This window comes from Panulirus ornatus, chromosome 42, assembly GCF_036320965.1.
Source record: "Panulirus ornatus isolate Po-2019 chromosome 42, ASM3632096v1, whole genome shotgun sequence".
NCBI lineage: Eukaryota > Metazoa > Arthropoda > Malacostraca > Decapoda > Palinuridae > Panulirus > Panulirus ornatus.
In genome coordinates this window covers 9927727-9999815 of record NC_092265.1, presented here as the reverse complement: position 1 = coordinate 9999815, position 72089 = coordinate 9927727, and the positions used below count along the sequence as shown (strand labels likewise).

Below are 72089 nucleotides of genomic sequence, written 5' to 3'. Positions count from 1 at the left end.
GCAAGCACAGATTTTGGTCAAAGTCAAATTGCCTTAAAGTTCATGTTTAAAAAGACATGCAAAGTTCAAGAAGATATGCATTTGCCATAGGGCTGAATATGCTACAACGATATGACCTCCTCACCGGCAAAACAACACATAATTAGTGGAAAATTCTTACAGGAATGCAACAAGAATGGTATAAGCACTGAATAGAATGAGCTAAAGAAGAGGAAGGCCTTCACTCAATCCACACTGGAAGAATGGGGAAACAATAAAACTATGAATAATTTTCTAAGAGACTATGACACCATTAACACAAAACATTTACTTGACACTAAAAGGGAGTTTAAAATAATAAGTACAATTTTCTTAAAGACCATATCAACATTTACGCAGAACAGTTCTTTGATACTACAAGAAGCACAACTTTAAGGCATACATGAGAAGTGTAAGAAAGGATGTAAGGAGTCATTTATACAGCAACAGAAATGTGGTTTCATGGAGCATGCTAAGCACTGAGGAAGTAAACATAACCATCATTTGAAAAGTCATGAACCAATGTGAAAATAAAAAAAAGAATCAAAGGCAGGGCTCCACTAGTATAAAGCTCCCTCCCTGTATGTACAAATAGATACAGTAATAATAAGAAAGTATAACGGACCATGGTAAAGAGATGTCAAATAATTGATGACCTTAAGTTCAACAAGAACAACAAAGCAACTTTGCCACGGCAAAGATGGTTGGCTAGCTTTGGAGACCTTCAAGATAAGAAAAAACCTCAAGTAAACACTTTAGCACTGATACTCTTCAGACCAAAATGCTAACATCACCCTTCAAGTTAGGAAATGCTGTAGAATTGGCAAATGTGCAAAGACAAATTAGTCCTCAATGACTGTAATAAACTAAACCTACTGACTAATAACGGTACTGAAACTAGTACCTAAAGTCCAAAGGGGATATATTATAATTTAAACATGAAAAATCTCAAAAGGCATGGTTCATTATGTACAAATCAAAATATACAATAAATAATTATGTAATCATTTGGATTTTGAAAGACAAATCACTACCTGCATGTTTTCTGAAGACCACTAATCACATAGTGATAAATTTAAAAAACAAAATTGCTGGACAATATATATATTAAAAGTGTTCCAAATCAGCCAAGTTGTAGAGATCTGTAAGCATTCAGGCCAAATCCTCAAACAGCCTAACTGGTGAGTGGGACAAAATTATCCATGACAAATGCAGAGAATAAGCAATTTAGTCATCAGTGATGGATACACCAAAAGATGTGCCATGCCAATTCGCCAACCAAGAGAACTCTAATATAAGGTTGATGAGATTAACTACAGAGAAATATATAGTCTGCTTTTACAATCACTGATAATGTATCTGCTTTCATTTTGATAATGTTTTTTTACTTGAAGTGGATGAGGCAGGTTCATTCTTCAGTTCATTCACATGTACCTTCAAACCATAACCAATGTTTTGAAGTGATTTTGGACTTCCACATTATTTCAACAACTAATCATACCGAGGGTATGCAGAAAAAAAATTTCTTACATTTAACTGCGTCTCCCACAAAGCTTGGGAGTTTCAGGAACAAACAAACAACACCCTCATTTGGATACACTCACTCTATTTGACATATGAAATGGACTGAAACTAGTGCCTTTCATTTGCATATTCCACATTATCATAATATTCATATTACTATTATTACTATGTGAAGCGTCTGGGGTAAACTATGGAAAAGTCTGTAGAGCCTGGATGTGGATAGGGAGCTGTGGTTTCCGTGCACTACACATGACAACTAGAGACTGAGTGTGAACAAATGTGGCCTTTTTTGTCTGTTTTCCTGGAGCTCCCTTCTGAAGCAGAGGATAGTGATGCTGTTTTCCTGTGGGGATGGGGTAGCACTGGGAATGAATGAAGACAAGTGAGTACAAAGATGTGCATGTGTATGTATGTAATGTCTGCATGTGTGTGTATGCAGGCATTTCTGTGTATATATGTGTATAAATATGTGTATATGACTGGATGGTATCCCTGGGGATAGGGGAGAAAGAATACTTCCCACCCATTCCTCATGTGTCGTAGAAGGCGACTAAAGGGGACGGGAGTGAGGGGCTAGAAACCCTCCCCTCATTGTATTTCAACTTTCTAAACGGGGAAACAGAAGGAGTCACGCGGGTAGTGCTTATCCTCCTCGAAGGCTCAGACTGGGGTGTCTAAATGTGTGTGGATATAACCAAGATGAGAAAAAAGGAGAGATAGGTAGTATGTTTGAGGAAAGGAACCTGGATGTTTTAGCACTGAGTGAAACGAAGCTCAAAGGTAAAGGGGAAGAGTGATTTGGGAATGTCTTGGAAGTAAAGTCAGGGGTTAGTGAGAGGACAAGAGCAAGGGAAGGAGTAGCACTACTCCTGAAACAGGAGTGGTGGGAGTAAGTGATAGAGTGTAAGAAAGTAAACTCTAGATTGATATGAGTAAAACTGAAAGTGGATGGAGAGAGATGGGTGATTATCAGTGCATATGCACCTGGGCATGAGATGAAAGATCATGAGAGGCAAGTAAGTGTTTTGGGAGCAGCTGAGTGAGTGTGTTAGTAGTTCTGATGCACGAAACCAGGTTATAGTGATGGGTGATTTGAATGTAAAGGTGAGTAATGTGACAGTTGAGGGAATAATTGGTGTACATGGGGTGTTCAGTGTTGTAAATGAAAATGGTGAAGAGCTTGTAGATTTATGTGCTGAAAAAGGACTGGTGATTGGGAATATCTGGTTTAAAAAGAGAGATTTACATAAGATATGTAAGTAAGTAGGAGAGATGGCCAGAGAGTGTTATTGGATTACGTGTTAATTGATAGGCGCGTGAAAGAGAGACTTTTGGATGTCAATGTGCTGAGAGGTGCAACCGGAGGGATGTCTGATCATTATCTTGTGGAGGCGAAGGTGAAGATTTGTAGAGGTTTTCAGAAAAGAAGAGAGAATGTTGGGGTGAAGAGAGTGGTGAGGGTAAGTGAGCTTGGGAAGGAGACTTGTTTGAGGAAGTACCAGTAAAGACTGAGTACAGAATGGAAAAAGGTGAGAACAAAGGACGTAAGGGAGTGGTGGAGGAATGGGATGTATTTAGGGAAGCAGTGATGGCTTCTGCAAAAGATGCTTGTGGCATGAGAAACGTGGGAGGTGGACAGATTAGAAAGGGTAGTGAGTGGTGGGATGAAGAAGTAAGATTATTTGTGAAAGAGAAGAGAGAGGCATTTAGTCGATTTTTGCAGGGAAATAATGCAAATGACTGGGAGATGTATAAAAGAGAGAGGCAGGAGGTCAAGAGAAAGGTGCAAGAGGCGAAAAAGAGGGACACATGAGAGTTGGGGTGAGAGAGTATCATTGAATTTTAGGGAGAATAAAAAGATGTTATGGAAGGAGGTAAATAAAGTGCGTAAGACAAGGGAACAAATGGGAACGTCAGTGAAGGGGGCTAATGGGGAGGTGATAACAAGTAGTGGTGATGTGAGAAGGTTTGTTGAATGTGTTTAATGACAGAGTGGCAGATATAGGGTGTTTTGGTCGAGGTGGTGTGCAAAGTGAGAGGGTTAGGGAGAATGATTTGGTAAACAGAAAAGAGGTACTAAAAGCTTTGCAGAAGATGAAAGCTGGCAAGGCAGCGGGTTTGGATGGTATTGCAGTGGAATTTATTAAAAAAGGGGTGACTGTATTGCTGAGTGGTTGGTAAGGTTATTTAATATATGTATGACTCATGGTGAGGTGCCTGAGGACTGGCAGAATGCTTGCATAGTGCCATTGTACAAAGGCAAAGGGGATAAAGGTGAGTGCTCAAATTATAGAGGTATAAGTTTGTTGAGTATTCCTGGGAAATTATATGGGAGGGTATTGATTGAGAGGGTGTTTGCTTTGAAAAATGTATGTAAGAAATACTTAGAAAAACAAATGGATTTGTATGTAGCATTTATGGATCTGGAAAAGGCATATGATACGAGTTGAGAGAGATGCTCTGTGGAAGGTATTAAGAATATATGGTGTGGGAGGTAAGTTGTTAGAAGCAGTGAAGTTTTTATCGAGGATGTAAGGCATGTATACATGTAGGAAGAGAGGAAAGTGATTGGTTCTCAGTGAATGTTGGTTTGCGGCAGGCGTGCATGATGTCTCCATGGTTGTTTAATTTGTTTATGGATGGGGTTGTTAGGGAGGTGAATGCAAAGAGTTTTGGAGAGAGGGGCAAGTATGCAATCTATTGTGGATGAGAGAGCTTGGGAAGTGAGTCAGTTGTTGTTCGCTGATGATACAGCGCTGGTGGCTGATTCAGGTGAGCAACTGCAGAAGCTGGTGACTGAGTTTGGTAAAGTGTGTGAAAGAAGATAGCTGAGAGTAAATGTGAATAAGAGCATGGTTATTAGGTACAGTAGGGTTGAGGGACAAGTCAATTGGGAGGTAAGTTTGAATGGGGAAAACTGGAGGAAGTGAAGTGTTTTAGATACCTGGGAGTGGATTTGGCAGTGGATGGAACCATGGAAGCGAAAGTGAATCATAGCGTGGGGGAGGGGGGCAAAAGTTCTGGGAGCGTTGAAGAATGTGTGGAAGTCGAGAACGTTATCTTGGAAAGCAAAAATGGCTATGTTTGAAGGAATAGTGGTTCCAACAATGTTATACGGTTGCGAGGCGTGGGCTATAGATAGAGTTGTGCGCAGGAGGGTGGATGTGTTGGAAATGAGATGTTTGAAGACAATATGTGGTGTGAGGTGGTTTTATTGATTAAGTAATGAAAGGGTAAGAGAGAGATGTAATAAAAAGAGTGTGGTTGAGAGTAGAAGAGGGTGTTTTGAAATGGTTTGGTCACATGGAGAGAATGAGTGAGGAAAGATTGACAAAGAAGATATATGTGTCAGAGGTGGAGGGAACAAGGATAAGTAGGAGACCAAATTGGAAGTGGAAAGATGGAGTGAAAAAGACTTTGAGAGATCGGGGCCTGAACATGCAGGAGGGTGAAAGGCATGCAAAGAATAGAGTGAATTGGAACAATGTGGAATACCAGGGTCAACGTGCCGTCAATGGATTGAAACAGGGCATGTGAAGTGTCTCGGGTAAACCATGGAAAGTTTTGTGGGACCTGGATGTGGAAAGGGAGCTGTGGTTTCGGTGCATTATACACGACAGCTAGAGACTGAGTGTGAATGAATGTGGCCTTTGTTGTCTTTTCCTAGCGCTACCTCTTGCACACGTGGGGGGGGGTGTTGTTATTTCATGTGTGGTTGGGTGGCGACAGGAATGAATAAGGGCAGACTGTATGAATTATGTACATATGTATATATGTATATGTCTGTGTGTATACATATGTATACGCTGAGATGTACAGGTATGTATATGTGCTGTGTGTGGACGTTTAATATACATGTGTATGTGGGTGGGTTGGGCCATTTCTTTCATCTTTTTCCTTGATCTACCTTGCTAATGCAGGAGACAGCAACAACGTATAATAAATACATGAATAAATATGACTAGATGGGCCATTCTTTGTCTGTTTCCTGGCACTACCTCACTGATGCAGGAAACAGTGGTTATGTATAATGAATAAAAATAATTATCATTACATAACCCTAGGCCACCTTTTATGGGCTCCTGCAGCTTTAAGACTGCACTACAGTCAGTAGCAGGGAATGATGGACTTCACAAGAAAGAAGTTCCTCGATAAGACTATTCTTTTTTGTTCACTAATGATGATATGACCATGCCCACGTGACTTTCCAGTCATGGGAACACCAACCTCTTCATATATAACATAGAGAGCATGTATTTATCTACTTTCATACTTGTTACTAAATCCCATGTTAGCTAGAAGGAAGCAAGAACAGACAAGGAAAGGCCTCACTTGCTCACATCCATCTCTATCAGTCAAGTATAATGCAGTGAAACCACACTTCTACCCATGTATTCCCTGCATGTCGTAGAAGATGACTAGAGGGCCAGGGGTGAGAAGCTTGAAACCTTTCCCTTGCTGTTTCAATTTCTAAAACATTAACAGAAGACATACATAAATATGTAGGAAATAAATATGAGGAAAACAAAAAAAAGTAAGAGAAAAAGAGAAGGATTGCACCTGTGACAACCTGGAGTGCTTTGTTATCAGTTCTGATACAAGGGATCACGTCTAACAGCCAAGGGATCTACGCACAAAGTTTACTGATTTGGTAGTTCTATCTATCACTGCTCTGTTCAGTGGATCAGGTGCACAGTTTCTGAAAATCATTCAAAATCATCTTCAACTTATGCCCAGGATGTTCAAGTGAAACAGAGGCTTCCACATGTACATAGCTTCTCAAATTTTTACTTTACTCACTAAACTGATTTATAAAGCAAGACCATGTCCATATATAAAATTCTTCCAATGCATATGATAACAATCATTCCTTTAGCATAGCTCCTTCCTCTGTTCCTAACCTACAGCAATTCTCTCAGCATCTATCCATCTCTTCTGCAGTCTTTCATCCTTGCTCCTTCTACTGTACTTATATCTCCTATCAGGACAATTCCTCCCTGGTCAGCTTCCCAAACACCTAGGGCTCATTCCCTATAGTATATAAATACAAAAAACGAATGGAGGATATTTTTTTTGTTAAGACTGTAATGTTATACATTTCTGCACTATGGGGAACTGACAGACGAAGTCTCTCATACTTGTTCACCATTTCCTGCATTAGCAAGGTAGTGCCAGGAACACAGAAAAAGGCGACATTCCCTTACATCTGTTATCTAGCTGTCCACCACAGCCCCCTATCCACAACCAGGCCCTAGAGAACATTCTAAAGTGTCCCGTTTCTGGTTTCAGTGCACTATATATGACAGCTTGAGAGTGGATGAAAAGAAATGAGTGCTGTTACTTTATCTGTGTGTTAAGATAGATGAGTTAATAGGATTATGTAATAGGGAATTTATTGGCTTTGATGTTAGCAGGTTTGATACTAATGTCTGTGGTACAGGTGATTCTAATGTTAGTGGTTACGTACAGTGTCCACAAAACATTTCTCCCTTCCCCACCCACATACAATTTCAAAGGCAAAATACACATTTAAGGTTTATCGTGGGTACAAGCATATGATGCTTCTGAAACCAAAGTGCTCCTTCCCAGTCTAATGCTTTGGACATGCCTTCACACTATCAATCAATATCCTCCCACTCAACTTACCAAATGCCCTAAATAAACTCATACCTCGGTAGTTTTGATCACTTACCGTTTTCTCCTTCACGTGTATCAAATGGCACTATACATGCATTCCACCAATCCTCAGGTGCTTCCCCCTGATCTATACATACTGAAAATCCTTACCAACCAATCAGAAACATAATCACCCCTTTCTTAATAAATTCAAGTGGAATACCCATCTACTCCAGCTGCCTTGCCATATTTCATCCTGTGTAAGACTTTCACCACCTCTTCTCTTAAACAAACCACTCTCCATGACTCTCTTGCCTCACATACCATCCCAATCAAAACAACCTCACACATTCAACAGTCCCTAAAAATACTCAATCAATCTCCTCCTCACTTCATCACTGTTACTATTTCCCATTTTGCCCCGTTTTACCAATGTTCCAACTTGCTCTCGTTTTTCAAACATTATCAACATCCTTCTAAAACACCTTATTCCCCCTAAAGTTTACTGATATTCACTCACTCCAACTCTTACTTGCCCTCTTTTTCAACCCCTGCACCTTCCCCCTGATCTGCTGCTTTCTCTTATACATTTCCTCAATCACAGGCACTCAATCCAAGTAAGTACCACCCAAACGCCTCTCTTTTCTCTTTCACTAGCATCAGTACTTATTCATGCAACCATTCCCTATCCTTTCTAATCTGCCCACCTTTTACATGCCATATGCAACTATCTCACTTGCCAGCAATGCTTCCCTATATACCTCCCATTCCCCCTGCTTCATTTACTCTCACCTTTTGTCATTCTACACTTATTCTCTCATCATTATCTTCTTACTGACATTGTTTCCCCTTTTCCTAAAACCTATCCAAATCTTCATCCTTGCCTCCACAATGATCAGACAGCCCCTCTCAGCACATTCATATCCAGCAGTCTCTTTTGTGCATCTATTAATTAGTATGTAATCTAGTACTCATATATGTATACTTGAATATGTCCCTCTCTTAAACCAGGTATTTCTAATCACCAGCCCTTTTCAGCACGCAACTCCACGAGCTGTTTACCATTTCCATTCACATTACTGAATATCCTATGCCCCCAATTATACCCTAAACTGCTATATTACTCACCTTCACATTTAAATCATCCATCACTAATACCCAGACTCTTGCATCGAAACTGCTGACACACTCACTCAACTCACAAAACATTTGCATCTTATCTTTCTTCTCAACGCCAGGTGTAAGTGCTATCAATCATCCACCTCTCGCAATCCAAATTCATTTTCATCCAAATCAGGCTAGAGCTCCCTTCCTTACACTCCTTTACACACTCCCACAACTCTGACTTCAGCATTAGTGATACCCCTTCTTTAGCTCTTGCTCTCTTACCTACCTTGATTTTATTCCTAAGACATTTTCAAGCCATTCTTTACCATTATCCTTGAGATAAATTTCACTAAGAGCCAGAATTTTCAGTTTCTTTTTTCTGTTCTTCTTACCTTGGTTACATCCACACACATTTAGATATCCTAGCCTGAGCTTTTGAGGAGGATGAGCACTCTCCTCTTGACTTCTTTTTCTGTTCCATCTTTCAGAAATTGAAATTCACAAGGTGTATGGCTGTGTGTGCATGCGTCCCAACCTACTTAATCAATAGTTGTTTCCCGAGGTTGACATGCTGTTCATGGATTGAACCAAAGCATATATTTTTTTTTTTTTTTTTTTATACTTTGTCGCTGTCTCCCGCGTTTGCGAGGTAGCGCAAGGAAACAGACGAAAGAAATGGCCCAACCCCCCCATACACATGTATATACATACGTCCACACACGCAAATATACATACCTACACAGCTTTCCATGGTTTACCCCAGACGCTTCACATGCCTTGATTCAATCCACTGACAGCACGTCAACCCCGGTATACCACATCGCTCCAATTCACTCTATTCCTTGCCCTCCTTTCACCCTCCTGCATGTTCAGGCCCCGATCACACAAAATCTTTTTCACTCCATCTTTCCACCTCCAATTTGGTCTCCCTCTTCTCCTTGCTCCCTCCACCTCCGACACATATATCCTCTTGGTCAATCTTTCCTCACTCATCCTCTCCATGTGCCCAAACCACTTCAAAACACCCTCTTCTGCTCTCTCAACCACGCTTTTTTTATTTCCACACATCTCTCTTACCCTTACGTTACTCACTCGATCAAACCACCTCACACCACACATTGTCCTCAAACATCTCATTTCCAGCACATCCATCCTCCTGCGCACAACTCTATCCATAGCCCACGCCTCACAACCATACAACATTGTTGGAACCACTATTCCTTCAAACATACCCATTTTTGCTTTCCGAGATAATGTTCTCGACTTCCACACATTCTTCAAGGCCCCCAGAATTTTCGCCCCTCCCCCACCCTATGATCCACTTCCGCTTCCATGGTTCCATCCGCTGCCAGATCCACTCCCAGATATCTAAAACACTTCACTTCCTCCAGTTTTTCTCCATTCAAACTCACCTCCCAATTGACTTGACCCTCAACCCTACTGTACCTAATAACCTTGCTCTTATTCACATTTACTCTTAACTTTCTTCTTTCACACACTTTACCAAACTCAGTCACCAGCTTCTGCAGTTTCTCACATGAATCAGCCACCAGCGCTGTATCATCAGCGAACAACAACTGACTCACTTCCCAAGCTCTCTCATCCCCAACAGACTTCATACTTGCCCCTCTTTCCAAAACTCTTGCATTTACCTCCCTAACAACCCCATCCATAAACAAATTAAACAAAGCATATATATATATATTTATTTATTTATTTTATTTTGCTTTGTCGCTGTCTCCCGCGTTTGCGAGGTAGCGCAAGGAAACAGACGAAAGAAATGGCCCAACCCACCCCCATACACATGTATATACATACACGTCCACACACGGAAATATACATACCTATACATCTCAATGTACACATATATATACACACACAGACACATACATATATACCCATGCACACAATTCACACTGTCTGCCTTTATTCATTCCCATCGCCACCTCGCCACACATGGAATACCATCCCCCTCCCCCCCTCATGTGTTCGAGGTAGCGCTAGGAAGAGACAACAAAGGCCCCATTCGTTCACACTCAGTCTCTAGCTGTCATGCAATAATGCCCGAAACCACAGCTCCCTTTCCACATCCAGGCCCCACACAGCTTTCCATGGTTTACCCCAGACGCTTCACATGCCTTGATTCAATCCACTGACAGCACGTCAACCCCGGTATACCACATCGCTCCAATTCACTCTATTCCTTGCCCTCCTTTCACCCTCCTGCATGTTCAGGCCCCGATCACACAAAATCTTTTTCACTCCATCTTTCCACTTCCAATTTGGTCTCCCTCTTCTCCTCGTTCCCTCCACCTCTGACACGTATATCCTCTTGGTCAATCTTTCCTCACTCATTCTCTCCATGTGACCAAACCATTTCAAAACACCCTCTTCTGCTCTCTCAACCACGCTCTTTTTATTTCCACACATCTCTCTTACCCTTTCGTTACTTACTCGATCAAACCACCTCACACCACACATTGTCCTCAAACATCTCATTTCCAGCACATCCATCCTCCTGCGCACAACTCTATCCATAGTCCACGCCTCGCAACCATACAACATTGTTGGAACCACTATTCCTTCAAACATACCCATTTTTGCTTTCCGAGATAATGTTCTCGACTTCCACACATTCTTCAAGGCTCCCAGAATTTTCGCCCCCTCCCCCACCCTATGATCCACTTCCGCTTCCATGGTTCCATCCGCTGCCAGATCCACTCCCAGATATCTAAACACTTCACTTCCTCCAGTTTTTCTCCATTCAAACTCACCTCCCAATTGACTTGACCCTCAACCCTACTGTACCTAATAACCTTGCTCTTATTCACATTTACTCTTAACTTTCTTCTTTCACACACTTTACCAAACTCAGTCACCAGCTTCTGCAGTTTCTCACATGAATCAGCCACCAGCGCTGTATCATCAGCGAACAACAACTGACTCACTTCCCAAGCTCTCTCATCCCCAACAGACTTCATATATATATATATATCTTTTTTTCTTTCATACTATTCGCCATTTCTCGCATTAGCGAGGTAGCGTTAAGAACAGAAGACTGGGCCTTTGAGGGAATATCCTCATCTGGCCCCCTTCTCTGTTCCTTCTTTTGAAAAAAAAAAAAAACAACGGGGAGGATTTCCAGCCCCCCGCTCCCTTCCCTTTTAGTCGCCTTCTACGACACGCAGGGAATACGTGGGAAGTATTCTTTCTCCCCTATCCCCAGGGGTTGTTAGGGAGGTGAATGCAAGAGTTTTGGAAAGAGGGGCAAGTATGGAGTCTGTTGTGGATGAGAGAGCTTGGGAAGTGAGTCAGCCATTGTTTGCTGATGATACAGTGCTAGTGGCTGATTTGGGTGAGAAACTGCAGAAGCTGGTGACTGAGTTTGGTAAAGTGTGTGAAAGAAGAAAGCTGATTGTAAATGTGAATAAGAGAAAAGTTATTAGGTACAGTAGGGTTGAGGGACAAGTCAACTGGGAGGTAAGTTTGAATGGAGAAAAACTGGAGGAATTGAAGTGTTTTAGATATCTGGGAGTGGATTTGACAGCGGATGGAACCATGGAAGCGGAAGTGAATCATAGGGTGGGGGAGGGGGCAAAAGTTCTGGGAGCGTTAAAGAATGTGTGGAAGCCGAGAACGTTATCTTGGAAAGCAAAAATGGGTATGTTTGAAGGAATAGTGTTATATGGTAAGGCATGTATACGAACAGGAAGAGAGGAAAGTGATTGATTCTCAGTGAATGTTGGTTTGCGGCAGGGGTGCGTGATGTCTCCATGGTTCTTTAATTTGTTTATGGATGGGGTTGTTAGGGAGGTGAGTGCAAGAGTTTTGGAAAGAGAGGCAAGTATGCAGTCTGTTGTGGATGAGAGAGCTTGGGAAGTGAGTCAGTTGTTGTTCCCTGATGATACAGCACTGGTGGCTGATTCGGGTGAGAAACTGCAGAAGCTGGTGACTGAGTTTGGTAAAGTGTGTGAAAGAAGAAAGCTGAGAGTAAATGTGAATAAGAGCAAGGTTATTAGGTACAGTAGGGTTGAGGGACAAGTCAATTGGGAGGTAAGTTTGAATGGAGAAAAACTGGAGGAAGTGAAGTGTTTTAGATATGTGGGAGTGGATTTGGCAGCAGATGGATATACACATGTATATACATGTGTATGTGGGTGGGTTATTTATCATTACCATACTTTGTCACTAACTCCCGTGTCAGCGAGGTAGCGCAAGGAAACAGACGAAAGAATGGCCCAACCCACCCACATACACATGTATATACATACACGTCCACACACGCATATATACATACCTATACATCTCAACGTATACATATATATACACACACACAGACATATACACATGTACATAATTCATACTGCCTGCCCTTATTCCCATCGCTACCCCACCACACATGAAAATGACAACCCCCTCCTCCCGCATGTGTGCGAGGTAGCACTAGGAAAATACAACAAAGGCCACATTCGTTCACACTCAGTCTCTAGCTGTCATGTATAATACTTAACCGCCGTCTCCCGAGTTAGTGAGGCAGCGCAAGGACACAGACGAGGGATGGCCCAACCCACCCACATACACACGTATATACATAAACGCCCACACATGCACATATACATTTCAACATATACATACACAGACATTTACATATATAAACTTGTACATATCCATACTTGCTGCCTTCATCCACTCCCATCACCACCCCACCACACATGATATAGCATCCCTCCCCCTCCAGCAAGGCAGCGCCAGCAACAGACAAAAAAGGGGGCCACGTTCGTTCATACTCAGTCTCTAGATGTCATATGTAATGCACCGAAACCACAGCTTCCTTTCCACATCCGGGCCTCACAGACCTTACCATGGTTTATCCCAAACACTTCACATGCCCTGGTTCAATCCATTGACAACATGTCGACCCTGGTATACCACATCGTTCCAATTCACTCTATTTCTTGCACGCCTTTCACCCTCCTGTAGGTTCAGGCCCCGATCTCTCAAAATCTTTATCACTCCATCCTTCCACCTCCAATCTGGTCTCCTGCTTCTCCTTCTTCCCCTACCTCTGACACATATATCCTCTTTGTCAATCTTTCCTCATTCATTCACTCCATGTGCCCAAACCATTTCAACACTTCCTCTTCTGCTCTCAACCACACTCTTTTTATTACCACACATCTCTCTTACCCTTTCATTACTTACTCGATCAAACCACATATTGTCCTCAAACATTTCATTTCTAACATACCCACCTACCTCCGCACAACACTATCTTTAACCCATGCCTCACAACCAATATCAATCTAGAGTTTACTTTCTTCCACTATCACATACTCCCACAACTGCTTCAGGAGTAGTGCAACTGCTTCCTTTGCTGTTGTCCTCTCACTAACCCCTGACTTTACTCCCAAGACGTTCCCAAACCACTCTTCCCCTTTACCCTTGAGCTTCGTTTCACTCAGAGCCAAAACATCCAGGTTCCTTTCCTCAAACATACTACCTATCTCTCCATTTTTCTCATCTTTGTGACATCCACACACATTTAGACATCCCAATCTGAGCCTTCGAGGAGGATGAGCACTCCCTGCTTCCTGGCATTATCTCACTGATGTAGGAGATGGTGATCAAGTATAATAAATAAAGTAAATTTTTTTTCACACATATTTGCCATTTCCCATGCCCGCAAGGTAGCATCAAGAACAGATGACTGAGTCTTATAGGGAAAAATCCTCACCTGACCCACTTCTTTGTTCCTTCTTTTGGATAGTAAAACAAAATGGTAGGATTTCCATCCCCCTACTCACACCCCTTTGCAAGGTAATGTCAAATACTGACATAAAAGTGGCCTCATTTATTCACATCCATTCACCAGAAATGCAAGAAACCTACAGTTCTTGTCCACAACCTGGCACTTTCTGTGCTTTTCTCCATCCACTTCATATGCCATGGTTCAGTCTGTTGAGAGCATGTTATCCCAGGTACCACATCTCTCCAATTCACCCTATCACGTGCATGCATTACAACTTTCTGCATGCTCAGACTCCGAGCACTCAAAAACTTTTCCACTAATCTGAAAATAAGAAAATAGACAATAATACCAGAAAAATTTAATAATCTATATAAAATACAGTTAGTAAGTGCTAAATCTATTTTTGGTTTTAACTAGTTTAATATACAACAATAAAAATCTTTCAAATTTATATCCATACATCATCAGAATTTCTGAAACTATTTGTATCCACTCAATCATCATGAACCAAGGAACAAAATAATCACATTTAGAGATGACCATGTAATGTTTTCAAAAACAGTTACTTGCATACTCCTAACTTTCTAACAACACATTTTGCAAAGTTCTTTCATTACCATGTAGATAGCTCTAAAAATCTGCATCTTATCAACGTCATAATTATTCTCTTAATACTATCCATCATCCACAAACGAACTTATGAAATTACATGAAGCAGTGTTGCCTTGTCAAAACAACTCACAAATGTGCAAAAGTCTTACTAACTGTTATATTTCATTTTGTGATAAGAATGACAAAATGATAAATGTAAAATGTTTATATATATTTCTTCTCAAAATATGAAAAAAAATATCCAAAAGTTTTTATAAATCATTTCCTTGTGAATGAATTGCCTCTTTGTACTATACATAGCATACAACATTTGCTTATAATGGTCTATTTGAAAATTTTCATCTTTACTCATATGTAGTAATTTTGATAAAAGAATTATACATATATATACAAGTGAGAAAAGACATCTTGTGATAATGCTATCTCTGACAGCATTCATTTGAAAAACTACTGTGATGCACATCAGTATTTTGCACATATAAGGCAGCATTTCTCTTTGAAGGATCAATCAGAAAGGAACCAAAATGTCTTTTATAATACAATTATTAATTTAATGTAAATCAATGAGTCTTGCCAGATTTACTACATGCAGTCTTCACTGTATACCAAATCTTTCAGCACGTTTTTTCTTGATAGCATCTTCATCCTTGCTTCCCACATCTCCAAATCTTGCTATCTTTGTAGATGCAACTGGTTCTGAACTGGTTCTGAAAATGATATACCATTATTGAGATAAGTTTCAACCAACTCCTTACTCTTTCATCAAAAGTGCATGCCTTTCCAGTTTTAGTGCAGTACCATTAGCAATTGAGCCTTTGAGAAAACACATTCACTTTGCTTCTTTTTTCATTCCTACTTTTAGAAAGGAAAAATGCCCCCCCTCCCACTGCCACCCCTTTTAGTTGCCTTCTACAAATGAGACAGAAAGAAGACATATTTCTTTATTTATTTATTTTGCTTTGTCGCTGTCTCCCACGTTAGCGAGGTAGTGAAAGGAAACAGACGAAAGAATGGCCCAACCCACCCACATACACATGTATATACATACAAGTCCACACACAGCACATATACATACCTATACATCTCAATGTATACATATATATACACACACAGACATATACATATATACCCATGTACATAATTCATACTGTCTGCCTTCATTCATTCCCATCGCCACCCCGCCACACATGGAATAACAACACCCTCCCCCCCCTCATGTGTGCGAGGTAGCGCTAGGAAAAGACAACAAAGGCCCCATTCGTTCACACTCAGTCTCTAGCTGTCATGTAATAATGCACCGAAACCACAGCTCCCTTTCCACATCCAAGCCCAACAGAACTTTTCATGGTTTACCCGAGACACTTCACATGCCCTGGTTCAATCCATTGACAGCACGTCAACCCCGGTATACCACATCGTTCCAATTCACTCTATTCCTTGCCTGCCTTTCACCCTCCTGCACCTTCAGGCCTCAATCACTCAAAATCTTTTTCACTCCATCTTTCCACCTCCAATTTGGTCTCCCACTTCTCCTCATTCCCTCCACCTCCGACACATATATCCTCTTGGTCAATCTTTCCTCACTCATTCTCTCCATGTGACCAAACCATTTCAAAACACCCTCTTCTGCTCTCTCAACCACACTCTTTTTATTACCACACATCTCTCTTACCCTATCATTACTTACTCGACCAAACCACCTCACACCACATATTGTCCTCAAACATCTCATTTCCAGCACATCCATCCTCCTGCGCACAACTCTATCCATAGCCCACGCCTCGCAACCATACAACATCGTTGGAACCACTATTCCTTCAAACATACCCATTTTTGCTTTCGGAGATAATGTTCTCGACTTCCACACATTCTTCAAGGCTCCCAGAATTTTCACCCCCTCCCCCACCCTATGATTCACTTCTGCTTCCATGGTTCCATCTGCTGCCAAATCCACTCCCAGATATCTAAAACACTTCACTTCCTCCAGTTTTTCTCCATTCAAACTTACCTCCCAATTTACTTGACCCTAAACCCTACTGTACCTAATAACCTTACTCTTATTCACATTTACTCTCAACTTTCTTCTTTCACACACTCTATGAAAGAAGAGAGAAGACATATGAGTAGTATTCCTTATCCACTAGGATATGGCAAAATGTATAAAATAAAGACAGACAGGAAAAACATAATAAGCATACCGTCATCACAAAAAAACAGGTATAGCTATCAAAGTGTTGATACAAATAAAGCCAATTCTTATGTTAATACAAATAAAGCCAAATCTTATCATCCATTAATAACTGAGAATGCTGATTCAGCAACACCTACATTATGGGCTTTTCTGTCGTCTTCTCAGCTGTCTTATCCGTCACCTTATCTGCTGTCTTATCCTCTCCTGGAGTAGAAGCTCCAAATCTCTCTTGTCTTGATTTTAGCTTTTCTAGCTCAGAAAGCTGTAAAGAAAAGAAAAACTCCTTAATTTTCAAAAATGTTCTTCAACCTGTATACAACTTCACTGGGTCTTTATACCATTCTTAGAAAAACAATGGTGTCATTCTACACCTACAGTAAACTGACTAACTTGTCCAGTCCTCAAGCTAATAACAACAGTTAATGTTTTCCCACTTTGTGAAAAAGGACAAAACTTGGTATGAGACAGTTGTTTTCTTTTTATTCATTATATTCTGTGATTATCCATGTAACTATCATCTGAACTGGAACATCACAATGTAACAAACATAAAACTAGAATGATTGTAATTTCAAATAATTTCGTCTTAAATAACTATATTATAAAAAGAAATGCCAATTTCATCTTTGAGAGCTCCATCCAATCAACTGATTTATTTTATTTATATTTTGCTTTGTCGCTGTCTCCCGCATTTGCGAGGTAACGCAAGGAAACAGACGAAAGAAATGGCCTAACCCACCCCCATACACATATATATACATACACGTCCCCACACGCAAATATACATACCCATACATCTCAATGTACACATATATATATACACACAGACATATACATATATACACATGCACACAATTCACACTGTCTGCCTTTATTCATTCCCATCGCCACCTCACCACACATGGAATAACATCCCCCTCCCCCTCATGTGTGCGAGGCAGCGCTAGGAAAAGACAACAAAGGCCCCATTTGTTCACACTCAGTCTCTAGCTGTCATGCGATAATGCCCGAAACCACAGCTCCCTTTCCACATCCAGGCCCAACAGAACTTTTCATGGTTTACCCGAGACACTTCACATGCCCTGGTTCAATCCATTGACAGCAAGTCAACCCCGGTATACCACATCGTTCCAATTCACTCTATTCCTTGCCCGCCTTTCACCCTCCTGCATGTTCAGGCCTCAATCACTCAAAATCTTTTTCACTCCATCTTTCCACCTCCAATTTGGTCTCCCACTTCTCCTCATTCCCTCCACCTCCGACACATATATCCTCTTGGTCAATCTTTCCTCACTCATTCTCTCCATGTGACCAAACCATTTCAAAACACCCTCTTCTGCTCTCTCAACCACACTCTTTTTATTACCACACATCTCTCTTACCCTATCATTACTTACTCGACCAAACCACCTCACACCACATATTGTCCTCAAACATCTCATTTCCAGCACATCCATCCTCCTGCGCACAACTCTATCCATAGCCCACGCCTCGCAACCATACAACATCGTTGGAACCACTATTCCTTCAAACATACCCATTTTTGCTTTCGGAGATAATGTTCTCGACTTCCACACATTCTTCAAGGCTCCCAGAATTTTCACCCCCTCCCCCACCCTATGATTCACTTCTGCTTCCATGGTTCCATCTGCTGTCAAATCCACTCCCAGATATCTAAAACATTTCACTTCCTCCAGTTTTTCTCCATTCAAACTTACCTCCCAATTTACTTGACCCTAAACCCTACTGTACCTAATAACCTTACTCTTATTCACATTTACTCTCAACTTTCTTCTTTCACACACTCTATGAAAGAAGAGAGAAGACATATGAGTAGTATTCCTTATCCACTAGGATATGGCAAAATGTATAAAATAAAGACAGACAGGAAAAACATAATAAGCATACCGTCATCACAAAAAACAGGTATAGCTATCAAAGTGTTGATACAAATAAAGCCAATTCTTATGTTAATACAAATAAAGCCAAATCTTATCATCCATTACTAACTGAGAATGCTGATTCAGCAACACCTACATTATGGGCTTTTCTGTTGTCTTCTCAGCTGTCTTATCCGTCACCTTATCTGCTGTCTTATCCTCTCCTGGAGTAGAAGCTCCAAATCTCTCTTGTCTTGATTTTAGCTTTTCTAGCTCAGAAAGCTGTAAAGAAAAGAAAAACTCCTTAATTTTCAAAAATGTTCTTCAACCTGTATACAACTTCACTGGGTCTTTATACCATTCTTAGAAAAACAATGGTGTCATTCTACACCTACAGTAAACTGACTAACTTGTCCAGTCCTCAAGCTAATAACAACAGTTAATGTTTTCCCACTTTGTGAAAAAGGACAAAACTTGGTATGAAACAGTTGTTTTCTTTTTATTCATTATATTCTGTGATTATCCATGTAACTATCATCTGAACTGGAACATCACAATGTAACAAACATAAAACTAGAATGATTGTAATTTCAAATAATTTCGTCTTAAATAACTATATTATATAAAGAAATGCCAATTTCATCTTTGAGAGCTCCATCCAATCAACTGATTTATTTTATTTATATTTTGCTTTGTCGCTGTCTCCCGCATTTGCGAGGTAACGCAAGGAAACAGACGAAAGAAATGGCCTAACCCACCCCCATACACATATATATACATACACATCCCCACACGCAAATATACATACCCATACATCTCAATGTACACATATATATACACACACAGACATATACATATATACACATGCACACAATTCACACTGTCTGCCTTTATTCATTCCCATCGCCACCTCACCACACATGGAATAACACCCCCCTCCCCCTCATGTGTGCGAGGCAGCGCTAGGAAAAGACAACAAAGGCCCCATTCGTTCACACTCAGTCTCTAGCTGTCATGCGATAATGCCCGAAACCACAGCTCCCTTTCCATATCCAGGCCCCACAGAACTTTCCATGGTTTACCCCAGATGCTTCACATGCCCTGATTCAATCCATTGGCAGCACGTTGACCCCGGTATACCACATCAATCCAATTCACTCTATTCCTTGCCCGCCATTCACCCTCCTGCATGTTCAGGCCCCGATCACTCAAAATCTTTTTCACTCCATCTTTCCACCTCCAATTTGATCTCCCACTTCTCCTCGTTCCCTCCATCTCCGACACATATATCCTCTTGGTCAATCTTTCCTCACTCATTCTCTCCATGTACCCAAACCATTTCAAAACACCCTCTTCTGCTCTCTCAACCACGCTCTTCTTATTTCCACACATCTCTCTTACCCTTACATTACTTACTCGATCAAACCACCTCACACCACATATTGTCCTCAAACATCTCATTTCCAGCACATCCACCCTCCTGCGCACTACTCTATCCATAGCACACGCCTCGCAACCATACAACATTGTTGGAACCACTATTCCTTCAAACATACCCATTTTTGCTTTCCGAGATAATGTTCTTGACTTCCACACATTCTTCAAGGCTCCCAGGATTTTCGCCCCCTCCCCCACCCTATGATTCACTTCCGCTTCCATGGTTCTATCCGCTGCCAGATCCACTCCCAGATATCTAAAACACTTTACTTCCTACAGTTTTTCTCCATTCAAACTTACCTCCCAATTGACTTGACCCTCAACCCTACTGTACCTTGCTCTTATTCACATTTACTCTTAACTTTCTTCTTTCACACACTTTACCAAACTCAGTCACCAGCTTCTGCAGTTTCTCACATGAATCAGCCATCAGTGCTGTATCATCAGCGAACAACAACTGACTCACTTCCCAAGCTCTCTCATCCCCAACAGACTGCATACTTGCCCCTCTTTCCAAAACTCTTGCATTCACCTCCCTAACAACCCCATCCATAAACAAATTAAACAACCATGGAGACATCACACACCCCTGCCGCAAACCTACATTCACTGAGAACAAATCGCTTTCCTCTCTTCCTACAATACACATGCCTTACATCCTCAATAAAAACTTTTCACTGCTTCTAACAACTTGCCTCCCACACCATATATTCTTAGTACCTTCCACAGAGCATCCCTAGCAACTCTATCATATGCCTTCTCCAGATCCATAAATGCTACATACAAATCCAATTGCTTTTCTAAGTATTTCTCACATACATTCTTCAAAGCAAACACCTGATCCATACATCCTCTACCACTTCTGAAACCACACTGCTCTTCCCCAATCTGATGCTCTGTACATGCCTTCACCCTCTCAATCAATACCCTCCCATATGATTTACCAGGAATACTCAACAAACTTATACCTCTGTAATTTGAGCACTCGCTCTTATCCCCTTTGCCTTTGTATAATGGCACTATGCACGCATTCTGCCAATCCTCAGGCACCTCACCATGAATCATACATACATTAAATAACCTTACCAACCAGTCAACAATACAGTCACCCCCTTTTTTAATGAATTCCACTGCAATACCATCCAAACCTGCTGCCTTGCCGGCTTTCATCTTCCGCAAAGCTTTTACTACCTCTTCTCTGTTTACCAAATCATTTTCCCTAACCCTCTCACTTTGCACACCACCTCGACCAAAACACCCTATATCTGCCACTCTATCATCAAACACATTCAACAAACCTTCAAAATACTCACTCCATCCCTTTCTCACATCACCACTACTTGTTATCACCTCCCCATTAGCCCCTTTCACTGAAGTTCCCATTTGCTCCCTTGTCTTACGCACTTTATTTACCTCCTTCCAGAACATCTTTTTATTCTCCCTAAAATTTAATGATACTCTCTCACCTCAACTCTCATTTGCCCTCTTTTTCACCTATTGCACCTTTCTCTTGACATCCTGTCTCTTTCTTTTATACATCTCCCACTCATTTGCATTTTTTCCCTGCAAATTAACTAACATCTACCAAAATTACTCCTATTTCACAACATGGCAGCCTGAAAAAGAAGTTCCCCTTAACACAACAATCTTGGTGCACTAAATCATGTTCCATCAACAAATCCCATTCTAAAATATATTCCCACACACTATTTTTCATTTCACCTTAAGCCTATACATCATTTTCCATCAACAAATCCCATTCTAAAATATATTCCCACACACTGTTTTTCATTTCATCTTAAGCCTATCACTATATCAATTTTCAATTACCAGAGCAAATGAAAGAAATAGTATGTAGGGACACATATGCAGGAGTATCAGGTAGCAGAAGTAGGTAAGAACATTGGGTGGAAACATTATGTAGATGTAGTAAGTTGGAACAATAGGTAGGCACATAAGGTAGAAGTAGTCAGAAAGAACATTAGGTATGTACCTCTGCAAAAACTGCACTAGTGCTGCCTTCTGCCAGTGGCCTGTTAAGGGCGAGGCACTAAAGGTAATGAAGCAGCACTGAAGTTCATTAAATAAGGAGACTCTATTGCTATGGCCATCCCCCTTGAGAGAGTTCCAGGAGGGAAAATGTATCACCGAAATATATAGACAGGTAAGGTAGATCACCAAACAATTTTATTCATTCCTCGTCCACTTTGTGCACATGAGCAATACACATAATCCTCCACCACTGTTGATTTCTCAGCCAATTCCTTCATGATACTTGCAGTCTACTGCTAAATACAGCCAGTCCTCGCTTTATGCAGGATCACTATATGTGATTTCGCTATTATGAGGAACCTACTTCTAGAAGTCCCTCTTCTTGAGGTCAAAATTCACAGTAGAAAGTGCCCAAAAACTTTAGTGAGGGTTGGGGGGTAAAGTAATTGTGAGACCTGGGTGAAGAGCACCATGTTTCTGCCAGTAGGTCAGTCTTGCAGTTACCATCATTGTGTGCATGTCTGTGCTATTTGTGTAACTTGGGTATACCTACCACCACAATATATTTGTGTTTGTTAATATGACATCCAAACATCGAGCAACAAATTCTGCTTCCCACAACCAGCAGTCAAACAGAAGAGAACCTCTCTGACCTTTGAAACAAAGCTAGGAATCTTAAAATGTGCTGATGTTGGTGAGGAAGTGTCAGCAGGGCAGAAAGTGTGCCAACACTTCAATGAAGGTTCACAGGTGGAGTAAGCATGGATCCTAGGTGGATTGCACCATGTTTCCACCAGCAGGAGAGTCTCACAGTGGCCACCATTGTGTGCGGATCTTTGCTACTTGTGTGATTTTCCTCCAACCTGCTGTGTTTGTTCCCATCAGCAAGACAGTCTCACATTGACAACCTATTGTGAGCTGCAGATCTATGCTACTTGTGTGATTTTCCTCTAAACCATTATGTTTATATTTGTCAATACAGCATCCAAAACATCCACTAACATTCTCTTATCTCAAAACCAACAGTTCTGGGGTAGAACAGAAACAGAAGAGGAAAGAACACATCCATTCACATCCATTCTCTAGCTGACATGCATAATGCACTTAAACCACATCTTCTTATCCATAACCAGGCCCCACAGACCTTTCTAAGGGTTATGTCGGACAGATAACACGCCTTGGTTCAGTCCACTAACAGCATGTCAACCCAGTATACCACATCATTCAAAATCAATTCATCCCATGCATGCCTTTCACCCTTCTGCACGTTCAAGCTCTAATAGCTCAAAATGTTTTTACCTCCATTCTTCCATCTCATATTTGGTCTTCCTATTCTCCTTGCTCCCTCCACTTCTGACACAAATATCCTTCTTGTCAACCTTTCCTCACTCATTTTCTCCATACGTCCAAACCATTTAAGCACACCCTCTTCAGCTCTCAATCTTACATTTTTCATAACCACACTTCTCTTTTACCCTTTCATTACTTAATCAATCCACCTTGCATCACATATTGTCCTCAAACATTTCATTTCCAATACATCCACCCTCCCCCACCCTTATCTTCAGTGTATGCTTCAGTATGCTTCACATCCATAAAATAATATTGAGACTACTATGCCTTCAAACATACCCATTTTTGCCCTCTCAATAGTATTCTCTCTTTCCAAACATTCTTCAGCACTCCCAAAACCTTTGCCCCGTCGCCCATCCAACAACACTTTCAAGCCCATGGTTCCATTCACTGCCATGTACACTCCCACATATCTAAAACACTTAACTTCTTCAATGTTTTTTCTATTCAAACTCACATCCCAACTAACCTGTCCCTAAACCCTGCTAAACCTACTAAGCTTGCTTTCCTTCATATTTACTCTCAACTTCCTCCTTTGACATACCAAAACCACAACTAGGCCCCACATACCTTTCCATGGTTTATGCCAGACACTTCACAATCCCTAGTTCAGTCCAGTAAGAGCATGTCAACCTCAGTATACCACATCGTTCCAATTCACTCTATCTCATACACTCTCTCATTTTCCTACATGTTCATGCCCCTATTGCTCAAGATCTTTTTCACTCCATCCCTTCATCTCCCATTTGGTCTTCCCTGGTGCAGGGGGCGGCGATGCTGTTTCCTGTGGGGTGGGTTGGCACCAAAAATGTGCAAAGGCAAGCAAGTATGAATATGTATATGCGTATATATGTATATGGCTGGGCATGTATATGTATATGTTGATATGTATATGTATATGTATGTCTATGTACATGTATGGGTGTGTATATATGTGTGTGTATATGAGTAGATGGGTCTTTCTTCATCCGTTTCCTGGCACTACCTTGATGACGAGGGATATAGTGATAAAGTATAATAATAATAATAATGATAAACAGAGAAGAGGTAGTAAAAGCTTTGCGGAAGATGAAAACCGGCAAGGCAGCAGGTTTGGATGGTATTGCAGTGGAATTCATTAAAAAAGGGGGTGACTGTATTGTTGACTGGTTGGTAAGGTTATTTAATGTATGTATGATTCATGGTGAGGTGCCTGAGGATTGGCAGAATGCGTGCATAGTGCCATTATACAAAGGCAAAGGGGATAAGAGCGAGTGCTCAAATTACAGAGGTATAAGTTTGTTGAGTATTCCTGGTAAATCATATGGGAGGGTATTGATTGAGAGGGTGAAGGCATGTACAGAGCATCAGATTGGGGAAGAGCAGTATGGTTTCAGAAGTGGTAGAGGATGTGTGGATCAGGTGTTTGCTTTGAAGAATGTATGTGAGAAATACTTAGAAAAACAAATGGATTTGTATGTAGCATTTATGGATCTGGAGAAGGCATATGATAGAGTTGATTGAGATGCTCTGTGGAAGGTATTAAGAATATATGGTGTGGGAGGCAAGTTGTTAAAAGCAGTGAAAAGTTTTTATCAAGGATGTAAGGCATGTGTACGTGTAGGAAGAGAGAAAAGCGATTGGTTCTCAGTGAATGTAGGTTTGCGGCAGGGGTGTATGATGTCTCCATGGTTGTTTAATTTGTTTATGGATGGGGTTGTTAGGGAGGTGAATGCAAGAGTTTTGGAAAGAGGGGCAAGTATGCAGTCTGTTGGGGATGAGTGAGATTGGGAAGTGAGTCAGTTGTTGTTTGCTGACGATACAGCGCTGGTGGCTGATTCATGTGAGAAACTGCAGAAGCTGGTGACTGAGTTTGGTAGTGTGTGAAAGAAGAAAGTTAAGAGTAAATGTGAATAAGAGCAAGGTACAGTAGGGTTGAGGGTCAAGTCAATTGGGAGGTAAGTTTGAATGGAGAAAAACTGGAGGAAGTAAAGTGTTTTAGATATCTGGGAGTGGATCTGGCAGCGGATGGAACCATGGAAGCGGAAGTGGATCATAGGGTGGGGGAGGGGGCAAAAATCCTGGGAGCCTTGAAGAATGTGTGGAAGTCAAGAACATTATCTCGGAAAGCAAAAATGGGCTATGTTTGAAGGAATAGTGGTTCCAACAATGTTGTATGATTGCGAGGCATGGGCTATAGATAGAGTTGTGCGCAGGAGGGTGGATGTGCTGGAAATGAGATGTCTGAGGACAATGTGTGGTGTGAGGTGGTTTGACCGAGTAAGTAATGTAAGGGTAAGAGAGATGTGTGGAAATAAAAAGAGCATGGTTGAGAGAGCAGAAGAGGGTGTTTTGAAATGGTTTGGGCACATGGAGAGAATGAGTGAGGATAAAGTGACCAAGAGGATATATGTGTCGCAGGTGGAGGGAACGAGGAGAAGTGGGAGACCAAATTGGAGGTGGAAAGATGGAGTGAAAAAGATTTTGAGTGATCGGGGCCTGAACATGCAGGAGGGTGAAAGGCAGGCAAGGAATAGAGTGAATCAGGGCATGTGAAGCGTCTGGGGTAAACCATGGAAAGTTCTGTGGGGCCTGGATGTGGAAAGGGAGCTGTGGTTTCGGGCATTATTGCATGACAGCTAGAGACTGAGTGTGAACGAATGGGGCCTTTGTTGTCTTTTCCTAGCGCTACCTCGCACACATGAGGGGGGAGGGGGATGTTATTCCATGTGTGGCGAGGTGGCGATGGGAATGAATAAAGGCAGACAGTGTAAATTGTGTGCATGTGTATATATGTATGTGTCTGTGTGTGTATATATATGTGTACATTGAGATGTATGGATATGTATATTTGTGTGTGTGAACGTGTATGTATATACATGTGTATGGGGGTGGGATGGGCCATTTCTTTCGTCTGTTTCCTTGCGCTACCTCGCTAACGTGGGAGACAGCAACAGCAAAATAAATAATAAAAATAATGATATATATCTACTGAACCTAATAACCTTGCTCTTATTCACATTTACTCTCAGCTTTCTTTCACACACTTTACCAAACTCAGTCACCAACTTCTGCAGTTTCTCACCAGCGCAGTATCATCAGTGAACAACATCAGACTCACTTCCCATGCCCTCTCATCCCCAACAGACTGCATACTTGCCCCTCTTGAGGGACAAGTAAATTGGGAGGTAAGTTTGAATGGAGAAAAACTGGAGGAAGTGAAGTGTTTTAGATAGCTGGGAGTGGATTTGGCAGCGGGTGGAACCATGGAAGCGGAAGTGAGTCACAGGGAGGGGGAGGGGGTGAAGGTTTTAGGAGCGCTGAAGAATGTGTGGAAGGCAAGAACGTTATCTCGGAGAGCAAAAATGGGTATGTCTGAAATAATAGTGGTTCCAACAATGTTATATGGTTGTGAAGCATAAGCAATAGATAGGGTTGAGCGGAGGAGGGTGGACGTGCTGAAAATGAGATGTTTGAGGACAATATGTGGTGTGAGGTGGTTTGATCGAGTAAGTAATGAAAGGGTAAGAGAGATGTGTGGTAATAAAAAGAATGTGGTTGAGAGAGTAGAAGAGGGTGTATTGAAATGGTTTGGTCACATGGAGAGAATGAGCGAGGAAAGATTGACAAAGAGGATATACGTGTCAGAGGTGAAGGGAACAAGAAGTGAAAGACCAAAGTGGAGGTGGAAGGATGGAGTGAAAAAGATTTTGAGCGATCAGGGTCTGAACATACAGGAGGGTGAAAGGTGTGCAAGGAATAGAGTGAATTGGAATGATGTGGTATATTGGGGTCGACGTGCTGTCATTGGATTGAACCAGAGCATGTGAAACATCTGGGGTAAACCATGGAAAGTTTTGTGGGGCCTGGATGTGGAAAGGGAGCTGTGGTTACGGTGCATTACACATGACAGCTAGAGTCTGAGTGTGGACGAATGTGGCCTTTGTTGTCCTTTCCTAGCGCTACCTTGTGCACACAAGGGGGGAGGGCATTGTCATTTCATGTGTGGCACGGGTGGCGGTGGGAATGCATGAAGGCAGCATGTAAGAATATGTGCATGTGTATATATGTACATGAATGTATATGCATGTATATGTTGAAGTATGAAGTCTGTTGGGGATGAGAGAGCTTGGGAAGTGAGTCAGTTGTTGTTCGCTGATGATACAGCGCTGGTGGCTGATTCATGTGAGAAACTGCAGAAGCTGGTGACTGAGTTTGGTAAAGTGTGTGAAAGAAGAAAGTTAAGAGTAAATGTGAATAAGAGCAAGGTTATTAGGTACAGTAGGGTTGAGGGTCAAGTCAATTGGGAGGTGAGTTTGATTGGAGAAAAACTGGAGGAAGTGAAGTGTTTTAGATATCTGGGAGTGGATCTGGCAGCGGATGGAACCATGGAAGCGGAAGTGGATCATAGGGTGGGGGAGGGGGCGAAAATTCTGGGAGCCTTGAAGAATGTGTGGAAGTCGAGAACATTATCTCGGAAAGCAAAAATGAGTATGTTTGAAGGAATAGTAGTTCCAACAATGTTGTATGGTTGCGAGGCGTGGGCTATGGATAGAGTTGTGCGCAGGAGGATGGATGTGCTGGAAATGAGATGTTTGAGGACAATGTGTGGTGTGAGGTGGTTTGATCGAGTGAGTAACGTAAGGGTAAGAGAAATGTGTGGAAATAAAAAGAGCATGGTTGAGAGAGCAGAAGAGGGTGTTTTGAAATGGTTTGGGCACATGGAGAGAATGAGTGAGGAAAGATTGACCAAGAGGATATATGTGTCGGAGGTGGAGGGAACGAGGAGAAGAGGGAGACCAAATTGGAGGTGGAAAGATGGAGTGAAAAAGATTTTGTGTGATCGGGGCCTGAACATGCAGGAGGGTGAAAGGAGGGCAAGGAATAGAGTGAACTGGAGCGATGTGGTATACCGGGGTTGACGTGCTGTCAGTGGATTAAATCAGGGCATGTGAAGCGTCTGGGGTAAACCATGGAAAGCTGTGTAGGTATGTATATTTTGCGTGTGTGGACGTATGTATATACATGTGTATGGGGGTGGGTTGGGCCATTTCTTTCGTCTGTTTCCTTGCGCTACCTCGCAAACGCGGGAGACAGAAAAAAAAAAAAAAAAAAAAAAAAAAATGTTGAAATGTATAGGTATGTATATGTGCATGTGTGGGCATTTATGTATATACATGTGTATGTAGGGTGGGATGGGCCATTCTTTTGTGTGTTTCCTTGCTAACACAGGAGACAGAGACAAAGTGTAGTAGTAAATATATCTACAATAATAATATATATATACAAATGCTCCCTGAATTACGACCTGTGCAACTGGAAAAAAAAAGTTGAAAATATAAGTAAATATAAAATTATGCCTGATTAAATGTACGCCAGTGCTAATGGCTGTGTGTGTACGACAGTGAATGTCAGATAGTCCTGGCATTGTGTACATCACAGCATATGTACAATAGTGAATGTCAGATGGTACTGGCATTGTGTACATCACAGGATCTCTCTCAGTAACCATTCAGTAAGCATGTGTTATTCAAGTGAATACAAGTTTTTGCACTGGATTAAACCATTTTTGTTTTAAATCCCAAAGAAGATGACGAGCAAGAGAAAAAAATCACTTGTTGACCGATCTAGCGAGAAGCCGAGGATGACACGATTTGGAACTGAAAATAAGTTAATCATCCAAAATGAAGGAGGAAAATGGTTAACGTGATGGCATGTGATCTACAGTTGTCCTATTCGATGGTCTCCACAACTTTAAAGGACAAAGAAGGAATACAAGAAGCAGTGAAAGGTTTAGCACGTAAGAAGTCAATGATAATAACAAAGCAACAACAAGGGCCTATCCACGAAATGCAAAGGTTGTTGATGCTGTGGATGGAAGACTGGATTCAAAAACGTGAACCACTAAGGCGAAGACTAGAATTCTTTAAGAGGCTTTGAAGGAGCGAGCGGGAGAGAATTACATTGAGAACTTCACAGCAAGTCATGGTTGGTTCAGTAGATTGAAAAGAAGATATAACTTGCACTGCATTCAAGTCACAGGTGAAGCAGCAAGTGCTGATAAAGGAGCTGACAAAAGTTTGAAAGTTTGGATGAATTAATCTGGGAACTAAAGAATCTTGTATAAAAGGTAAGAAGAAACTACAGAATCATATAATAAAAGTGGGTAATATAAAAGAGATAATCATGATAGAAATTGAGTAGGAAAAAAGAATGCTATACAGGTAAACGAATTCTACATGCCATGCTGACATATGTCCATTTCAAGGTATGACCGATTGGTCAGAATGGAACTCGGGTGTATGTATGAGGAGCATCTGTATTCAGTTTTGGTTACCAAACTTGAAAAGACAGATTGGAAAGTACAACAGTGAGCAAACAAAATGATTCATGGACTAAGAAACAAATCCTATGAGAGCCAGCTAAAAAGCTTAAATCTACTAGGTCATAATGACAAAGACATGATTTAATCTGGGTATGGAATATTACCAGAGGCATTGATAACCCTGACTAAGAAGCTACTTAAGGCTAAATTTGTCAAGAGTTCACTTACAGTAATGGATACAAACTCAGATAACTCATGGGCAAGAATTTTACATTGCATGAAACATGGTACTTTTTTCTTCAAGAGGTCAGTGATCATAAGAAATGATTCATCAAAGTAGCTGAAAGTAGCACCATAAGTACGTTCACGAACAGACTTGATACATACTTCACTTCAAGTGTAATTACATTACTTGCACCTCTTTTGTGGCATGTAAAGTTTTCAGATACTTCTCTTTAAGTCCCATGTATATCCTTCTCCTCCAACCACACTAATCTCTGAATTTTTGATATCCTCTATTATCACAAGCAACCTTGTCAGGACCCAGTGGTCTATTCCCTTGTATTTCTAATACATGCACCCTGATGCTACTTTGCTAAAGCAGAACCATTTATTATGAAAAAAACTTAAGAAATCATGATCTGGGGCAATCAAAATGAACATGGAAAGGGCACTTTTTACATGCAGAGTTCAGCTACCCAAGGATATATTTTGTAAAGGTTATGACTGGGAAACCCCATCGAAAAAGTTTGTTCATTGAAGCAAGTGCATACTTGGGCAGCTGAGTTGCTGCACTGAATTTCAGTCACTCTAAAAGAACACACAAACTTCAAAACTGTTGTTTGTAGAGAGATCACAATGCTAGAGGTTTCATTAAAAAACTATTTCTTTATTTATATCTTATTACACTTTGTCGCTGTCTCCCCCATCAGCAAGGTAGCACAAGGAAACAGACAAAAGAATGGCCAGACCCACTCACATACACATATATATACATAAATGCCCACATACGCACATATACATACCCATACATTTCAACATATACATACATATACATTCACAGACATATACATATATACACATGTACATATTCATACTTGCTGCCTTCATCCATTCCTGTCGCCACCCCACCATACATGAAATGGCACCTACCTCCCCCCGCGCCCGTGCGAGATAGTGCTAGGAAAAGACAATAAAGGCCACATTCGTTCACACTCAGTCTCTACCAGACATGTGTAATGCACCGAAACCACAGCTCCCTTTCCACATCCAGGCCCTACAAAACTTTCCATAGTTTACCCCAGATGCTTCACACGTCCTGGTTCAATCCATTGACAGCACATCGACCCCGGTATACCACATCGTTCCAATTCACTCTATTCCTTGCATGCCTTTCACTTTCCAGCATGTTCAGGCCCCAATCGCTCAAAATCTTTTTCACTCCATCCTTCCACCTCCAATTTGGTATCTCACTTCTCCTCGCTCCCTCCTCTTTGTCAATCTTTCCTAACTCATTCTCTCCAAGTGACCAAACAATGTCAATACACCCTCTTCTTCTCTCTCAACCACACTCTTTTCATTACCACACATCTCTCTTACCCTTTCATTACTTACTCGATCAAACCACCTCACACCACATATTGTCCTCAAACATCTCATTTCCAACACATGCACCCTCCTCCGCACAACCCTATTTATAGCCCATGCTTCACAACCATATAACATTGTTGGAACCACTATTCCTTCAAACATACCCATTTTTTTTCCTTCAAACATACCCAATTTTGCTCTCTTGAGATAATGTTCTTGCCTTCCACACATTCTTCAACGCTCCCAGAACCTTCGCCCCCTCCCCCACCCTGTGACTCACTTCCACTTCCATGGTTCCATCAGCTGCCAAATCCACTCCCAGATATCTAAAACACTTCACTTCCTCCAGTTTTTCTCCATTCAAACTTACCTCCCAATTGACTTGTCCTTCAACCCTACTGAACCTAAAACTACATGATAACATTCAGTTTTTCAACACTTAACAAATGAACGCTTACCTTTGCTAGCGACTTTGATGTAACTTCTCCAAATCTTTCAGCACGAGCCTTGAGCTTTTCTACATCTGTACCCTGCACAAAGAAAAAGTTCTATCTATGAAATTTCATGTAAAAGCAAAGACTTACGTTAACCTTATTGACATAACAAGGGTATGCTCTGCTTTCTTTAAAACTGCACCCTAATAAATTTAAGCATCAGAATGACTTTGAAATATTGTTACCAAAAATGTCTAAAGGTCAAGCAATAATTCTTCTTTAGTCAAGTGGTTAAGTTGCATGAACAACTTATCAATGATGTTAATATTTCTTTATGTGCTTTCTCTGGAACCTAGAATAATATCAAATGTCCTTTAAAATTAAACATTTTCAAATCCAAAGGTTAATGGAAAAAGAAGCAGCCCTTGACCAGTGGTTACTAAAACCTTTCGCTCTCTTTATTTTCATATCAAACACATACTAACATTTCTTTATGTACTATCTCAGGTACCTAAAGAATCATCAAGTGTCACTCAAAATCACAATTCTCAAAATAAGAAAAAAAAAGAGGTAATGTTCATTAACTCTTACTTACCAACCAACTCTTCAACTACTATTGAGGAAAACCCAAAAGTAATAAAAAGAAATCTACTTGGAAATTCAACATGCTCTCGACAACCTTACGGGTTTAGAGCATACATATGATTCAGCAAAATGAACAAAAATTCCCATATAAAGATTCAAATAGAGGGACAGCAAAACTGAAAAGGGAGGAGATGAATGAGTGTGTCAGCAATTTTGAAGCAAGGCATCATATACTGATGCTAGAAATTTTAAGAGTAAATGTTGAAGCAGCTGAGGGTATAACTTAGAGACACTGGATACCCAACACAAACGAAAATGGGGATAGTATGTCAAGGTCTATGATGAAAAAGGACTGGTGACTGGGAATATTTGGTCTTTTCTTCTTACCTTACCCACATGGATTACTGGCATTCTGTCCACAAAAATACAATCTTTCCTTGTCATACATAACACTTGACAACACTTAACTCACACAGATGATTCTTCGTAACTCTAAATTTTCCTGCAGCAAGCATTATGCACTAGACTTGCCTTTTGGCAAAATGGTAAGAGCAATATATAGAAACAGTAAGAACTTATAGGCAGGAGCACGAGACTGAAATATTAGGTATTAGTAGTAGGCAGGAATATTAGGCAAGAGCATTAGGTAAAAGCAGTCAGTAGGAACATCAAGTAGGAGCCTCTGCAAACACTGCGCTAGAGTTGCCAACAGCCAGTGGCCTGTTAAGGATGAGGCACTAAAGTTCATTAGGTATGGAGACTCTATTGCTGTGGCAACTCCCTTGAGGGAGTTCCAGATAGAAACAAGCATCAGAAATACAGACAGACAAGCAAATAGTTAAAACAATGCTCCTACTACAATGTGCTGGTGACAGGATGGGTGACATGTATTTTTGCAAGCAATCGTGAAATTAGAGATGAAGTATGCAAACAAAGATTTACCCTCAAAAATGCAAATAAAAAGTCTTACCCCTGTCTCCATTGATAGCTTAGCTGGTTTCCTAATGATTTTTGCTCCATTTGTAGTTTGTTCAAAGCGAGCAGCCCGCGCCTGCTTCCTAGCTTCTTCGGTCATTGGAATGCCAAATCTTTCAGCTCTTGCTTCAATTCCCTGCAAAGAAACGTACTCTTTAATACCAACAAAAGTAATTTTGTACCTAAAATATTTTCATTCAAATTCACACTTTACAAAAGTCTTTTGGAAATAAAGGACCCTCTTCAAGTGTGAAGGTCAGCAAATTATTCACAGCATTCTAATTATGATACTGAATAATCATATGCAATATATGCATTATCATCCCTGGGGAAAGGCAGAAAAGAAATGTTATCCATGCATTTCCTACATGTCACAGAGGGGTAACCACAAGGTGTGAACAGGCAGGGGTCTACAAATCCTCCCCTTCTGTACCGTCACTTTATAAAAGAAGATACAAAAGAAAAGGTAGCAGTTGGTACACAGCCCAACCAGGAAGGTATATTACTGGTAATACCATCCTGAGTATCAGAAAGATTAATGATGGATGCATAGTGTCCCAGCACTTAAGTGGTTGTCGATTTGCACTCCTCTGACCCATGTAGCTGCCTTTACTTTTTGCCCCTAACTAACATTTAGACTGCTGGCATTCTGTCCACAAACATAGAACCTCTCCTTGTCACATAAAAACCCTAAAATTTCCTGTGGGGAGCACTATAAACTAGCCCTGCCTTTTGACTGAATGGGAGGAGTAATAGATCGACGTAGTAAGCAGGAATAACAGGCAAGAGCATTAGGTGGAAGTAGTTGGTTGGAACATTAGACAGTAGTCGGAAGGAATATTAGGCAGGAGCCTCTGCAAACACTGCGCAAGAGTCGACCCCTGCCAGTGGCCTATGTGGCCTATTAAGAGTGAGGCACTAAAGGCTAAGCAGGGACACTAAGTGACATTGGAGCTCAACAGTTATGGACTCTTTTGCCATGGCTGCCCCCTTGAGGAAGTTTCTGGAGGGAACAGTCATCAGAGATGTAGAAAGAAAGATAGGAACAAAAAGATTGGTAAAGTGAAAATTTTCCCTGAATGCTCATTTCCAGAAGCTACCTTGCAACAGCAGGGGAGAAAAGTTCAGAAACAAAAGTTTTAATACAAATCTTTAACTGAAAAGTACACTTCTAAAGCATAAAAGCAAAATGAAATATTGTAACTAACTCAGAATGGTTTATACATATAAATAATGAGTGAAGTTCTCTCTTGGTGATGAAAATGCTTGTATGAAGTTAAACAAATAAAGCTAATTAACTAATGTCTTGCCTTTTGAAGTATTAGTTGAGACTAATATTACAAAAACATTGACTTTAGTAATCAAAATGTGACATAACTGGTCTTTAAGTTCCAAACACTTCTAACTGCCAGCAAATAATTGCCTGTCTGAATTGCCTCCTCATTTTAACTAAAAGCTTCAAAAGATTGTGACTTTTGCATCTAAGCTCTTGCCCTTTAAAGTGATAAGGTCAAGATCATCAGCTGTTCCTAAACTCAGGTATGTGGTACATGGCTGCTTGGCACTAACTTGCTTCTGCACCATATTATTACACACCTGAGCGGATCACTACAGAGTTATCGAGTTCCTGTGAATGAGTAACCGCTGGCCTCATGTGTTTCAAGAAAGGTGATGGGCATGAATTCTTATGGATACACCTGATACACCTATTTTTGTAGTAAAAGCGTCATAACTCATCACCAAGCAAGTACCAACTTGGTATTTGGAGCTCTGTCCATAGGTAAGATTAGGAGAAAACTCTTTACTATAATTAGCATTCTAATATTCAAACACTGCACTGCATTAAGAACATTTCATAAAGCAAAATGTATTTGGACATTCTTAGTAAAATACATAACTCTTAACATAAACAGAGGGAAAATAACTGACAAAAAAAGCAAATTACAATGATTACCTTGCATACTATGGTAAGGTATATGCTTAGTTGGCTGAAGAGTTCTTAACAAGATACTGTATCCATAGGAGAGGCTATCCCTAAAACTAAAAGAAGCTAATTCCCTTTTGCTTAAGGAAGATGCCCTGACTAAGTGAAGATGTTCAATATTTTCATTTACTCTTCTATATGAAAATCATTCACATTAATAAAAATAATAGAACTCACTGGTTTTTCAGTTGCAGTGTCCAGCTTGATTATTTTCTTGGCTGATGCAGAATCCTCCTCTTCCTTCTCTTCTTCCTGGACAGCAGGTGGATTATTCTCAGCAGCTGGTTCAGCTGCGGCAGGAGCTGCTGGCAGAGGGGGTTCAGATCGCTTAAGGCTAATCTTCTTCTTCTCAGTTTGTTCCAAAAGAGAAGACTCCTGAAATTTACAATGCAATTCATCAAACATTCAAAAGAACAAGCAATCCACAATAAACAAGATTCACCATGTTGTGCTGAGGTCCTAAACAAAGCAAGGCCTCCTGCTCAGAAATGCCATTCAGGTGTGAAGAGTAAAAAAATCACCACTCAAATCTGCTGACACCTAATAGTATCCTACCAAAAAAATACATTTCAAGGACATTCGAGAACTAAAAAAAACATATAACACGGCACTCAAAACACCTGGTGGATGTTTAATGACCTAACCATTCACAGCCTGCAAAAGAGAGCAAAAGTACTTCAAGTACATTTCACCTCAACATGTCTGGCATCCAATTCTGTTAAACAGAATCAACTCCCTCCCTCCTATGCCACTTCACACCCAACCACCCTTAATCTTTATATCAAAAGCTCAATTCAGCCTCAGTGACTGCTGTGAAATCCCTATAAAAAAGTTCCTGTAGTTGCAAGGTTCAAGGTTCTTCTTGCAGTTATGGCAACTTTTACTTCAGTGTCAATATCTTACAGTTTCCAAAGCTTATTGGACAAATGGGTTATTAGTTTTAAGTGAAGAATGGAAACTATGCCTTCTAGGATATTTAATCCCTACATTAAGAAATATCTCTCCCATTTCCATTCCACTTTAATTCATTTCTAGAAGTTCAGATTTTTAAAGACTTTTAAAGTAAATGCATGTTGTGAATGATGTTTGCAGATTTTGGGACTACCATTCTGTTTACCTTGTAGAGTGATATTCACAAACAGTACTCTAGCCTCAGAGTAAAAGTGCTTCAAAAAGCATCATCATTAGTTTTGCATTCATCAAAAAGTTCAGTACAATCCAATTCACCATCTTTCTAAAGAAACAATTATGCCCAGGTCTTTTACAATAATCTTCTGAGATATAAAGGTATTTCCATTTACAATAGAGAATGTATTTTCAAAAGCCTATAGTTTCAAACTGTTATGGACTGGATTATAAAATGGCTGACACAATGAATATATCAAAAACCTAAAGCAATTCATACCATATCAACTTTCTTAAATATTCATCATACTGCACATCACTGTCTATAACCTATACCTACAGTGCTACAAGCCTCTGTGGCAGCCTTATCTAATGCACTTTTAAGCTCCCTAAAACTCACTCCAACTGTTCTCTGATTCTATCGCAAAGCTTCTCACCTAAGTTATCTTAAAATTTAAGCTTAAAAAATTCTTGTTTCATCATTTCTTCTTTTTCAATCATTCTTCTACAATATAACAATAACCTAAATATTTCATTTCTTTTCTGTATACTGGAATCAATCATATGGTTTAGGTAGCCACTCCTTAACAACATCTGTACACTACCTTTTATATTCTACCTTTCCAGAAACAATAATCATGCTATTCCCTGCCCAGTCCTGCCTATATGTGTATGGAAAACCTATGCCTACTCTTTCACTGCTTTCAGTTACATATGGGACTCCTTGCCTAGCCATCACCCCTATTCTGTCCCCCTACCCATCCAACCAAGTCACAATATAAATCTTCATATGGAGTGCATACATCTCGCACCCTTATGGTTCCAACTAATGCAGCCTCCTCCTCTTGTGGGGTTAGTTTTCCCAATTCTGCTGCATCCATGTCATCTCCACCTAAGATCTCCTCTTCATCAAAGTCCTCATCATCACCCTCCACAGTACCAAGAGGAACATTTCCATCTAGAAAGGAAAATAAATAATTTAGAACAAAACTACATCTGCTTCAATGCCTGAAAAGGCATAAACCATAAAAACAGCTTGGAAAAAAAAAAAAAAAGATATCATCATATCTTATATTTCTGGCATGCTGCAAAGTCTATCACAATTGCTTATTTGCAGTGAGGTAACTACACTTGGAGAAAAACCTTTGCATGCAGAAGTATAAGGCAAACAGTATTATCAAGAAAATAAATATTTTCCTATTTTTCCACCCCGCCTTCTTTAATGCTACATTTTTTCACTCCAGCATCCAAGTACTTTGCAGTCTAGCAGTATCTACTAAATGACTCCTAAACTCAATTGCACTGCTTCACGTAGGACATTTATACACATATATGTCAACGCAGCAGGTTTGGATGGTATTGCAGTGGAATTTATTAAAAAGGGGGTGACTGTATTGTTGACTCGTTGGTAAGGTTATTTAATGTATGTATGATTCATGGTGAGGTGCCTGAGGATTGGCAGAATGCTTGCATAGTGCCATTGTACAAAGGCAAAGGGATAAGAGTGAGTGCTCAAATTACAGAGGTATAAGTTTGTTGAGTATTCCTGGTAAATTATATGGGAGGGTATTGATTGAGAGGGTGAAGGTATGTACAGAGCATCAGATTGGGGAAGAGCAGTATGGTTTCAGAAGTGGTAGAGGATGTGGATCAGGTGTTTGCTTTGAAGAATGTATGTGAGAAATACTTAGAAAAGCAAATGGATCTGTACGTAGCATTTATGGATCTGGAGAAGGCATATGATAGAGTTGATAGAGATGCTCTGTGGAACGTACTAAGAATACATGGTGTGGGAGGCAAGTTGTTAGAAGCAGTGAAAAGTTTTTATCGAGGATGTAAGGCATGTGTACGTGTAGGAAGAGAGGAAAGTGATTGGTTCTCAGTGAATGTATGTTTGCGGCAGGGGTGTGTGATGTCTCCATGGTTGTTTAATTTGTTTATGGATGGGGTTCTTAGGGAGGTGAATCCAAGAGCTTTGGAAAGAGGGGCAAGTATGCAGTCTGTTGGGGATGAGAGAGCTTGGGAAGTGAGTCAGTTGTTGTTTGCTGATGATACAGTGCTGGTGGCTGATTCATGTGAGAAACTGCAGAAGCTGGTGACTGAGTTTGGTAAAGTGTGCGAAAGAAGAAAGTTAAGAGTAAATGCGAATAAGAGCAAGGTTATTAGGTACAGTAGGGTTGAGGGTCAAGTCAATTGGGAGGTAAGTTTGAATGGAGAAAAACTGGAGGAAGTAAAGTGTTTTAGATATCTGGGAATGGATTTGGCAGCGGATGGAACCATGGAAGCGGAAGTGAATCATAGGGTGGGGGAGGGGGCGAAAATCCTGGGAGCCTTGAAGAATGTGTGGAAGTCGAGAACATTATCTCGGAAAAGCAAAAATGGGTATGTTTGAAGGAATAGTGGTTCCAACAATGTTGTATGGTTGCGAGGCGTGGGCTATGGATAGAGTTGTGTGCAGGAGGGTGGATGTGCTGGAAATGAGATGTTTGAGGACAATATGTGGTGTGAGGTGGTTTGATCGAGTAAGGAATGTAAGGGTAAGAGAGATGTGTGGAAATAAAAAGAGTGTGGTTGAGAGAGCAGAAGAGGGTGTTTTGAAATGGTTTGGGCACATGGAGAGAATGAGTGAGGAAAGATTGACCAAGAGGATATATGTGTCAGAGGTGGAGGGAACGAGGAGAAGTGGGAGACCAAATTGGAGGTGGAAAGATGGAGTGAAAAAGATTTTGAGTGATCGGGGCCTGAACATGCAGGAGGGTGAAAGGCGGGCAAGGAATAGAGTGAATTGGATCGATGTGGTATACCGGGGTCGACGTGCTGTCAGTGGATTGAATCAGGGCATGTGAAGCGTCTGGGGTAAACCATGGAAAGTTTTGCGGGGCCTGTATGTAGAAAGGGAGCTGTGGTTCGGGCATTATTACATGACAGATAGAGACTGAATGTGAACGAATGGGGCCTTTGTTGTCTTTTTCTAGCGCTACCTCGCACACATGGGGGGGGAAGGGGGATGTTATTCCATGTGTGGCGAGGTGGCGATGGGAATAAATAAAGGCAGACAGTATGAATTATGTACATGTGTATATATGTATATGTCTGTGTGTGTATATATATGTGTACATTGAGATGTATAGGTATGTATATTTGTGTGTGTGGACGTGTATGTATATACATGTCTATGGGGGTGGGTTGGGCCATTTCTTTCGTCTGTTTCCTTGCGCTACCTCGCAAACGCGGGAGACAGCGACAAAGCAAAATAAATAAAATGTCAATATCTAAGCTTGCAGGGATTCCATGCAAAGCAAAACCACCACTAAAACTTTCACTTAACCTCACTCAAACCTCACTCATAGGTTGGCTGATTATTCATTAGCAAGTAAATTATTACCATATTTTGTGAACAATTAATATGGTAGATTCTACATCAGAGAAAATTTAAACATTAAAGCTCCATTCTAAAGCTGTGACTGGAGAGACACTAAATTCTCTAACATCTCAAATTTTTCCAAGGAGTATTAATCAATGAAATATTAACAAGTGTAATGGAAACCTTCCATATTCCTTCATGGCTGAGGTGTTCAGGGAGTAGCAACATCTACTTTAAATCAGAGGGAAGTAACTCCATGATCATTTGGAGTCACCTAAATCAACATCTGGTCAGAAATGTGGTTTTCATGAGGCAAAAGCATCTCTCCAAACCCTTACGACATTCAATCATTTACAACTTTTTAGCAACGCTGTGGTATTTTCTGGACGTCTTGGTACATGCTACACTGAGAGCACTCTTAATAACAATGTAATTGTATGAGAACAAGGGACCAAGTTTATTTGTGAACTGACCAGGCAGGCACTCATCTCAGACTGGCAGGCACTGATCAGGCAAAGTCTGTTTCACCTCAAATTTTGTACTTAAATTACCTTTGTTTGTGTAAAGGTACAAGGTATCACTGTAAAATAAAAATACATGTGCTCCTCGGCTTACGATGGGGTTACGTTCCAAGAAACCGAGTGTAAGTTGAAGTTACCATAAGTCAAAAATACATTTAATACTGTACTTCTAAAATAATGAACATCACAGCTTAGCCTAGCTTACCTTAAATGTTCTCAGAACACTTACATCAACCTACAGTTGGACAAAATCATCAAACACAAAGCCTATTTCATAACAGTGATAAATATTGCACCATTGTAAAGTCGAACCGTCGTAAGTCAGGAAGCCTGTGTATTGTGAAATAGAGTAAAAGTATGCATCTGTTCAAGGTGAACATTTTATGCTAGTAAAATGAAAAAATGTACTGAATATTGAAATGATGAAAAGGAGGTTGACAGATGTTCTGATGTCCAGCATCCCAATCCAAATTCTGGAAATGAAGGACTTGTCCATTACATTGCAGACTAAGTTCAATTGATCTTTAACTTATTTGAAAAAATTTGTGATGTAAAACACTTTTATGAAATTTCCATTAGATCTCAAACTTGAGGCATGTGTACAAGTAGGAAGAGAGGATAGTGAATGGTTCCCAGTGAAGGTCAGTCTGTGGCAGGGGTGTGTAATGTCACCATGGTTGTGTAATTTGTTCATGGAGGTTAGGGAAGTTAATGCAAGAGTTTTAGAGAGAAGGGCAAGTATGCAGTCTGTTGGGGATGACAGGGCCTGGGAAATGAGTCAGTTATTGTTCACTGATGATACAGCACTGGTGGGTGATTCAAGTTATAAACTGCAGAAGTTGGTGACCGAGTTTGGAAAAGTGTGTGAAAGGAGGAAGTTGAGAGTAAATGTGAATAAGAGTAAGGTTATGGGGTTCAGCAGGGTCAAAGCATAAGTTAGTTGGGATGTAAGTTTAAATGGAGAAAAATTGTAGAAAGTGAAGTGTTTTTGATAGCTGGGAGTGGACTTGGCAGCAAATGGAACCATGGAAACAAGGTTGCAAGGCAGGGGATATAGACAGGGTTGTGTGGAGTAGGGTGGACATGTTGGAAATGAAAAGTTTGAGGGCAATATGTAGTGTGAGGTGGTTTGATTGAGTAAACTATGAAAGGGGAAGATAGATGTGTGGTAATAAAAAGAGCGAGGTTGAGACAGCTGAAGAGGGTGTGTTGAAATGGTTTGGACATATGGAGAGAATGAGTGAGGAAAGGTTGACAAAGAGGATATATGTGTCAGAGGTGGAGGGAACAAGAAGCAGGAGACCAAATTGGAGGTGGAGGGAGAGAGTGAAAAAGGTCTTGAGTGATCAGGGACTGAACATACAGGAGGATGAGAGGTACGCAAGGAATAGAGTGAATTGGAACAATGTGGTATACTGAGGTAGACATGCTGTCAATGGACTGAACCAGGGCATGTGAAGCGTCTGGTATGAACCATGGAAAGGTCTGTAGGGCCTGGATGTGGATAGGGAGCTGTGGTTTCGGCGCATTACACATGACAGCTAGAGACTGAGTGTGAACGAGTGTGGCCTTTTTTGTCTGTTTTCCTGGAGCTACCTTTGCTGAAGCTGGGGGTAGCAATGCTGTTTCCTGTGGGGCAGGGTAGCGACAGGGATGGATGAAGGCAAGCAACTATGAATATGTACAAGTGTATGTATGTATATGTCTGTGTATGTGTATGTATATGTAAGTACATGTGTGCATGTGGGTGCTTATGTCCATATACGTGTATATGGATGGAAGGGCCATTCTTTGTCTGTTTCCTGATGCTATCTCGCTGATGCGGGAAACAGCGATTGTGTATAATGAAAAACATAATAATGATATCAACAATAATAATAATATATACACTGTACATTTGCTGATAACCATGAGGAAAAATGAAGCATGACTAGTCCCAAGTGCACTGTCGTGTGATTAATAAATTGTCCAGGGAGATACAAGAATGAAGTTATACACATAAATAATCTGGGAAACCAAAAAATACAAATAAAAAAATTCATATATTACCAATGCACCAAGTGCAAATGAAAACGCTGCATGTTGATTCGCATGTTTCAGTAATCTTAAACAATGATGTCCTTTAAACCATCTTAGTGATTAAGCATTTTTGCAAAAAGATATGGATTTCCACAGAACATGGAGACAACAGTAGCTTTTCAGAAACTCACCACTATCTAGTGCCTCCTGTAATCTTTCCACAAGTTCATTCTTGTTTCCAGTAACTGACAACCCCCGGGCCTTAAGCTCCTTCTTCAGGTCAGCTACCTGGAGTAAAAGAGGATCATATATATTATATATATATTACAATCTCATTAACTTACAATAAATATCAGTATATTTCCTTAAGAATAAAAAATTTGCAATTAAGAACAGTTTAAAAAATTTAATATTCCAATACTGCTGCTATCATCTTTAAACAAAGATGCATTTCTATGTGACCTATACAATCAACTACCAGATGTGCAATAAAATGATCCTAGCATAAAACCACAGGTAATCTCCGAATGTGATGTTTACCACCAAGGTGTGAAATGTAGGTCAGAATGAACAACCTTTAGTACGATGCTGACACACATACAAATGTGAACACAAACGCAAATGTACTAGATAAACAGTCTTATAATTCACAAGATTTACTATGTTTCAGAACAATCACTTGGCTCTATCAAACTATGCAAAATGGGCATGGTTTAAGATATAAAGGTGCAACACCCAATGAATCTTAATGTACTAAAAAGTATAGTATTTCATTGCTGAAATAGACTGCAAAATACATATACAAAATAGAGAAGAAATCAAGTACTTATATAAATACAAAATTTATGAATCAACTGGGTCTCTTAGGGTATTACAGGTGTAATTCACAAACTTTACTTTAATCTTCAATTTCAGTTTAAGTATTATCTATGAATACTTCATATTGAATAACCTGCAAAATAACATTTTGACTGCAACGACTCACTGGCAAAATATTGTTACATCTACTCATGGTACGTACACGACACTAGTCAAAAGCCATTTGTCAAATGGTCGGCAAAATAACCAATACCTATTCATAACGCTCACCACTATCACCATAAGTATCAAAAATTGATACAATTCACGATTTGCTACGCATTCTATTATTCACATATTATATTAACATTCTAATAAAATATCAAACTATATCCAAAACTATTACCGGTACTTGGCTGATACCCTACTTTACCAGAGGGGGCTTACAGAAACAGAAATGCCAAACCTAACCAAACCAGATGTACATAACCATCAGGCCCCAAGATGAGAAAAAAATAAAAGCAAAGCACTGCGAGTGGGTCCTTTAAACCTACCCTTGCTCTTTAAGGTCAAAGTGGTATTTGCGATTTGAATTGGGATCGCACAAGGCGAACAATATCACCCTTACCACCTACCTTTCACGACTCAAACTTGGACAAAATATTCGTACCCTATAAGCAGAGTGATTAGTTTCAATCAGCAACACTCTAAAACACCTGGACCATGAGGGGTGGTGAGAATACTATCATGCTTTGGCACCGAGCCACACGTTTCTGAAAGCGGCAAACTGCGGTGGCTTCAACCTACCATCGTTTGCAATTGATTTTCTATGACTTTCAAGTGTTCCACTTAATCACTGATAATCAATATGGATCCTGGACCTCTCTACTATATATAAATATTAAGACATTAAGAAACAATGAGAATTTGATGGTATTTTAGGCTGATTTAGTCTTACCTTCATTTTCGACAGTCGCGTAGCGTCATCCATGTTTGTTTGTTATAGGGACACTAAGTATAAAATACTTATTATATGGATCCATTTATATATTTTTTGTATTTACTGTTTCCAGAATGCATGATTACGATCTATTTAATTATGAATATACTTGATACAATAAGGGGTATAATTTGATTAATAATCAGTACAAAAAGTATTTGAATATATTAGCAGCTGCCAGCAAGCAGTTACATAAAGTCTCGACATTTTTTTTTTTAAGGGTGCACGTTCATCAAAAGTCTGCATTCTTACACTTACTTTATATATATATATATATATATATATATATATATATATATATATATATATATATATATATATTCTAGTTTGTTTGTAGCGAATATATATATATATATATATATATATATATATATATATATATATATATATATATATATATTTTTTTTTTTTTTTTTCTTTTAAACTATTCGCCATTTCCCGCGTTAGCGAGGTAGCGTTAGGAACAGAGGACTGGGCCTTTTTTGGAATATCCTCACCTGGCCCCCTCTGTTCCTTCTTTTGGAAAACTGAAAAAAAAAAAAAACGAGAGGGGAGGATTTCCAGCCCCCCGCTCCCTCCCCTTTTAGTCGCCTTCTACGACACGCAGGGAATACGTGGGAAGTATTCTTAATCCCCTATCCCCAGGGATAATATATATATATATATATATATATATATATATATATATATATATATATATATATATATATATATATATATATATATATTCTAGTTTATTTGTAGCGAATATATATATATATATATATATATATATATATATATATATATATATATATATATATATATATTTTTTTTTTTTTTATTATTATTATTATACTTTGTCGCTGTCTCCCGCGTTTGCGAGGTAGCGCAAGGAAACAGACGAAAGAAATGCCCCCCCCCCATACACATGTATATACATACGTCCACACACGCAAATATACATACCTACACAGCTTTCCATGGTTTACCCCAGACGCTTCACATGCCCCGATTCAATCCACTGACAGCACGTCAACCCCGGTATACCACATCGCTCCAATTCACTCTATTCCTTGCCCTCCTTTCACCCTCCTGCATGTTCAGGCCCCGATCACACAAAATCCTTTTCACTCCATCCTTCCACCTCCAATTTGGTCTCCCTCTTCTCCTTGTTCCCTCCACCTCCGACACATATATCTTCTTGGTCAATCTTTCCTCACTCATCCTCTCCATGTGCCCAAACCACTTCAAAATACCCTCTTCTGCTCTCTCAACCACGCTCTTTTTATTTCCACACATCTCTCTTACCCTTACGTTACTCACTCGATCAAACCACCTCACACCACACATTGTCCTCAAACATCTCATTTCCAGCACATCCATCCTCCTGCGCACAACTCTATCCATAGCCCACGCCTCGCAACCATACAACATTGTTGGAACCACTATTCCTTCAAACATACCCATTTTTGCTTTCCGAGATAATGTTCTCGACTTCCACACATTCTTCAAGGCTCCCAGGATTTTCGCCCCCTCCCCCACCCTATGATCCACTTCCGCTTCCATGGTTCCATCCGCTGCCAGATCCACTCCCAGATATCTAAAACACTTCACTTCCTCCAGTTTTTCTCCATTCAAACTCACCTCCCAATTGACTTGACCCTCAACCCTACTGTACCTAATAACCCTGCTCTTATTCACATTTACTCTTAACTTTCTTCTTCCACACACTTTTCCAAACTCAGTCACCAGCTTCTGCAGTTTCTCACATGAATCAGCCACCAGCGCTGTATCATCAGCGAACAACATATATATATATATATATATATATATATATATATATATATATATATATATATATATATATATATATATATATATATATATATATATATATATTCCCTTCGCTACAAACAAACTAGAACACAATAGAAGGTGTGTTATATGTCTGGCCACGTTCGCAAACAATAACTTAAACGCATCTCTCTCACTCACCTTTTAAGGGCGACCATAAAAATTTCTTGAATTACTTGAAACTTTAATTCTAACATCTACTGCTGATATGTATCACTGACCCCTAATGACTTGCCGACAGTTTCAGCAAATACAAAATCAATTGTAACCCCAAATGACAAAAAAATTAAACAATTCTTGGATTACATGTTTCCTTGCCGCTAACCAAACAACTGCAAGAGAGGTGCAGTGTAGCAAGAGCAATATATGTGTCTGAGGTGGAGAGAAGAAGGAGAATTGGGAGACCAAATTGGAGGTGGAAGGATGGAGTGAAAAAGATTCTGAGCGATCGAGGCCTGAACATACAGGGGGGTAAGAGGCGTGCAAGGAATAGAGTGAACTGGAACGATGTGGTATACCGGGGTCGACGTGCTATCAATGGACTGAACCAGGGCATGTGAAATGTCTGAGGTAAACCATGGAAAGGTCTGTGGGGCTTGGATGTGGATAGGGAGCTGTGGTTTCGGTGCGTTACACATGACAACTGGAGAGTGAGTGTGAACGAATGTGGCCTTTTTTTGTCTGTTTTCCTGGCGCTACCTTGCTGAAGAGGGGGTCAGCGATGCTGTTTCTTGTGGGGTGGGGTGGCGCCGTGAATGGATTGAAGAATACTTATAAATTTTCTAATAATCTGTAAAGAGTGAGATGAAAATCAGAGCCAATAAAGGCACGATTCGAACGACAAGTAATAGAATTTCACGGACTAGAAGGTGCACAGAGTTCCTTTCCGGGCAGAGGAGGTTTAAAGTTGGCGCTACAACCGCACAACGTTTTCTGTGGCCTTGAGTTGAACGGCTTGACCCAGAAGATCCGTGGTCGTGTTTACAGCACACGGGTCAACTGAGGTCCTTAAGCTGCAGCTAAAGATGTCACACAAAAAAAAGGTGTATGTGACTGAATTACCAAAGAAGAGAGATATATCAGTCCTAAGTACATCCATCCTGGGTTTGGGGAATTGAGCGCGGTAATGACAGACAAATTGACGTACATACATAATTACTTCACGTAAGGAAATCAAGCCAAGTTCGGTGCGTCACATTCTTTGAGAGAAAAAAAAAATCATCAAATTATCCTTATTTTTGTTTGTTTGATATAAGATCATCTTGATTTAATTCTATTATTATCTAATACTGATCGTAAGCTGGCCACTGGGTTAATGTAAAGCTGGGAGATATATTTTTCACAGTGTGGCCAACTGGTGGGCGGGGGGGGGGAATTTTTTTTCCAGGATGTGCAGCCATAGATGGGTTATGATGGTGTAATTTGTTCGTTTTCTTACCAGGACATCCTCCGCCCTCCTATCGCGAACATGAACTGCTACCCTAGATCCTCCATCTCTTCTGTACCCTTGATTGTGGTTAAGGACATCACAACTATGGGCCGTTCCGCTCACAAGTGTCTCATAGACGAATGGCATTTTGGTTCTCGGATTTTGAGATGATGTTGCGTATGGAATCAAAACAATCCATCGGAGAGGTTTTCTTTGTAGATGCTCTTTTGAACGACGACTTTCAAGGTTTCGTTTTCTTGTTCGGTGAATATATATATGTTCATCAGTCTCTTCATCCTTGCTTCTTTTAAGACTAGGGGTTTTCTGAGAGAGGAAAAAGTTCGAGTGGTTGGAGGTTCGGTGGCATTCCAAGGGCACGGTGTTGTTAGTAGTGAGAGACATACAGGTGGAGATGGAGAAAGGTCGTGATCGAAGCAGAAGTTCGAACCGGGTCCAAGTGGTAACCTATACATGTGAGACTCCTTTCTCTCACCCCAACGGGCGTAAAGGATTGATTCATTTATAAGCATCACAGTGGTTGCCTCTACCTTCATCCTGGCATACTCAAGTAAACAGTATGGCGAGGGACCCGTTAGGTTTCCTGCTATCTGACTGGTTCTACGTGTGGGTGGACTGCTTCATCCTTGACCCATAGGTCGAACGGGCTTTTGAAGCTGGTTGACATCGTCACCAGAGCTGTTGTTAGATCAGACGCAGCGAAGTGTACTCGTAAGAGTGGATCATTGCACGATCGCATGTGTTTAGCCCAGGATGCTCCCTACGCTTAATGACAAAGACCTTTCCTTTTTTTGTGTGTGAGGAATCTAGATTATCGGTCAAGTACAGGTAAAGTCAAGTGACCTTTGATATAATACCTTTAAGGGCCTGGTTTCTACTCGTCTGTCGCAGAACAGTGGGTAACAGTAAATATTTAATGATAGCAACGTTTCCTATCATGTTACTGTCATCATCTTCCCTCACTTTTGCTTTTCCTCGAACCCTAAGGTCTGAGGGCCAACACCTACATTTTCCTCGAACCCTTAGGTCTGAGGTCCAATATCTAATCAAACACGGAGTCAATAGGCGTTACAAATCTTAAATAAAGGAACACTAGATCGGAAGCCAATGTGGAAGCGTGACGAAGAAAAGGAACAAAGCCAGTTGGCATTATCGCTGGTGACCTTAAAAGGTCAGCATTCCACTGATCTATGCTTTAGTGCGCGCCAGCTGTGTGTCGCCTCAGCCCTTCTGTGCTCCCAGCTACGATGTAGGTCTGTCGTCTCCAGTCGCCGAGATGGAACTTATGGCCAAAACATTTCATAGGACACTTACGAATCAGAACCAATACGCTCACTTACGCCCTTATCTTACACTGTTTTGATGCCTGTTTTGATTCCACACTAGAAGAGATGGAGGAAGAATCACTCCTAAATGTACGTACAGTACCTCATTCTTGGGCAAATGATGCCTTTTCATATACGGAATAACCACTCGAATGAAATGTGATTGCGATACCTCTAGGGAACCCCTAGTTTTGAGGAAGTAGATGTTGCTGTGTCCATTGATGTGGAGTTTCAAGGACAGAGTGGAAGTTATGGTTATGCAGGGTTGGATTTCTTGACCTTGTGAGGTTCCTTTTCACACCGAAATACGGTCGGAATTCTTGAAGGATGATAAAGGTAATCTCAACACAAGAAAGCAGATAACACATATCTATTGGACACAAGCTCCGTACATAATGTTACAGGCGAATACCACAATGATATCTGATAGAAGATATACCGAAATGGTAATCACAGGGTTGAAAGTCACACTGCTCCCTGCACAGGACGTGGAGTTAATATCACCCTCAACCCATGTCACCAATTCACAAGTATACTGATACCTTAACTGACTGATATGGGAGAAAACACTAGTACTGTCCCACACCCGTGTCGTTCTACTATCAAAATGGGCGGAAGGATATGTTCCATCATCTGCGTCTCTGTTTATACAACTATCGTATAATAAAGCCTAAGAGATCATAGCTTTACCCATTCGTCAAAAGTAAAGTCAAGAACTTCCAGAACAAATGGGAAGAAGGTAATGGTCGTGTGGGGGATGTAGCCCATTTGAAGATAAGGAATTTGTGTTAGGTGAAGCCTAGCCGATCATAAATAACTACAACAACGACAATTACAGACGGTGTGACGCGACGGCATCGAACTGTATCTCATCAGACAGACGACGTCCACTTCTGTCCCCAGTGTATGGTTACCTGTCGAGGATCATACTGGCCTATCGAGAATCATGGCAATGATTCTGCCATAGCCGATAGCCATGAACTACTCAAATCCAGCAATATACATGGTGGCTCCAATGACAAATAAACAATCAATTGCCATTAATTTCAATAGCATACACATAACTTAGATTGGCATGTGGTTGTTCATAACCCTCAAATTGAACAACATGCCCAATGGTTTGCTTTTATATGAAGAAATGTGTTGCTGTAACCATCTTTATACATGTCATATTCAGGTCAGTGATCATGAATCAAAGTTAACAGCACTGACGAAATTAAAACGACAAAGTGTACATCATCACGCGACGCCGCGATGGTATAGTTTACCCAGAAATTGTCGTACTCTCACACATCCGATGGTAATCACAGAAAACTAAGCCTATTTAGTTTGTGGCGTATACTGTTATAATTTCCTTAAGATTTATGGATGCATAACAAGTGAATGTTAAAGCCAACGTAGAAGTGGATTATACTAAATGTAAGAGGTCATTCTATTAATATCAAGCTCATATGCTTTTTTTAAAGCACAAGACTGCTGACATAATTTACAATAAAAAGATAAATAACTGGTAGAATCATACTCTCCATTCGACAGATTGTTTACCGATAGGCCGTTAAGTGATTAACATACGGTCAATCTCATTTGCGACGGTTGACCCACACTAAATAACCTGAACAGTGAGGTAGAAGTTTCAACCTTTCGACGTGACAGGATGTCGGCGACGGGGATGGGATACGGAAGAAGGGTAAGCTGTCTGAGGCCGCTGAGTCGCACCACGTCACGTTGGAGGCCTCCCAGCAGGGTATTCCCTCCATCGGAAACAGTTCTTCGACGAACGAGTCACACAAATCATTTAGCTCGGCGATACCGAGCGATGGCGCCTGTGAGAGCCATCCGTCTTATCTGGGACTGGAGATGCAAGCGCTCCAACCGACACTGCTCTCTCCGTGGTCAACTTGGTTCTTCACTCCTGGTGTAACAGTGAATATTTCAAGGGAAATTGAAAAGCCAGCGCTATCAGATTCCTGAGAGCATATATTGGAGGCAATTGGAGGTTACAAAGACAAAAAAACCCACAGACAAAGACAGAAGATTACATAACGTGAGCGAAGTCTTTCGGAGACAAAGAGAAACCAGAGCAAATCTATGGCCTCGTAAGAAAGGCCAATACGGACATGAGAGCAACTATAGCAACAAACACAAAGTACGACCATGGTGAACAAGGCTACAGAAACGTAAACCAAGTAACAGAGACGCAAACAATACTACAGAGACGTCCACAGGGAACCAGACCTACAATACTACAGACTCGCAAGACATCAGATAAACATACTTATACTTAACCGAGGGAATCAAAAGGTTAAGACGTGCATCTCTATACATTAGTGATGCATATATCGTGACTAGAAATATCAAACCATGTCAGTCAAGACAGTAAGCTGTATTTGTTATCACTTCGAGTGAATTGGAACGATGTGGTATACAGGGTTCGACATGCTGTCATTGGACTGAACCAGGGCATGTGAAGCGTCTGGGGTAAACCATGCAAAGGTCTGTGGGGGCCTGGATGTAGATCAGAAGCTGTGGTTTCGGTGCATTACACATGACAACTGGAGACTGAGTGTGAGCGATAGCTTACAAAGTCATATGATAACGACATTCTACAAACCGGACATGCACCGTTCAGTACCTTGAATTAGATGGTAAAGCAGCACCTGCAGGTGTAGTGATACTGTTGGTGGTGTAACCAATGTCAGCGTAAGTTTGAGGGTAAACCAGGTTGTTTATAAATAACAGAATACGAGGCATACCTCTCGATGTATGTCGACGTGATTGCTAAAACGACCGTAGCAACTGATGGCGTAGATGATGATACAAATTCACGCGAAGAAATTCATACCGTCTTGAGTAAAAAGAGAATTAATTATTAAAAGCAAATTCTCGTAACCCCAGTATCAACTGAGATTTGTAAAATTTGGGTAATGACGAAGGAAAACTAAAACAAATACATATAGGAGCAACAAACCTAATTAAGTCACTAGAAATAATAATAATGATAATAATAATAATGATAATAATAATAATAATAATAATAATAATAATAATAATAATAATAATAATAATAATATAAGAGAGACTCACATTCAAAATAGTCCTCTTTCAAAACAGCTGACTTCGAGGACATCTAACGTGTTTCAAAGTATCAAATTCGACAATATATCCCACAACGCGTCCTTCAGTCTAGATAGATATATTATGGCGAAATATAACGATATGTAGTTAAAGGGAAGGAGATCTAACACACGTGCGGACAACCCATTTTTTTGTACGCAAAAGACTTACACAACAGTGGAATAATTAATGTTGTCGCTGAAACTTAATACATTCCTCCTGGCTGTTATGGATCCTGACCCCCAACTAAACTACATGCAGCTGTCAAGGTCTAATTAATTACTGAAGAGCCTTAAACACAGAAATTATGTATGTGATTAGTCCATAGTACTTGCACTCCATACTGTATTTACATAAAGTTCACATACACACACACACACACACAATATATATATATATATATATATATATATATATATATATATATATATATATATATATATATATATATATATATATATGATTTGAGGAAACTCGCTGGAAAAATAAACACAGAAGCTCCAAGCTTTCGAGCGTATTTCAAGCCATTTTCAAGGAAACAGAATCAACACGAAGAAGAGAAAATGTGCAAAACCATCTTTTACAACAGCTGAGGAACATGGAACACTTGATCAGAGAAACGTGGAAAGGTGGACGACCAGAGCGGTAAAGTGACCCGTTTCTCTCTACCTGGCAATGGACGTCAGGTCAGCTACTGCTTTCTTAGATTTGCTACATTTCACAAAGATATTATCCAGTTATATACTCCGTAATCTATGTTTATGGTGCTGTTAACTCTAATAAAGGAGGATTCAGTAGTGAGTCTTCATATATATATATGTGACACTCAACAGTAAAACCTTTTTTGACTGGCCCCAGGGAGGATTGGAATGTGTGTCGGGAAGAAAGAGGTAAACAGAAAATGGGAAGAAAAACAGGAACGCGGTACAAGGAGCAGGGATTCCGGAAGACAGATAAGGAGTGATGAAATGTTACTACGTGTCAGATGACGAGATAACTGAAAGGAGTAAGAAAAATTAAGGGAGAGGGGGAAGGTTTGAATGAGAGATAAAGAAGGTGGGAATAAGAGTGAATGACAAAGGTTAAAGGATAAGAACATAGTCACGCATGTCTCAAATTCGTTCTGTGGTTCTCATCTTCTTTTATTAGAGGAAATAATTTAAAGTAAAGAAAAAAAATATATTGGCCATTTTCAGATCGTGCGAAACTAATGTAGTTTAACGTACTATAGAAGTAACTATTAGTATAACAAACATTCATGGGGGAGAACGTGACATGTAACAAGAGCAGAACGACACAAAGCAAAGATCTAACCCAAGACTAATGACCGTAGGAATAAATACAATCCGACGCATCTAATAACCCTCTCCCAGACGCAACGCCATCTGTTGCCAGCCCGACCAACCTCTCCAGAAGCGGGTCATTTGAGCAAGCCATTTGTTCGCGGGCAAAATGGTTGATGATGTTTGCATAGCATTACTTGTCGAAGCTGAACCCTCGACGCTTGGATGAATATCTTTTCTTTTTCCTAGTCTGCTCTTACAGGTCTTGGTGAATAGTTTAAGCGATTCATTATCTACTGGTGCAGGTGATCCTTCGATCTGTCTGACTACATCCGTAATCCTGTTTAAATGGCGGAAGGTGACAATCGACTGGAAGAATCAGTTCTGTAAACACAAAGATAGTTCACACGTAAGCGTCCCCCTTGTGGATTTAAGTGGACTAAAGGTGAGGAAGATGACAATTGGAGATACTTGTGATTAGAACAGTAGAAAATGGGAATAATAGGAGGATGCAATAAAGATAGAAAGTGGGAAAATGCAGAGATGGGGGAAAAATAGGAGAAAAAGCAACAGAGATGCTAATAATGGTTAAAGATAAAAGGAGGCCAAATAGTAGTAAGATAAGGAGAAAGAGAGAGAGAGAGAGAGAGAGAGAGAGAGAGAGAGAGAGAGAGAGAGAGAGAGAGAGAGAGAGAGAGAGAGAGAGCTGACAGGGACGTGTACCACTTGTAGAGTTCATTAACTGTACGTGTCAGCGCCGAACTCGTTAGCCATAAATATATCAACTCACATCGTTCACTGGACCGGGGTAAGAGTGAGCCTCTGTGTGGAGGTATGGTAAGAGGAGGGGAGTGTATGGGAGAGAGAAGGGTGAAGGAGAATAAATAGTGGGCAAAAAAGAAAGGGAGTGGAGACTGAGAGAATCAGGAGGGCTAGCAAAGGTGTTTGTGCATGTGTGTGTGTGTGTGTGTGTGTGTGTGTGAGAGAGAGAGAGAGAGAGAGAGAGAGAGAGAGAGAGAGAGAGAGAGAGAGAGAGAGAGAGAGAGAGAGAGAGAGAGAGAGAGAGACTCAGCGACAGTGCATTTACAGAAAACTTGCCCATTACATTAATATTAGTGAAAAAAACAACACATTATTTCCTGTATTGCTTATTATATGTCATACTATTCCATCCAGTTTCTTGTACTAACAAGAAGCTTTCTGAAGTCTCGAAACGGATTCTACTCAGCTTCGGCGTCCACTAGGAACCGGCTAATAAATACCTTCCATTTCCCAACAGCTCGGTACACTGACTCAAACACTTTCAGCTGTAGTCTTACACACATAAGCCTTAATTGGCCAGTCTAGAGGGTCGATGTGTTCGTGCTTCACAAACCAGCTTCGCACATTTCGAACCATATGAATCAGCTGTTGGTCTTACATATAAACAACCCTCTCGGAGTGGTGATAACTCATTACAGAATTCATCAGCTGTGATGAACAAAATACTTGTGTTAACCACAGCAAATGCTGTATTACGTTGATATAGAGAATTCCCGACTTAAATTTCTGCATTAAAGTTGCACAATGAATGACAGAAGAGGGATACATTTTTGACACGTTCTCATATAAAATGACATAACCCTAATCAAAATACCGAATCTCATTCTAATCCATTATATGTCGTATCAAAATGTAATTTTCTAACGTATACCGACAATACGGGCCCAGGCAACATACCTCACACTCTCAGTGACAAAGTTAATCTGTTTCCGATGACTGTGCGAGGCAGGGTTACGCGGAGTGTGGTGAGTTCTGCAATGACCACACAATCTATCACGCCTTTGCTCTGCATATTTTCTTTTTACCCCTTTTCGAATCCCTTCCCTCTTGGACCCCTTACCTTAAAACAGCCTCTTCATTACAGTACTTGAACTATATCACGATGGCGAAACGAGCTTTGAAGTCATCATACTCATAGAAATACATAAAAGAAATGTAGCCAAGAGGATGGAAATGAAAATAATTGCAAGTGTAGAGTATGTGCGTGGGCGCGTACAGATCCGCGAAGACTAAGTTTGACACAGGCACTTGCCAAGGCCAGCCTGTTCTCGGGTATATATATATATATATATATATATATATATATATATATATATATATATATATATACATAGCCTTACTGTCACAGGTCTGGTGTACATGATCGGGGTGTCATGACTGGCATAATGGATGCCCATGTGTAACTATTGTGTAGTGAGCTCTTGACAGGGATGTGTGTGTGAGGGTTGTGTAACGTGTGATAAAATGCTTCATCCTTAAAGTTAAATGAGAGATCAATTTCCGTGTTATAAAACGACCAGAGGAACAGATTAACAAATCCATTGTAGATGGAAATATCTTGTGATATTCCCGCAATGATTCGTTATGAATAAATGACACGATATTTGGGCTTTTCGTTATTTATCATGGCATCCATTATTGCAATTATCTCAATTATAACACGGACGTTTACAGGGTGGACGCCTTTAGTAAATAAATCATCGACGAACATTTCACTGCGGTTCGTTTAACTACAGAACGCTTTACTCCCGTTCGCTTTTCCTCTCTCTCTCTCTCTCTCTCTCTCTCTCTCTCTCTCTCTCTCTCTCTCTTTCCCTTCACGCTACATTAGTCACGTAACACACGGCCACCAGCCTTCCCAGGAGGGTCGCACATGAGAGAGAGAGAGACACACACACGCATCTTTTCTTAACCTTTTCTAACCCCGTGTGAGACAACCCAGGACGCTTTAACCCTGGCGCCACACGATGCCCGAATAAAAGCTTCTGAAAAGACTGCGGCGGAGCGCGCGCGAAATCTTACCATAACGTTAGGGGGCCCTTCCTCCCTCCCCCTCTCCCTCCACGTAGGACGTTCTGTTGCGATAAATTTTGAGGGACAAGTTCAGGAACTTGCTTGGGCAGGGGGGAAAATGGAGGGGTAGGGAGGACGAATCCTTTAGCGTTGGAGAGGAAGAAATGTATAGAGGATGTGTGGGCAAGCTGACTGCGTCGCCAGGCTCCGACAGAGTCGCCACTTTGCCGCCAGGGGGATCGTGTTGACAACATTTTTTGATGGGTCGTCTGCACCCTGATCTTAAAAAAGGGCGGGGGTAGGTAGTAAGTGCTGCTACCATCACTTTCCATCGGTTATTAATCCTTCTATTTTCCAAGGTCGTGCGCTGCGCCCCTTGTCAGCGAGGTAGCGTCAGGGATAAAGAACTGAACCATAACAGGAAATATCCTCATTCGGCTCCTAGATATAATGAGGCCGGTATCCACACTGAATGGCGATCCCATGGCCAACCCCTTTGGCCTGCCTATAACCCATCTGAGAGAAAGAAAACGGGGCCGAATCTAACTCATAAAGACGCGTGTTTCAACAGTCTACCTTAGATACTGGTAACTGCTCATCGTTTATGTGGTAATTCCTTATTATCTACGTTGTTTACCGCTCTTCTCACTGTTTACAATCCCCATCAGCTGGTACGTTGGTAAACAAAACCTTTACGTCAAAACTTGCCATTTCATTATTCTTGAAGTGATCGTTGTTTGGTTAATCATCAAATACGATTAATTGTTTCAAGTAACCTCACTTATTGATCCCAGTGCTGTATGTAGGCAATGGCTTAGCCAATCGTCTGGTTCGGATGAAACAATTAGTTGTTTAAGAGCCCAACTAGTTTGCAGTTAGGAGCACTTAGAATGAGAGAGAAAATAATGTTTTTGAAGTTCTCCTGAAAGGAGGTTACATGATGACTTCAAAAAGCTGATCCACAAAGCAAGGAGAATAATGAAATGGCGTACAGAAAATGGAAAGAAGAGGCTCAATAAATAAAAGATCTTTTTCTTTAGAAGTTCCCAGTTATACCTTCCTGTAGTAACAGTTACCCTCTACCCCTCTCGCTGTGGGAGTGATCACACCCCCTCACCCTGTTCCCTTATCATAGACGCAAACGACCCTCTCCTTAACTACCTCTCCCCCTCACCCAGTTATCATTAGACCATTGTTTTAGGCCTCGTAACGAGCTAACTACTGAATGATTCAGAGGCGCAAATAGGGTCGTTGAGTCTCAGTGTGTTGCTCAGTTTAATGCCCCAGCCTGGAGGGGAAGGGTGTAGGGGAGAGGAACATGGTGGGGGGTTAGGTTGGAGGATGGTGGACGGGGATGTTGGTTGGTGGTTGTTGAAGGAGGGGGTAGACGATGGTGGGTGTGGTAGGAAGTGAAGAGTGGAGGGAGATAGTGAAGAAGAATCAGGAGATGGAATTGTGAGGTGTGTGTGTGTGTGTGTGTGTGTGTGTGTGTGAGAGAGAGAGAGAGAGAGAGAGAGAGAGAGAGAGAGAGAGAGAGAGAGAGAGAGAGAGAGAGAGAGAGAGAGAGAATCAGCGATCCTAAGCAAAGTTCTTTATCCAGTGGGTAACCCTAGTTCCCAGTGGGACTTCATGACACGTTCTTGCAGCTCCTCCCTCGGGAAGTGGTGGGCGACCTCTGGTCTCACTGTGTTGTCCACTTCTTTCCACCAGTCCTTCTTCACCATACGTTCTCCATCTTCCCTATTCTTTTTTTGCCCTCCTCCCTTAGCTCTCCATCACAACTTCCCTCTCTGATGAATCCATCATCCTTTACATCTTCCAACAAATGTTTATGCATCTTCCATCACGTCCCTCCTCAATGAATCACACCTCTATCAAATCCCAAGCTTTCTCTTCGATAATCTTATCTCTAACCTTACCAGTTACATCTTCATCTCCTTCATCCGTCTTGGAACGCCTTCATCCATCTTATCTTTGCAATATTGAACGTACTGATAAGCATTCTCCCATCTATATCTACCAACACACACCCCGACCCAACCTTTCCATATAGGTACTTTTTTTGCCTCCTCTTCCCCTGCTGTTTTAAGGCACCTTCTACCGTCCCTCCATACCACTAGTATACTGGAGGAGGCATGTAGGTCCCAGGGCCCGATAGTTCTTTTGGATGGTTCTGAAAATTCGGTTTTCATTAAGTTATCCCAAGGCCCGATAGCCTGAGGGGGCTCTGAAAATGAGAGTATCCGATTTCCTTTAAGATATCTTATGGCCCGATAGCTCAGGGGGAGGGAAAGAAGGGGGATGGTGGATGGTGTGGGGGTGAAAATAAGAGGATCCAACTTTCCTTAAATCATCGCAGGACCCGATAGCCTGAGGAGGGAATGGGGGGCAGAAAGAGAGGGTCCGATTTTCCTTAAATCACCCCAAGAACCATGGCCTAAGGGTTCCTAGAAATGAGAGAATCTAACTTCCCTTAAATCCTCCCAGGGGCTTATGGTTCTGCTTTTACGATCTCCTGTCTTGGTGGACTCTTGGCTGCCATCCATTATACGTGATCATCATAAAACTGAAAGAAAATCTCGAGGGCTTCACGTACTCCAGTATTTCTCCTTTTGTCATAACACTTCCCTACGGGGCTTATGTAATCGATAATGATTACTTCACAGTTGGAAATGCGTACAGTTTGTATAAATATGTTTAGTAATATATACTCTTTATACTAATTATGGTTTCGCTATATTTTTCAAAAATCTGCCAAGGAGAGAAGGCAAGAACATCTTAGTCCCATAATTTATTCTCATATTTAGGTTCAGACCTGGTTTAAAGTATCTGAGGGAGGGGGTTCGCTTTAGACAACACGACTTTAACTCGATTCTGCATTCCGCCGATTTAGTCACCCAGCAAAAGAGAGGAATTTTCTATAATTACACGCAAAGCATTACAGAAAAAGGGGTAACTCCAGTATTGGCATTATTCATTTACGGTTCACTTTCTTACCTTCTCATCAGCTCCACTATTCAACTGTTACTTCTACGTTTAGCTCAAACGAACCTTCAGAAAACTTCAGTCAAGCCTATCAAGATTTTTTTCCCCGCTTCCTCTCTTTCTCCCTCCTCTCACTCCACTCTCTCCCTCTCTCTCCCGTCACACCTCCCTGCCTCACACTGTGGTAACACCTCTTTTGTTTGTTTATTTGTTTGACAGCTGACCACAGACAGTACTGAGGGTGTCTGGTCGTACCCATTTCTTTTTATATATATATATACATATTTTTTTTTTTGGGGGGGGGAGGGGGGTTTGGTCAGAGTGTTTCCCTCTGATGTAATTCTAATTCTGGCTTTTACTTTTAACTGGCTGTGAGGCTGGTTGGCCAGGCCGAGTCTGGTGGGGAGAGGATACCGGTGATTGTGGAAAAAGGGGGGGGGGGGGAAGCAGATGAGAGGGAAGGATGGGAGGGAAGAAATGGGGAGATAAGTTTGAAGACAAGATGGTAGAAGGGGAATTACTTAAGAGTACATGGGAAGGATGGATAACAAGAGACCTGATGGTCCATGACGATGTAATCTCTAGTCTCAACCATAAATTGTGGTAGAAACACGATAGCAGAGCAGAAGGCACCTACCCAAACACCTTGCCCTCTGGCTCAATTGCCGACGGGGAAATAAAAAAGCTGGGAAGAAAGACCATGCATTAAGGAGAACGTATACTGCTATGCAAATTTTATATGAAAGTGTGAAATAAAAACGTTGCTTTGCGCTCCTCTTATAAGAATAAGTACACGTCTCAGAGTCTTACTTCAGAAGGTTTAATTCTGAGTGTCGGAATGAGTTCTGTTGCTCGTTTCTGAATTCGTTCTAATCTTACTTCAGCTCTGATCAAATTCAAAGCAAAAGGGAGAGGAGGGAGTGAGAAGGGGGAGAGAGTGAGGGTAAATAATGAAGGGGTAAGGGAGAGGAAGTGTGTGTGTGTGTGTGTGTGTGTGTGTGTGTGTGTGTAAGAGTTATGTTCGTTTACACGTAATACAGTAAAATCCTCTGACGTCACTTGCCAAACTTACGCTGATTGGTTGAGCATTCAAACTCCAGGCTTCTCGACTGCCAAGGGTCATTAAAGCCGTCGTCGTTAAGTTGTAAGCACCAATCGAAAAAAAAAAAAATGGTACACCTCCTTCAGGATCTCAAGGTCCTTGCAGTTAGCCGTGTGACGTCAGGTGAAAACCAAGAAAACGCTTAACAAATTACCTAGCAACAGAAAACGAAGCTATTGATTGACGTTTTCTAAATAGGAAAACGGGAACCTTATAAAAAAGAATACTAATCCCCACTCATAATAGTATACCCCCCCCAAATGATAATGAACCTTATGGAATAGAACAGCAACTCGTTTTCTTTCTGGGGGCCTTGCGCTTGAGGTCACTATCATTCATCAAGAAGAACCTACTTAACAGAGGTCAAACCTTTCTTGATATTGAAGTCAACAATCAGTTTCTTTTAAATATGAACACGAACTCCATAATCTACAAATAAGACCCACATGTGATAATAAACCAACACAAAAAAAATATAATATAGACCCTCAGTACACCCCGTTTTCTACCCAGGAGCCCCGGGGGTCACAATAACATTATAAACAATGATAGTGTAAATGACCTTAAAATTACCTTAGAACGTCTAAACAAAGCATCTAGTAATTTCTGACTGGTGGATATATCTTGGGATTGAAACCCTTAATGACCAAGGAAGTTAGTAGTCTTAAAGAAATAACTCCAAGACTACCCCTACCCAACTACCCCATCTCGGGATCCTAACCTGGAAATATTTTATCCAGAATTCGGGGTCATATTGACCTCATCAACAGATTAAACTCGAGATGTGATGAAGGTTTCAGGTTCTGCTGTGGCTGCAGTACACTTTATCAAGTCGGTCTGATCTTAAGGTGCTTCTTTTTTATCTTTCTTTCTCTTTGCTAAATGAATCTGAAAACTGGTTACTCTTAATTACGTTACCAGGAAGGAATATTTTATAAGTCGTATAGCAGAGGAATGTCATAAAGAAAATTATATAAGAATTAAGTATAAATCTTTATATGTTTTTTTTTTTTGACGTGTGGACAACTTCTAGGTTTTATAGCGTTAGTTCCATGGCTTACTACTATACGCTCATCCGCAAGAGGTGAATAGGGTAACCGGTTACCCAGAACGCTGTTGGTAGTGTTAAGTGTTTTTGTTTATAGAGACTCACCTCTAAACGCAAATCAAGAGTCGTGGTCTTGGTGAATTACGCCTAAACTAAGTAATTTCAACTTTCAGAGAGACAAACCTTGGTTATCTACTTCGTTGATCTAACTGCGAAGCCTATGATCCCAAGGGGCGATATAATACTCACGAGAATTACGCAGAGACCTCGTAAACGTCACAGCTAAACATACAAGAAGGGGAGTAAGACATAACATGACATGTCAACTGGTGACTTACGCAGAAAAAGGGGTCACCTAACTCCAGTGAGGCTTGGCATATCTGGTGCGTAAAAGCGTATAGGAGGGTGGATCACAGGCGTCTCCAGTCGCCTTTACAGTGACGCCAGCAGTGACGACTAGCGTAGCTGTGCTGTGCTTCGGTACTCTGTCAAGTCCATAAAACTTGATAGAGTAGCGAAGTGGCAGTTGTGAAGGTCGTCAGCGATGGAAGAGTCCATTACGACTAGTGGGTAGGTTCCGGCTACAGCCGTTCCTTCCAGCCCCTCACCTCCCGGATGGTGACATCGGGACAGTAACATTAGTTGCTGTCAGGTGTTATCGTCCACTGCAGGATATCGCGGGATAAGAACTAAAGAATACTGGAGATTCTGCTTTGAAATATAGTTAGAATATATGTACGATAGAATGTACCAGACATTACCGGATAGCTTTCTCTACGCGCTCCATTTATGAAACGGAATCAAAAAGTATTTTTACGTACGATGGTCGTTTTCATTCTGTTACGATTTCTTTAATATATATTACATATATACATTAGAGAAATGGAAAAAAAAACCAAGTATCCCATCCCGCGTGTTCAAAGCTTCTGTTGGTCATTCAGTAAATTATAAATTTAGAAAAAAAAGAAAAAAAGGTTTTGCTCTCGTGCATTGAAATAACGCCATGGTATTCATTTTGATCTCCGCATACATCACAAGCAATGCTACATGCTTGCAGTTCTAAAAAAAAAGTTGTGATTTTATCATCTAAAGTTTTGAGTGCATTATTCATGCAATAAACTACAGAAGAGCATAATGTTTGATGAAAATGTTACGAATGAAGTTATATTACCACTGAAAATATGGAATTAGCATAAACTATTGCAATGACATTCATTCTAATTGGACGTCAACAAAGAGGAAAAATGAAAGAAAAGAAAGACATCCTAATCATACTGAGTAAGGATACAGAGGACATGTATGCTGGTATCATTTTCAACAATTACTTTAGGAATTTACATCGATATTCTCGGTAGTTAATTTTTTCTTGAGTATTATCATTTTTTACATTACTGACTATAACAATATTTTCTTCATCGTGCACATAAGAGAATATTCCCCCTCCACAATACTTGATGGCCGTTTTTCGCGTTAGTGAGGTAGCGCGAGGGACAAACGAATCAAGGCCCATTCGCTCACATCTTTTCTCTACCTGTCATGTGTAATGCACAGACACCATAGCTCCCTATCCACGACCAGACCCGTTTCCATGACTTAACACGGCCGCTTCACACGCCCTGGTTCAGTCCAATGACAGCACGTCGACCCCTGTAAGCCATATCGTTCCAATTAACTCTTGTCCCGTGCACACCTTTCACCCTCTAAATCTTTTTCACTCCATTATTCCGTCTCCAATTGGATTCCCATTTCTTCTTACTCCCTCTACTTCTGATATATATATTCTCTTTGTCAGTCTCTCTTCATTCATTCTCAACATATGTCAATCATTTCAGCACATCCACTCACGCTCTCTTAATCCCACTCTTTTTATTACCACACCTCTTTCTTTATTACTTACGCGATCAAACCACCTAACACCATATATTTTCTTCGAACATTTCATTGCCAACGCCTCCACCCTCCTCTGCACGCCCTCATCTGTAACCTATGCTTCGCATCCATATAGCATTGTTGGGACTACTATACCTTCAAACCTATCCATTTTAGCCCTTCCAGATAACGACCACTCTTTCTACACATTCTTCAAAGCTTCCAAAGCCTTCGCCCCCTCACCCACTTTATGATTCACTTCCGCTTCCACGGTTCGATTTGCCGCAATGTCTACTTCCAGATATATGAAACACTTCCTTACCTCCAACTTTTCTCCATGCACATTCATACCCCAACTAACCTGTTCCTTTACCTTGCTAAATTTAATAACCTTGTTTTAATTCACATTTACTCTTACCTTTCTCCTTTCAAACACTTTTTCCAAACTCAGCCACCAACTTCTGCAATTTCTCTCTCGAATCTGCCACCTTTGCTGTTTCACCAGCAACTAACAACTGAGAAAGAGAGAAGAAAAATGTATGATAAGCAGAGAAAACCACGATACAATTGGGTCTAACTTTTGCTTACATTGTCACTGAACTTCCATGTTTTTCATGCTTTTTTTTTAACGTTTTGGCAAAAGCACTAGGGTTTGTATGATGGTGTCCCTATTGTGATATCATAGTAGTTCAACAAATAGCAAAGAAAACTAACAGGAATCATCTAGTTTCAAAAACTGTAGCCACTCATTAAAGCCCTTAACAACAGACTAAATAAGCACTTTACTCCTGTGAATCTCCCTGTAGTAAAAGAAACAGGCATCGCATCGCAGTAAATTTCCCCGGAACGAAGAAATAAAGCAACCCATCCCAGTCAACTTACCATCAATAAAAGTAACAAGAGACCAATCCGGGTGATGAGTTCTGGCGGTAACACAAGCCAGTACCTCATCCCAGTACATAAAACTGAGGACAAAAAGAAAGAGAAGAAATATATGCAACAGTAGCGCCGTTTAACCCTGGCAGCTAACCTGATAGGGACGTGTGCACTTTGTCCCTGGGTCCGACAGTTTATCTTGCTAATCGGATTTAGTATAGTAACCCCTGCTTCGCCGTCCATTCCATCAGCATGACACGTGTTGATAGAATTGAAAAGTGCATATATACAGTAGAGAGTGATTGTATTTAGTGGTTTCTGATACGTCCCCTGACCAACTGTTGTTTGATATCACTGGAACAATTACTTGATTACCTTTGGATGCGATATATCGTATGAGGGCCAGGCTAGATATCAGATCGTAAAAGTGTGAGAACGCGTAGTTTGGATAATCCAGATTAAGTTGGACGTAGTTACGAGAGACTCAGTTACGCTGAGTTATATGTATGTATGTCCCCAGGATTGCTGATAATTCTTACACCTCAAATTTACGATAAATGAAAGCGCAGGAACAAAAAACGTCATATCATTTTTCTGAAGATAATACTCTAAAGACTTATTTATGAATATATCTCTTTGTTAACTGTATACTTAGAGGGAGCCACAAACCTTGGGATGGCCTCTACTAATCAAATGGTTGGAGGGTGATTGAAACAGCCTACGGAAAAGGAGAAAGAAGACAAAATGAGGAGAATAGTATTGTTAGATGTAAGGAGAAGCAAGAAATGGGGATAAGAGAAGAGACGGAAAGAGAACTTACAGGGAAACGAAAGCAAGAAGAGGATGGGAAGAATCTAAACAAACGTAAACAACAGATTATTTAGAGAAGGGAGATAACAATAAACAACTTTTGTATCCACTTAATCCCTTGTCTTTAACGAAGGGTGTGTGTCAAATAGGCGTTCGCTTCGTCTAGTAATGACAGGGTGCATTTACGTCAGTCAAACAACAGAAAAAGTTTGGACCACTGGGGGAATATTTGATGTGGAACTTCCCCATCCACACGGAAGGAGTCAAGGACAAAATAAAATCAAGAACTATGAACAAGGACAGGCAAATTTGGACACGGACGAGCCCTCGTCACGCAGACACACGCTCGCTGTCCGTGATGAGACAGAATAATATTAAGAATGATTTATGTCTACGAGAAATTATCATTTTTTAAGGGGTAACGCAAATCTAAGCCTAAAAAAAAAAAAAACGGTGAAGTTCGACTCCTTCTTGGAACCGACCGAGCGGCTTCTAATCTCTGTGGCAATGTTAAGTCTTCGACAAACTGACAAACATCCCAGAAATAACAATGGACCGTAGCTCAGCTTCCTCGTGCAGCTGAAATATTAAATGTGCTCACTACACATGTGTCTTCTGTTTTACTGTCATGAATATGAAATGCGGATCAGAACGGAGATTCCCGAGGAAAGGACGGAGAGACAGAGATAAGGGGAAGAAACAAAGAACGAGGAGAGAGAGAGAGAGAGAGAGAGAGAGAGAGAGAGAGAGAGAGAGAGAGAGAGAGAGAGAGAGAGAGAGAGAGTGCGCGTGAGTGCTAACGCGTAGCACTCACCGCAGGAAAATGTAGGGTTAAGAATACAGAGTCGACTGAGTGTTACGAGAGAGAGAGAGAGAGAGAGAGAGAGAGAGAGAGAGAGAGAGAGAGAGAGAGAGAGAGAGAGAGAGAGAGAGAGAGAGAAGACACCACCTTACGTCAGGGAGAGGAATTTGATCGCCTAAGCAGTGTTGGCTCAAGGCACAGCCGTCACTAACTCTCCTGACACACCTTGTGGTAATACCTCCCTAGCCAGTGGTCGCCTACTACCTCCGAACCTGTTAAAGAGAGATGTTAAGAAAGTATTATGTCTATGGACGACAACTAGTCACATAAAGTTTACGGTTCTGCTATGTTAGGTATCATCGCGTAGCTTTACTATAGCAATTATAGTCAAATCGTTGAATCGATAGACGCTGGTGAGACCTTATGTCAATCAAAGACCGAATTACATCATACGTGAACCAAAATACCATTAAGGTTTTTGGAGATCAGTTATACAGTTGTTCCATGTTCCTGTCTGACAACAGCCAATGATTATCCTAAGTCTGCTGATGTAGTCAAAACATGAGATTCTTTTCATCAAAGAAGATTATGGTATGAGTCACGGTTGAAAAGGTACTCCCAAAACCTGAGATTCATTTTCTTACCTAAGATATTGCTGGTCTGAAAATCATCATCAGGAAGTATGACTTGGTGAAATCACTCGACATTTCTCTAAATATGAGAAATTCGGACTAGAATTCCTCACAAGGGAATAAAGAACAAGGTCATTCCTGATGTCTTAGAACTTTTCTCTGCTCTATGTATTATCTGATTTGTTCACAGAACTTACATGATTTTTTTTTTTCAAATGAGAGTTGAGACGGCATGGGAAACTGAAAACCTTAATCAAGGTAAGCCCATGAACTTACGAAGGGATCCTAGACAAACTCGAAAGTTTGTCAGACACATTAATGTGTGACCCAGTCCTCTAATCTGTAGACATACAAGTCTGTCTCTCCAAGTTATACTTTGAGTCTATAAAGATTAAACTTTTCCACAACCTTGTCTTTGTTCTTCGAGTTTCTGAAATTTCTCAATCCACTCCAGGCTCGTTTGGAGACCCATTTCTCCCGAACGTCTACATAAAACGAAGAGAAAGCGAAAAAAAAGAAAGAAATAGTTCTGAGTATATTTGTATTTCTCATTCTGAGGGTCTACGCCAGCAATATACTCTCCGATACACCGCAGTCTGAGTATTTTGGCTTGGGGGGGTCCGCAATACCCAGCTTGCTCTAGATTCGAAACCATTCGGATTTTACCGTCAGACGTGTTTAAGATTTCAACTCCTTTCTTCTCACTATACCTACAGTGGTTTATATCAGATCCTAATCTAAGGGTTGATGTGTCTTTTCTTACTGGGAAATGAACCACTGGAATGAGATAGGAAGGTGACCTAATTATGTTCGAGTCGTGGTTCATTCGTAAGCTCGAGCGATTTTAGAAGTGTACAACAGAACATAAGGTGGGAATTGATGGCTTGAAAAATTCCCTCCACTGGGTTGGCCGGCTGATGGGGAAATAAATGAGGGGAAGTTGAACGACTGGAATGAATGAGAAAAACTGAAGGGAAATATGAAGACCAAAATGAAGGGCCTGTTACCGAGATGGAGGACGAAGAAGGGTGACCCACCATCGGAATGGAGGAGGAAGATCCCATCACCTACATGGCGGAACAAGGTTGACGACCCTTTAGGATGGAGAACCAAGATTCTAACCACCTAAATGGCGGAACAAGTTTGACGACCTGCCATTGGGATGGAGTACCGAGACCCCGTCAACTAGATGGAGAGAAACAAGATGGAGAGCTCCAACACAAAGATGGTGGAGGAACAGCCCTACACCTCAGTGGCAGTGTACAGCCTTGATTAAACTCCTGTTTTCATTTCCTTTTTCTTCCTGACGGCTTTAGGGCGAGAAGGAAAAAATAAAACAGGTAAGACACGTTTTCCCCGAGGAGGTAAAACGTTCCTGTTGGACCCCAGGTGTTTGAGATACGTGGGAAATGGCTTTTGGTAAATGAATGTGAATGTGAGATTAAGAGAGTACGTGAGATGGTTATCGCTAAGCGGGGTGAGGGGGAGGGGAAGTAAGAGCGAGAAAGGAGAGAAGGCAAGGAGAGAGAAGAGTGGGTAAGGTGGTAGCCTGGCAGAGAGAGAGAGAGAGAGAGAGAGAGAGAGAGAGAGAGAGAGAGAGAGAGAGAGAGAGAGAGAGAGAGAGAGAGAGAGAATAAAGAGGTTTTCAAAGTCCTGGACCAATATGGAGGTGGGACACTCTGGAAGTGCAAGAAATCTTCCAGTAACAGGGAGAGCTGAGTGTCTTTTGAAGGGACGCAGTGATAGCTATGGACGTGGCGAGTTTAGAGGGAAATAAGTTGCTAAATGAGGAATGAGCAAAGTCTCTGGGAAACCATGAGAGTTATGGTTTATTCTAGAGGGAAGTGGGGGCTTATGGGTGAGTTTGAAGGCACTTGGAGGCGAGTGGGAGAGTATAGATATATATGTACAAAGCTTATTAGGATATGTTTTCAGGAGATATGGAAAATCTGAGTTGGAACAAGACAAGGAGTATCTGGATTACTGAGGAGAAGAGGAGAAAAGGTTTTCAACATTACGTAGACTTATGAAAGATTCATCAACTGATTCCAGTTTACATTAAATCAAAATCAACTCCATCTTTCCTCCTCTTAAATCATTCATGTTCCCCTTCCACCAGAGTGACTGAAAATTTGGCTCTTTTGAGTAAAAGTGAGATTTTTTTTTCCCCTTTTCCCATTGAAGTAGTTCAGGTCACGCTTTATTAAACCGCTCAGTTCCCAGTCCCACTGGAACTATGTATTGATTACCATTGACAGACAGACAGACAGACAGAGCGAGAGCACCATGAGATCTGTGACGGAACTCTTGTGACGGGGCCTTCGACCAGCTGACCCGTCACATCTTTCTTTTAGGAAAATACTTGAGGTATCTTAGGAACGAATTTACGAGGGAAACTTTAGGAAACTAGAGACGTGAGTTGCTCCAAAATAGGTGGTTAGACGAGTGGATCTTAGAAGTTCTAATTCACACACACACACACACACACACACACACACACACACACACACACACACATATATATATATATATATATATACACTCACCGGAAGTTATTGGGAGAATTGCATATTCATGAGTCTTGTCTACAACCTACAATTTCTCACTTGTCTCATTAACTTAATATCGGTGTCCATTAACCATACAGCTATAGCGGTAGGCCTATATTCTATATATCAGTTACGAAACTCTACGCCTGCGTGGTGTATTGAGAATTCTATAATCAGCTTCAAATGTAGAAGTCGATGTATGTGTGATAGCAAAAATTCTATAGTTCTATATCAGACTCGTTAGTCTATATCCATGCGCCAGCCACAGAAGTATAGACAAGACTTCCAGAAGCCTCCGGCTATAACATCCTCCTATAAGAGGCTATATCGGATCCTCCAGACGCTGCTACCGATGTGACAGTTTTTCGTTCTCTGATCCTTTGTGTTGTTAATACAGAGGGATCCACAGCCTCTCTCTCTCTCTCTCTCTCTCTCTCTCTCTCTCTCTCTCTCTCTCTCTCTCTTCTTCTTCTTCTTCTTCTTCTTCTTCTCTCTTTCTTCTTCTTCTTCATCCTTTCCTTCTCCTCCTGCCATTTCCTGTCCTTGCTCACTTCTGCTATTTCTCCCCCTCAATATTCCTGCCATTTTCTCTCTCCTCCAACAAACATGACATCCCCTCTCTCTCCCCCAACACTCCTGCTATTCCTTGGGGTCATCCCCAGCATCTCTGCCAATCCTTGGCTTCCCCAACACTCCTGCCATACTCTGTTTCTCTCCCAACACTCCTGCCATTCCTTGGCTCTTCCCCAACATTGCTCCTCTTCTCTTCTATAAACACCAGCCCAGCCTTACCAGATAAAGTCCCACCTTCCAATAAAGCCATTCCAGTTGACACTCTTTCTCTGACTCGGCCATTCACATCCCTTTCCCATTTTCTTCCCTGATATACTGCATATTTCGGCAATACATTTTCCTCGCGGCAAGACCTTGAGTTGGTCGTGGAGGTCGGCCATTACTCTTTAAGGTCAACAGAACTCAGGAGTCGATCCTTCCGATGCCCCTCACAACGCTGCTCCCGCCACCCCTCACAACCCTGCCGCCACCGCCCCTCACAACGCTGCTGCCGTCCCTCACAACGCTGCTGCCGTCCCTCACAACGCTACCACCGCCCCTCACAGCGCTGCGCCGTCCCTCACAACGCTGCTGCCGTCGTCCCTCACAACACTGCCGCCGTCCCCTCACAACGCTGCCACCGCACCCTCACAACGCAGGCAGGTAGAACCTATTGCGACCATCCTTAAGCAATGGTCCAAACTCCTTCTGCTGCCTAGCCAGTGTAGCAGCCCACGACATCTAAACTAGGACGGCACGAGTACACCACTGAGGATGTATAGCTTCCTTCTTCTGCCCTGATTCGTCCTTGCCACTTGGATTCTTCGTAGCGTCCATACTGCCTTGAGGATTCATTCTAATAGCCTCGTCCATTTGATTTCCCCCGTTACTGTTCTTTGCGGCTTCTTCTAGTGGAACATTCCTTTGCCTCTTAAGTTTCGTATTTTCATCACTATTTCTCTGGTTGGTCATCTCTCGCCTTCTCTTTCTTTTTACTCCTCTTAGCGTCGTTTCAGAAAATTTCTCCTCCTGCCACAGCTGTTAGGTTTCAGGTCATGTGCCTCGGAATCACTGTCTGATAGTTGCTGGTCTTCTTCTGTGGTGTTTATCAACTGACTCTCTTCTCCCCTTCCAACCATAGCCTTCATAGATCTCTTCCTGCCTTCACTTGCCCAACGTAAGGCACAAATTCTAGTCAGCACGAAAACTGAGGCATCATCATGTCTTTTGTAAACACACTCACTCTGCACACAAGGGATCTCACTCGCTGCTGCGCGTATGCAAACGGATGCTCACATCCGTAGGCAGCGAGTGTTTTCCAGTCCATGTGAAGTGAGTGCTAGAATCCGTGAGTAGCTGCTGTACTCATCCGTATGGCATTGTCTTGAGCCGAGCAGGAGCCCAAAACTGAGACATTGTTTACGCTACGTCGCGCGCGCCGCCCTACCCCAGTCCAAGACTGGAGCATCAACCATACAAACAACAGCTATTGCGTCCACATAAGGGTGATTGGCTCGACTATAACCCTGCTCCTGGGAGCGGCTCGTGAGTTCCCTTGTCTGTCATTCTCAGAGGTTTGTACTGTGAAGGAAGAAACTATGTCTGTTGCATGCTGTTGTTCGGAAATGAATGAGCGAGTGTGGGTTTTTTTTTTGTGTTGCTCAAGCAGCACAAGGGAGTTTTTGATCAGGGTTTAGCGTCAATGATCTTTACTTGAAGGGTAGGAGCTGTATACAAGGGGGTTGTGCAAGTGAGTCTGATCTATGTGATATACCTTCACAATACCACTACAATATCCCACAACATCACTTCAGCACCACCGCATCATCGCAATACCACTACTACAACACCCCCACCACCACAACATGACTACTACCACAACACCACCACCATAAAATCCACACAACTCACACCGTTACCAGCGTGGGTGATAAACCTTTATGATATAATGACTGTAGGTCGTGGTAATTAGTGGCGAGGTCAGGTCTAGGTCAGGGAGCAAACGAGAGACGTTAGAAGTTAACATGACATACTGAACAAGGCCATCCAGTCGTTGTCTCCCAATAATCACAACATTACGTCACCTAATAGATAGAAGTGATTACGATAAAAGAGATAGATGCTTATAGTCTCCAATTAAACGACATAAATTTGCCTATCAGAAAGCGGTAAACAAATTAGGTTATGTACAGTCAGGATGGCAAAGCAATTTGCTGGTCAGGGAAATTGATACCAATTTAGTCTGCTGGTCTGTGTTATATACGATCAGAACTGAGCCAACTTTCTAATGGATTCCACTAACCATTCCTATGAATATATATATATATATATATATATATATATATATATATATATATATATATATATATATATATATATATATATATATACTGAGATATTTTACATATGCTGTACTTTGAAACTGCCCTTGTGAAGGAAACCTAACACATGCTCCTCGAGAGGGAGGAATTTCCTTTTGAAAAAAAACTGCTACCTGTGTCTCGTGTCTAAGGCTTGTGAGGGGATTCGGACACGAGCAAGACTTATGAGGGGGAATCGGACACGGGCGTGTAATTGCTGCCATCCTCTCATACCAACTGAATTCGTCTTTGCTTTGCGTCTCGGCTCTTTTTTTTCTTTTTATCTGACTTTGAGTAATTTCCATCGTTTAGACTTAATCCTACGGATTCTGTTATCTCTCCGGGTAAAATTAATGAGTCGGTCATCCGGATTTTTATCTAAAACGTGGCGGGATATTTTGTTTACACGTTGCGTTCGTGGAAGCGGGGTCGCAGGACCTTGTCTTAGGGCGAGGGGAAGAAATTATAGCCCGGGTCATGTACGTAT

General features: G+C 41.1%; 1 protein-coding gene across 4 annotated transcripts; it reads right to left on the bottom strand.

Annotated features, from left to right (window-relative positions):
- Nucleotides 1-14101: 14101 nt before the first annotated feature.
- On the bottom strand, nt 14102-44195 carry LOC139761895 (SAP domain-containing ribonucleoprotein). 4 transcript variants are annotated; one of them, XM_071686480.1, is made up of 9 exons: nt 44136-44195; nt 42571-42667; nt 37279-37433; nt 35528-35725; nt 33362-33502; nt 31831-31902; nt 18854-18978; nt 15201-15333; nt 14102-14335 (listed from the first exon to the last, which is right to left on the bottom strand). In XM_071686480.1, exons 1-8 carry the CDS (start codon nt 44166-44168, stop codon nt 15222-15224), a joined length of 933 nt encoding a protein of 310 aa, XP_071542581.1. In that variant the 5' UTR covers nt 44169-44195; the 3' UTR covers nt 14102-14335; nt 15201-15221. The 4 variants fall into 4 exon arrangements, with proteins under 4 accessions (XP_071542581.1, XP_071542582.1, XP_071542580.1 ...); XM_071686481.1 differs by having other exon boundaries at nt 15233-15333; XM_071686479.1 differs by lacking the exon at nt 14102-14335 and having other exon boundaries at nt 14361-15333.
- Between the last annotated feature and the right edge of the window lie 27894 nt (nt 44196-72089).

Bases quoted from the DNA above. Each gene is read 5' to 3' on its own strand.
- LOC139761895 (XM_071686480.1), bottom strand. From the start codon at position 44,168: ATGGATGACGCTACGCGACTGTCGAAAATGAAG. The intron at 31,903-33,361 runs GTAAGACTTTTT...TTCTTTGTGCAG, and splicing joins AGCTATCAATGGAGACAGGG to GGTACAGATGTAGAAAAGCT. The intron at 18,979-31,830 runs GTAAGCGTTCAT...TTTTCTTTACAG, and splicing joins CATCAAAGTCGCTAGCAAAG to CTTTCTGAGCTAGAAAAGCT.